This window comes from Amblyomma maculatum, chromosome 11 (genome assembly GCF_055883805.1).
Source record: "Amblyomma maculatum isolate TAMU_Amacu chromosome 11, ASM5588380v1, whole genome shotgun sequence".
NCBI lineage: Eukaryota > Metazoa > Arthropoda > Arachnida > Ixodida > Ixodidae > Amblyomma > Amblyomma maculatum.
This window is the reverse complement of record NC_139354.1, coordinates 43262615-43324728: the sequence shown is the minus strand read 5'-3', so window position 1 is coordinate 43324728 and position 62114 is coordinate 43262615. Positions and strand designations below refer to the sequence as shown.

General features: G+C 45.2%; 2 protein-coding genes and 1 non-coding gene across 5 annotated transcripts; 1 reads left to right on the top strand and 2 right to left on the bottom strand.

Moving 5' to 3' along the window:
• Nucleotides 1-4571: 4571 nt before the first annotated feature.
• Nucleotides 4572-30260, bottom strand: MFS18 (major facilitator superfamily transporter 18). 3 transcript variants are annotated; one of them, XM_084584696.1, is made up of 13 exons: nucleotides 30079-30259; nucleotides 27980-28106; nucleotides 26468-26669; nucleotides 25241-25340; nucleotides 20415-20488; nucleotides 18231-18393; nucleotides 16695-16791; nucleotides 11758-11845; nucleotides 11302-11336; nucleotides 8802-8970; nucleotides 6974-7003; nucleotides 6382-6538; nucleotides 4572-4791 (listed from the first exon to the last, which is right to left on the bottom strand). In XM_084584696.1, coding segments are annotated over exons 1-13 (1302 nt in total). In that variant the 5' UTR covers nucleotides 30138-30259; the 3' UTR covers nucleotides 4572-4790. The 3 variants fall into 3 exon arrangements, with proteins under 3 accessions (XP_084440822.1, XP_084440824.1, XP_084440823.1); XM_084584698.1 differs by having other exon boundaries at nucleotides 26583-26669; nucleotides 30079-30244; XM_084584697.1 differs by lacking the exon at nucleotides 6974-7003 and having other exon boundaries at nucleotides 30079-30260.
• A 460-nt stretch (nucleotides 30261-30720) lies between these two features.
• On the top strand, nucleotides 30721-54354 carry LOC146173657 (ras-related and estrogen-regulated growth inhibitor-like). The gene is made up of 5 exons (XM_084583417.1): nucleotides 30721-30884; nucleotides 43301-43357; nucleotides 45125-45198; nucleotides 49526-49693; nucleotides 53093-54354. The coding sequence occupies exons 1-5, from the start codon at nucleotides 30794-30796 to the stop codon at nucleotides 53330-53332; spliced, it is 630 nt and encodes a 209-aa protein (XP_084439543.1). The 5' UTR covers nucleotides 30721-30793; the 3' UTR covers nucleotides 53333-54354.
• Nucleotides 41427-41510, bottom strand: TRNAL-CAG (transfer RNA leucine (anticodon CAG)). The gene has a single exon. It is a non-coding gene; the product is annotated as a tRNA-Leu (tRNA).
• Nucleotides 54355-62114: the final 7760 nt, after the last annotated feature.

Sequence of the window (62114 nt, the reverse complement as noted above, 5' to 3'; positions counted from 1 at the left end):
GGAGGAGAAAAAAAACATTAAAGGGGGCAATGTGAAGTTTGCCTTAATCGGTATTCCACTGTCAGAATGGCTGCTTTCACTGGAAGCTGCTGTAAAGCTAGACAAGGTAATGGTGTGCATGCAGATGTTGCCAGCGCACATTTCTGCGAGCAAGCTTGGTGCTGCAAAGATGTTTATGGAGTTTGTTGCTGTTTTTACGTGAAGCTTGAATTGCATGTGAACAAATTTTGCGAGTTAACAGATGTCGTTGTAGCCAGAAAGATCAGTGGCATTCACTTAAGTTTTACTGAAGCCGTCCTCTGCGTTCTGCTACTGAGTTGCAGAAACCGGGTTCAATTCCAAGCGGGGTGGCTGCATTCCGAAAAATAGGAACTGTAAAGACTCCTGTGTGCTGTGCAATGTTTGCACATTGAAGGAACCGCTGTTGGCTTGACTCAAGTTGGTCTTCCACTGCAGTCTCGCAGTCCGCATGTTGTTTTGGGACGTTCAACCCCGCAATTTGAGTATGAAAGTTCCATGGTGTTGGTAGCTTGGCATACAATAGCTTATTAGCTCCGGATTTTAAGGCAAATGGGTGAAACGACAGTATTAAAGGCCTGGGTGCTCTCTGCGATCACCGTTGGGTAAGTGAACTTGAATGACATTTTCGGAAAGGTGGAGGGGGATGTTGGCTGGCAGAAAGAAAGGGAGAGGTAAGAATGCAGATGGAGGCTGATGTAATGGAATGTGATATCCATGCAGACATAAGCTGGCACATCATTTGGCAGCGACATAGCCAGAAACTTTTTCGGAGTGGGGTGAGGAGGGATACATGCCGCTAGTCGAAAGTAAAATAACACAGCAGTGGGAAGCGGGGATGCAGCACTGAAAAAGCTTTGGGAGCATGTTTTCGTACCGAAATGCCTTTCCTGGCTATGCTGAACATGTTTCATGGGCATTATCCATAGAGATGAAAGCTGCTGAAAACTGAAAAGGTCTTCACTCTCGAATTGGTAACGGCTGTATGCCGATACGTTAGCTTTAATACTCTGGCTAATATGTTCTCCATTTTCTCTAGCAGATTTTGCACAACATTGTGCTGTTGGCATGCTGTGGAAGGTTGCAAAGGCTATTTTCTTCTGAAAACCGGAGAAGGCTTTGGGGGTCCATATTCATAGTTTGCCTCGTTTTGAAAAGTTTCTCTTGATTTCGAATCATCCGATTAGTGGAAGTGCTTGGACCAGAACAGATAGCCACTTTTGTTTCAGGCATTTCTACCAGTCGTGTGACTCGAGGTGAGGGAGTAAGCATTTCTGAAAATGACTCACACTCAATACGATCCAGGGCTCGGTGGTCTGCATGGGATGTTGTGGATGGGGTAAGGGGTGTCCCGGCCCTTATCCTTCACTGGGACACCTCTTAAGGCCTCGTTATGAGGGAGAGAAAACTTATGTAGAAATCTGTATGAACATCCAAAGAATCCTCCGAAGTCGTTTTTCTTTCTGAAAATTATAGAAATAGTCTACTACATCTTCAAATGCTCATTCTGTACTTGCCAACTGTGTTTTTTAATGACAGTGGTTGGCGATTGCAACTATAGGGACTCGAGTTGGAGCGGAAAACGTGTAGGCTGAAGCCTCTGTAGGTTACATGCGGCTTTTGTGGTGAAGAAAAAGCATGTGAAATGTAAAGAGAGGAAAGCTGCACCGCAGTCTGGCATTCAAGCTTGGCCATGCTTTGTTTCTGACATGGAGGAAGCAAGTTATGCGCAGAAGGTGTGGCCAATCCTGCACAACGCCCTTTGTTACTTGTGTTTTGTGCCGAGGAGGAGGTGGTCGTGAGTGTCACGGAGCAGTCTTCCAGTACCGCGAAATGTGCCCTCGCTAAGTGTCGCATCTTGATGCAACGCACATGACTGATCCCTGATCAGCCAAGCTGTTGCCTGTATAGCCACCCAAATGTTCAACTAGCGTGCTCAAAGGCCGCCTTTTCTGTGTTCGTGCATTGTATTAGGGCAGAGAAAACTTACTGGAAGGTCAAGATTAAACAAGGGCTCAGTGAGCCCTTGCGTATACATAGACTTTTCGCAGGTCAACTCCTCTATAATGTTCAGAATCGCAAACTGTAGCCATCACGTGTGTCAGTTGGTTTGGGCGGCTGTACATTCATTTGCTTGCAGATCAGGGGAATGTGAAGTTGTACCATACATTGCTCAGTACATATATGCTGTAGCTAACTTCTTTCATTTGCTGTAGTGCAAAGAAAAGTGGCCATGTACTAAGCTGCTTTGGAAATTTAACGAAACTTCTAGTTACAGCTATATGCTTTAACATTCAGTTCAGTCGTGTCCGAATCTTTGATCTTGATCTAATGGTCTAAAGTGGCCGCACTGGAGTGAAGTTGGGGCCAAGTGAGGCATATACGACCGCTACAATACAAACACTGCTTTATCATTTGTTGTAGTTTTGGGCCAGCTTGTGGGTTATAGTAACATATTGTAAGATGGAGTTACAGTAACAGTTGGGAGTAAATTAAAATGGTGGAGCAGTTAAATTGCAGTTTCTCTATGCCTCATGCACTTAGTTGACTCTGACATCACAGCTACCATTTTTTCCCAAACCAATATAGATTTAGGAAAGGGCTTGTGTGATATGCAGTTAAATTCACCAGTGAACTCTTTTTCTAATGTGGACGAAGGCTCTCGGACTGATTTGAGTGTTCGACTACTTCAAAGCATTTGATCATGCTTAGCACTCCTGCCTAATAGCCAAACTATCAGCGCTACACTTACATTCTTTAATTATCTCCTGGGTGCATAATTTTGTCTTTTCAAAAGTAGTTCACAGTCGACGAATACTCATCCGCTCTAAGTGTATCCTCCGCCGACCCCCAGTCATCAATGATCTGCCATCCAACATAACTTCTTTGCTGACGGCTGCATATTATACCGGAAAATTCGTTCACTCTCTAACGCCTGAAACTTTAGAAAGACCTGGATCAGATCAACAACTGGTGCACATTGTGGAAAATGAAGCTGAATGCAGGTAAGTGTAAAGCTGCCATTTTTAACCGCAAAAACACTCCTTACTCACTCGACTCCATTCTTGTGCGCACGCATCCTCATATAAGCTCCTGGGCGTGCACTTTCAATCTTTGCTGGAAGACCCACATAAATAATATCACTGCCAAGGTGTGGCATACTCTCGGCTGTTTGAAACGGAATCTTCACGATGCTCCAACAACTGTTCAAGAACTAGCATACAAGACATTCATTTGTCCCCAGCTAGAATTCGCCTCATCCATCTGGTCACTGCATCAAGCCTATTTAATGAAATCACTGGAACACGTTCAGAATCGCGCTGCATTATCGCTATCACTGCTGATTCTAGAGGTACGCAGGAAGGTCGCTTTGCTTTGTCTCAAAATAATCCGCAGTTGGCATCCTAGTAGTCTCCCCCTTGCCGAACCACATTGCACATCCCATCGTCTTTGTAATTGTCAGAGCTTTAGGCTCATATTCGGTTGAACCACAGATTTTAATTCGTAGCCCTGCCCCGTGCCATAAGCTACTGGGATGATCTTCCGATCGCATTGCTACCATTCACGACACTGCAGTCTTCAAAGAGCAAGTACTGGTATGGTTTTCCTAGTTTTATAAATTCATTGCATTTTGTTATTCAACCTTAATTTGCATTTTGTTATTCAACCTGAATCATACTTGTCACCTTTGTTGCATGTTGCCTGTTATGTCATGACACAACCTGCTTTTTGCATTCTTTGATCCCTGTACTCCCCCCCCCCCCCCCCCCCCCCCTACACAACACTCCTATTTGGAGCCTGCAAGTGTCGTGAATAAATAGATGTGGGAACCAAAAATGAAACATAAGATAAAAATATTGTTAGACAATCATGCTATGCATTGATATTACATTGACTGCGTTTCCATTGCTCCTTTGAATTTGCTTTAGCTGTGGGTATGTGGTTGCGAACGCTTGTAGGTGGGAGTTGCATTTTTATTGGTAGGCACAGAGAAATTCAAGGCCTAAAAACAGGCCTGTGCTACCAATGCAGTAAAATTCATTTATAAATAATTTGGTGCAGTGAATGCCATGTGACGAACTATGTACACTAGTATCTTTGCACCTTTACAAAAAAGAGAGACTAAAAACTTGCCCCGCCACAGTGTGCAGTGGCTAAGATGCCAGAGTACTGTTCCAGAGTATCCAGGTTCTATCCCTACAGTTGCTGGCTGCGTTTCGAATGAGGCGAACCACTTTCCGTGTGCTATGTGATGTCAGTGCTTGTTAAGATCCCCAGGTGGTCAGTCGAAATTACTCCATAGCCCTCCACTGCGGGCAGCACCTCTTGCTCTCTATCCACTTCCACCTTCCTCCCTTTCCTTGTGAAGCTGTTCAGGTGTCCACAGAACAAGTGTGACAGATACTGCGTCTTTCCCTTCCTTTGAACCAATCATTATTTTTCACACAGGACTCTATGGATGATACCCAGATTATATATGCTGTCTAGTCCAACACATTGACTTACACAACAATAACAGACCTAAGCAGAATATGGTATTTTGTGCAATGACTTTAACAAAGCAGTCAACTTCTCCCCACTTGTTTGTCATTTTTAATTAAAAGTTTCTCAACATAAGGCTGCAGAAGCAGGCAATAGGGCACATGCTTCCGGTCGTCGAGCCCAAAAAACAGGAAAACAAAAAAAGAGAAGACTGAAAGACGCTTGTACTTTGGTGGTGACCAGACTCTTGTGATGGTGGATGCTTTCCCATCTTCGGCAGCTGTGACGGGTCTGAAAAAGTAGAAATGTACAAAAATTTTTTTCTTTCTTTTTTAGCTATTTCCCTGTAGCCTGGTCTCTAACACAATGCGGGGCTGTATCCAAAAACAAACATTGGAACTGGTTACGAAAATGAATGCTAAAGCAGTTATTGTACACAAAATTGGCAAAAAGTGTGTGTCGTTAAACAACAACAATTGTGATTGTGCACGGTTTTTACGATGGCCAGGTGTTCCAATGACAACACGTTTTAGATTCGCTGAAAGGCATATTTATCATTTGCGAGATATCCTTAACAAGTAATGAAATTAAATGAAAGGGTACGCGGCAGACGCTTCTTCGAGTGAGCCCTTTTCATACTTCTCAAATCGCATGAGACGAGCAAACTAATCGAGAACAAGACGTCTTTAGTGCAGGTCATTGTTTTTCGGTGAATAAACAAGAACTGTGGAATTGGCCAAGTTCTGGTTATTAATTGGGCTCGTCTTATGCCCAAGTGACCGTTTTTTCCACACGTCTTCAAATATCTCTAAACCAAACGTATTAAACGCAGAGCTCCTGTTTTGCCTGCACAGGTTCTTCGGTAACTGTAGATTCTTCCCGTTGCATATTGGTGTGCTGGAACTATTAAACTGCATTCGCCCACTTCATTTTTTTTTTCCCCAACACTGTGCGCAATGCTACGTGCTCTCTCATCATCAAGGAATCCCCAAACACAAAGCTCTCAATTCAAGGTGCCTCCATTAAAACACCTATTCAGCGTCTGCGACGAAGCAGCTACTGCAATGGGTGGCACTGCTGCCGAAATGTTCCTCTATGGCCTCATGGACTGTGCAGTTGGATCATAGTGTAATATAGTTAGTAATATAGTAATATATTACTATATTACTATATTACTAACTATATTACTATAGTAATATATATATTACTATAGTAATATATTACTATAGCACAGTAATATAGTAATATATACTGTGCCTGTCGTGGTGGTGAGTGAGCACAGAAAGCGTTCTCTCTCTTGGTACATGCACCGACTGCAGCGGTGGTGGGCCAACCGTTTGCAGGACGGCGGACACGGCTAAACAGCCTGCCCGGTTTTCGGTGGCGTTTCAAGTTTTGTTTGTCACTGTTTTCGTGCTGCTAGAGTGCATCGCAAAGCATCGAAGCTAGATTCTCTGCTAACTAATTTGAGCCACTGATGATGGTCTACACCCTCCCTTGATACGTGGGTGACTCCTCACTCCGCAAGAACCGCAGCCATTAATTTTAATTGGCTATCTTATAGTTTCCAGTAGTGTGATATCACAATGAAATCTACAAATCGGGTAATCACAATCAAGCTGATTGACACGAATAACAGCAGGAGCACTCAACATATTCTACTAGAACCTGAGTTGTGCCATAAATGCTGCACTGACAACCAATCAAAGGAACATAAAAAGGCCTCCCTCGGTAAGTGCGAAAAGCCCATGATGGTCAGCATATGTACCGCACCGCTGTCAAGATCGACGTCCTTGCCAAGGCTTGACAACATTTGCACGGTACAGATGACACAGTAACTCGGGAGAGTAGAAGGAAAGAAGTGGAGTGAGTGACCCAGACCATAGGCTTGGTTGTCCAACGAAAATAGGCTGACCGCGGCCGAAGACTAGGAAGGCTGCGCATCCCAGCAGGTTGAGGAATGCCGTCAGGTAGAAGATAAGCGACCAGCTTCGCGTCACGTCCACCACGTATCCCGCCAGGTAGACGCCCAGGAAACCTGCGGCGTTGTTTGCGAAATGTTCGTAAGGCGTGTCCCCTAGCTCCCTCCGTGATTATCAGTGTCTACCAGTTTAGCAACCTTTACTGCGGCTACTCTTTCATTTAACGACGAGTGCTAGCTTTGACTGAAAGCTTCCTGTGCAAGCAGCGAAGGTACAACACTCTTGCTTTAGCTATGTGTCGTGACGAAAACACATACGAACCAGTGAGCTAAACTATGGTGCTGCAAAACGATAATTTTGTGTTCCTAGAGCAACTTGCGAAGTCACGGTGGTTAGTGCAAAAGATAAAAATGGTTTCAAAGACAAACTAGGTGAAGAAAGAGCAGTTTACATATTATTCGCTACGATCTCGCCGGTCTGAGAGCATTTGCCCTGGCGTACAAAACGTGCATCCACAAATAAGCAGCTGAGGTCAAAGCAAATCCACATACCTGGTATGGCTCCAATCGTGTTCATTAAGCCTGTATTTGTGGAAAGGGATATGCAATCAATCATCAGCCAACCAAACGGCAAGCAAACTGGGAAAGGGATATGTAACATGTGAGGGACAGGAAGTGACACACGCTTCCCTAAACCACATGCAAATGTTTGTCAGCATCGTGCATGCATATCAATCAATCAAATAAACGGCAAAAAACAGTAAAAGTTAACAGTGAAGAATTTTATGCACAAGAACTTTATGCACATATAGTATACATAGATAGGGCCCTTGCATTTTGAGCTTTTATTTTTCCTACAGCTAAGGGGAAAAAATCGCGCCGTTTTGCGAGGTGAGACTCGGGTGTAAGTCAGGTTATTTTCAGCACAAGGTTTGACAGTTGAGATGTTTTGGGACAATCTTCGGCCACCATCGCTTCAAAATAAACAGAAATTTACCACGAGCGCTTATGTTAGGGCGCCACATAAAGTGCCCTCCTTTCTGGTCACTACTTTTTAGGCAGCATGCAAATGGCAAGTATACCGCTGAAAGCTTTTCCTTTTTTTTCTCCCTCTCCTTTTTCTCCCTTTTATTTTTTCCTTTTTTTTTTCTCGGTAATTACAACTATTGCACCATGTTTATCACCATCTCCAGATCATGCGCTCAGAGTCCTCAGTAAGAATACACCCAACATCGAACCAACCACACTGAATGCACAACAGGCATTGGGCAAGGTTACGTTGGAATGGATAGCTCTGGACGCAACGATGCCAATAGGACATCTGGTCAAAAGCTGTGCTTTTACCTCTGGATTCTAAAACACATTTCTTGAACTTACGCTTAAACTTAGGTTGCACCATGGGTATGATAACCATTAAATAAAGCTTGAAATCGTGAGTCAATTGAAGATATGCATACCTTGAACAGAGATATTAGCAACTTTCATGTATTAGAAAGCAAAAGTTCCCTAGAAATCACATTTCGGAGAAGGAATTGGGTTTGACCCTGCTTCTAAGAAATTTGTTCGAGGTACATGAATTTGGGGCGAGTTTTACGCAAAAGCAATGAGCCTTATGTTTATACAGTGCAAATTTATGCAAACACAGGTGCTCACGCCCACATTTCTGGCAAGTAAAATTAAAGAGCACTGCAGAATCTACATTGCAGTAATGCGAAAGCACGGATGCTACTGTTGGCTGCTTCTGGTTGCTTCTAGTAGCTTAATTCACTTCTTGTTTGCCCATTTTAGTCTTTGGTACTTTCAAATTGTGTGCCAATCCCTTCCTATGCCCTTTTTTTTGAGCTCTACTTCCAGTTGTATGACGTCACATCCTCTATTTCACATTAATTCACTTCTTGTTTACCCCTTTGTCTTTAATGCACTCAAATTGCGCGTCAATCCCTTCCTATGCCCTTTTTTCGGCCCTACTTCCGGTTGCGTGACATCACATTCTTGACATCATATCCACTACGGCACCCGTTTCTCTCTTTCGGCTTTCACTCTCAGCTTCCTCCCTTTCCTTATGGCGTGGTTCAGGTGTCCACAGAACAAGTGTGGCAGATATTGCGCTTTTCCTTTCCTGTGAACCAGTTATTCTAGTTAACTTATTGGCCTAATTATTTTTTCTGCAGCAACATTACGTCAGCCTCTATTGACTGACACCACTCATTAACCTCTACCACTTCTCAATTACCCGAACTGCTGCGGACACGATTTTGCGGACACCGTCACAGTCTGTGGACAGAAATCTGTGAAAATAGCGAAGTAACGCTTTCGCATCAATAAATTGGGCCTCGTGAGCAAACCCTACAGGAAAAGTGTGGGGGGGGTGCGGACTGACCGAAGACGGAGCCCGCGTGCAAGGGTGCGATGTCCTGGGGGTTGATGAAGACGCCGCTGTTGTGGAAGCCCGAGCAGGCGACGGCCAGCGAGATGCAGAGCAGGGCCCACGAGTAGCCGCACCAGGGCACCAGGGGCAGCAGCAGGGCCTTGCTCAGCTGGCACAGGGTCTGCACCGGATATGCACCGGATGAGGCGTACAGACATGGGTTTGTGTTGTTCCCAGGCAACTGTTTGATGGTCAGGGACTCGCTTAAGGGCCACAGCCATCTCCACCCTTGCCCCTGCATGTTGCCCTGATTTCTTCAAACCCTACGCTCATCTGTAGCATTTCCTTTTCCCTTGCCCCGCTGCCCTTCAGCTGAACCCATCGTTTGCACCAATTTTTTCATTCCCCATGTGGCAGGTATGGCTAGCCTCAGACCAGCTGACCGACGCTCGCCTTTGCCGATGCTAGCATGGAGATCTAATGACACTTAAACGGCAGCCGAAGAGGTTTCAGAATTTGACGAGCTTAAAGGGTACAAAATGTGTAAAACTTGCAGGTAAAGAATGCGAAGTCTTTTTAGACTAGCGGTTGAATCACCGAATAAGGTTATACAGGAGTTCAGACCTCTCTACAGTACACCACGTTGGGACCGCTACGATGAAGTCATGTGTAGCGACGCTAGTTTGCTTGAAGAAACGAACCAACACCACCAAATATATAGCTCATGAAGCATCGGATGACCCGTGACGAAAACATTTGGCAATAATGACATCATTACAAGTTTCACTGCATTGCTCTGGCGCACTGAGGAAAAGACCTTACTTTTATATTTCACTATATCTTTGCACGGAGTGCGAATTTCTGCTTTTGAATTTGGCGCCCGTAACATTTGGATTCGCCCTGTTCAGTATGTGGCACCACCTCTTGTTACTACAGCAAAATATGTTTGCAAACAGCAAGTAAAGCTGGATGTTGCAGCGTTTCATGGCGTGACGAATCAGCAGCTCTTACTTTTGCATGCCTCTTTCTAAAGCGACCGATGCTTAATAATACTATTTATTGTAATGAATGTATCAATAAGGGAATGTAGATCAGATTTCATTATCTTAGACATAGTAAAGGTGCCCCAGTGGACTTTCAGAGTTTCGCGTCCACAATTGTGGACACGGCGTGTTGATGCCGAAATTGTTTCCACGGCGCTTTGTTATTTCGTGCAAGAGCAGTACGTAATTCGCTGATTTGCATGCAGGTGTCATAGTCTTGAAGGCGCAAGGTATTCTCAGAGGAAAACATTTATTCATGCTTAATAATCAGTTGCAATCAGTAAAATGTTGCAATGCTTTCATTCACGTAGCAGCTTTGAGGCGCCATGTCCACATATGTGGATGCGAATAAAATATAAATATTTTTGCACAATTTTCTATATTTGAATTCTGCCTGGCCTACTGATCATGCATGGCGAAAAAAATCATTTTTTCCTCTCAGAAAATTTCAATGGCGCCCGAAGGGGATAACCTGTGATTACGCCCTTATTTCAAATGCCAGCACAAAACCAGTCCGCATGTTTGATCTTCATACATCAAACATACCTTCATATATTCGATCTGCTGCATGTCGTCCAAATGTAAAAAAAAACAAAAAACAAAAAAAAAAAAAAAAAAAAAAAAAAACGCATTAGTTTCTCTTTTTAATCAGTTTTCAGTTTAAATTATTGATTTTTGCTTGGTACCCCACTCCCTTCCGTAAAGGATGTTGGTAAATAAAATAAAAAAATAAAACTTTTTTTTTTTTTAGATGTTTTCCTCCAGTCTTTAATCATGCTAACTACTGTGGCACGTTAACTGTGGATCAGTTTGACGATCAGATGATGGTGTGAAACTGCTATGGTTAAAAAGCAAATGATTTTTAACTTCATCGGCTAACGAAAGCCTAATGTTTCTTCAAGTCCCTCATTGCTTCTACATGAAGTTCTCAAGCCTCTAATAGGCTTGAGATTTCAAGTTAAATTTGAAGTTAGTTTTTAGCTAGTTCTTGGTGCTCTATTTCCCATTCAGGCACTGGACTCACGTGTGTAAATAGAACCTTAATGCTATCAGGTTACACAATCTATATAATGGGGAAATATTAAGAAACGTGGATTAAAAAAATGCACTAGAGTCTGAAAACCTTATGTAGAAAGACGTCAGGACAGGCATACAAAACAAAAAATGCTTTTTTTTTCTTTTTCTTTTCTTTTCTTTTTTTTTTTTTTTACAGGTTATACATTAGCTCTGTTATGGCTCCTTGAAAATTCGATGAAATTCGGGCATGCTCCATATGAAATTGTGATTACTGTGAAAACTGTACACCCACTGAATAATTTGTGCCAGAAGAGGAGACATTGGTATGGTCGACTGCATTTGTTCAGTCTTTCCGCAGGCAAACAAAAGCGCATACTCTAGTTTATTCCTACAGCAACAAATTGTGAAGTTTTTTTAAGTACAATTGCACAACATTCGCCCCTTGCACTCACCTCAGACAGCTTTCGTACTCTTGCGACAGGCTGTCCTGAGCGAGGGAAAAAAAAAAAATAAAGGAACAACATGAAAACAAACACAAGGGAGTTTGCACATTCTTGTCGGCAAGCAATGCATGCGTGGCTAATTGGAGCGATATGGGAGATGCGATCCTTGCAGCGGACGTACTTAAGACGCTGCTATTACTGATGATGACTATGGTATTGCGCAATACAGCATGTGAGTCTAATTATCACTAACCAAGTGCGGTCTCCAGTAACTGGCTAACAGTAATGAATCTGTGACACGGTGACTTCAGTTGCTACAATGCACAAAGCTGACCCTCAATTCAACCGTACAGGGTACAAAGCGGAAATACTACATTTGTACGACTGGAGTTCAGTGAATACGTGATAAGGCCGCCAAGAAGGAACATTACGTGATGCGATCTGGAACGACTACTCGGAGCCCACCTTGGCGGATGAAGTGGTCCGACACCGTGCCTCCGCCAATGCTGCAGAGGGGTATCATGATCCAGGGAACCATGTTGAATACCCACATCTGCAACGAGGGGGCGGGGCAGAGTTTTGCAAGAAGGCAACGTTCCACACTGAACAATGCACACTCATACAGTAACACTGAACTAGGCTAGAAATTATTTTTTTTCCTGTGTGTTCTCGTATTTCTGTGCGATTCGAGGAACATACACGGCAGTTAGTTGTCAGCGTCCCATATAAATCGAAAAATAAAGGGATATTTTTTAATTATATACCTGAATGAACCACAGCACCAGTTTGAATGAATGAACAAAAAGATTTCAATTAAGTGGTCTTGAATTAACAAGATTATACTGTACCTAACATTTGTATCCTTACTTAATTAAAAGCTGACCAGTAATTTGGCCTCTTATGGCTGCCTGTAAGCCTGCCAGTTAGCTGTCACTCTAAGGCTGTCAATTCACAAACTGACACCCAAGCTGAGAACGTTTGGCCCAAGTAGTCAGTCGATATGCTGCCCCTAGCTTGAGAGCAGGAGCGTTGCTATATAATGCAGTAACGATACATTTCAGTCCAACGTGTTTTGGGGGGAATTCAAACGGCATCACACACATGCACACATACACACACACACCGACCCCCCCATCACTGAAATGTTTTTTCTTTCAGAAAAAGCTTCAATTTCTCTCACTTCACATTTCTTTTTCCAGAACAGCAAGTACAGGGGAGGCCATCACAAGATGATATAGAAAAAAAAAAGTCAATTTTTCTTCATATTGGAGATGGATCGGACAAAACTGTCCCTTGACAACAAGGTATAGCCTAACTGGGCGTTGTATTGTAGCTAGTTCAGGACCTTGAGATGGGCCAGGAGTAAATATGTAAACCATTTAGAGAGAGAGAGAGAGAAAAATATAGGGAACTTAAGCTCCACCTTTCAGGCTATAATGCTGTAACGTTAGTAGCCCCCTTCTGTGGCCTCCCCTTGGAATTCTCGTCTGCGAAAATACACTGTGCTACTATAATCACAAAGTCCCTTCATCTGTGCTTGTTATTTCACACATACTCATTGACACAGTGGAAGACCACCCGGCTTAGATACAAAGCCAAGCTTTAAAGGACTATAGACACCTAATTTTTGGGTTCGTGTTTTATCATTTGTAATGATGCCTAGGACACTGCTAAATAATTTATAATTAACTACTTTCTCTCCTGTTTTGGTTTTGGTTTCAACAGCCGAGCGATGGCTGTGACGTCGCAGTCAAGTCTAGGACACGCAAGGGATAAAAATTAAGCGATATATTCATTCCTGCGTTGTTTGATTTCACGACAGTGATAAAGCCAGCCTGCCTCAAGAATAGGAGTCACTACAAGTGATGAATGAGCGATTATATAGCTTTTTTTTCATGCCGCGCATCAAAGCATGATTGTGACGTCACAGCCATCTCTTGGCTGTCGAAACCGAAACTGGGGAGAAAAGAAAATTCAATTATAAATTATTTAGTGGTCGTAGGCGAAACAGCGTGTGTACTGTATCGTATCTAGCCAGATAAGGAGGCGGTGGCCGCGTCCGGCTTTGCACGGGCGTTCCCAGCTCGAACAGCGCATGAGCAGCACTCGCCATCTCCCCCCCCCCCCTCTCCCGGGCCACGGGTTAAAAAGCACTGACCGGTCACCAATAAAGGTCTTCTATTCCTGCTCCCTGGATGGACTGTCCTTTTAGTATGCTGTGGCACAACATAGCAGTGTGGATCGATATACAGGAATGACTTACGCACCATTAAAAAGACGAAAAATGCCATCAAAATTTGGTGTCTATAGTTCTTCAACCAAGCTGCGTGACCTAGGCCTAGCTCGTCTGACTTGGTGCCAAAGGTGGCGGGTTCGAATTCCATTTCATTCTCCATCTCAAAGGAGATGCTCAAGTTGGCAGCTCCTAGCAAGTCGGACGTGCAAGGTGGCTTCGTGACGTTGCAACAACCCGCTGACTAGTCAATATCAGCCATGTCGCTTGCCAACTATACGACTTTCCGAAGGCATGCTCGTGATTATCATATAACGACGTCAGCAACAGCATCTCTGGATTTCCTGGAGAACGGGGACTTTTAACGCTATTGCGCTAAAAGGGGCTAAATGATGCGTGTAGGTGTGTCACAAGCTGCCTCACATATAGAGCGGAAGTTACGGGATCTCCCCACTCTCCCGTGCATGCTTCGACATGACTCTCCGGGGCGGCGACTGACTGGCACGTCCTTGACGATGGGCTGCAGTACAACCAGCCAAGGTTATAAAAAGGCAGACTGCAGCACGTCTGCGGCAGTGTGCTTTGAAATCTCTTGCGGCTGCTCGCTCCAGGAAAGTGTCTTGTTTTTCACAGAGCCCGCAATCAACTCATCGTTTCTCCTCATCTTGTAAAACCACCACAACCGATCAACTCTGTGACTACGATGCCTCATCTAAAACAAGAAAGCCGCGAGAATTTCTTTTTGCCAGAAACTGTCGGTTAATTGAATATTGTTTTCACCTTTGTCATGGGGGGTGTCAGTGCGGACGATGTTCCAGCTGTACAGTGCCTTATTCATAGGATTCCTTTGGTACAGCTTACTTGCAATGGAAATGTCAGAAAAACCAACTTAAGAATTCCACAGAGCGTTCAAGCTCAAGCTCTGCAAACCTGCCTGGGATTGCCAAAATGTGCCTCTACGGCTGTTACAGTATTAATTGCCCAAGAGCATCCCGTCGCTACCTACCGAACAGTTGACGCCCTGAGGGCACATTTCCGACGCATCTCCCGCTCCCAGGTTCCCTCTCGTCATTTGGGCAGTCTTCCTATCACCAGGCCGCGTACACCGTTTAGAGAGACCGTTGATGCACATCGGGCTACTCTGCTGTCTCAGTTTACACCCGCCTCTAGAACATCCTCTCCACTATAGAGCCTGCATCAACCCCGAGCACTTCTTTCAACACCCGGTATCAGGAAGAAGGTAGGGCTATCACTGACAAAACTAAAACAAGTCGCTACTTCCATGAGCCCCATGGTAACCGCTTGCACGTCTACACCGAAGGCTCAGTGAATGCCGTGAGTTCTTCAGGCTCCATGATCATCCCCGAAAGAACTACAGAAATAAAAGTTAAAACAATTCACCGGACTTCTTCGACAGCCGCAGAGCTAACCGCTCTTTGTGTAGCTATTAGGCATATCAGTCACAGGTTCGAAAGCAGCCCTCCAAGCCTTACAAGCGGCTCTTCGCCGTGGAGCCCATGAGTAACTCGTCGCGGAAATACGAGAACTTCATCACTATGCCATCAATAAAGGACATGACATCATCTATCAATGGCTTCCAGGACACAATGGCATAGCGGCAATCTCCGTGCGGACAAGGTCGCGCAAACTACCCACCAAGACAGCGCTTGTGTGTTGGTACCCTTTTCCAGGAAAGACACAGCGGGCAGGCTTCGCGCACTTGCGCGGGAGCACACGCTCGCCTTGTGTAATTTTGCCCACTTTGCGAACCCCTGTTTAAAATCTCTTGACCCTGACCTGAAGCTCCGGCTTCCACCCAGCCTACCCCGATGTGAAGAAACTTTGCTGTGCCACCTGTGGGTTGGTGTAGCGTTTACAAACTCTTATTCGCTTGTGACAAGTATGGCGAATAGCCCTGCATGTGCAACCTGCGTGTGTGACGAGACTATAGGGCACATTTTTTGAGTGCCCCACATACAGTGTGGAAAGACAGTGTTTTTGCCGTGCCGACTGAAATCAAAATTCTAGGTCCCTGGCCGTGGCAATCGTCGGCGGTGAAGGCCTCCCATGCACTGCTCCGCTTCATGAAAACCACGAGCCTGATCGATAGGCTGTGATTTTGCTGTGATGTGACGTGATATGACTGTGACGTGATGTGACATGATATGGCTGTGATGTGACTATACCGGCTTCACCCATCCCTCTCTTCCCCATCGCTTTTATATCCACTCACCCCCTTCCCCTAGTGCAGGATAGCAAACCAGTTTCTTTTACTGGTTAACCTCCCTGCCTTTCCTCCTCCTCATCTTCTTCCTCCCTTCTTCTTTGATCTGTCTTAGTATTTTACGCTGTGTTTTCTGTGTAACTCTTGCCCCTACTTACTATATCTGGAATATTTGCTTTGTTATTTTATGATCTTCTTTTATCGATATGTTTTTTCATTATCGTTTTTTCCTGTTGTTAGTTACCGAGTCGTCCTTTATAACTATCGTGTCGTGGTGTTTACCTATCTTTTTATTGTACTCTATTATTATGCAGTGTAATTTGGACTACTAGCTATAAATAATCAATTATTTGAAAGAAAAAAAAGCGACTTTCTTGAATTTATTCCTCAATCACACACCGACACATGTACCTTCACAGGTTGACCGGCCTAACTTTTAACCCTTTAACCGCCAACCCCCAGCTGTACTCGTCATGGCAGATTGTACCAAAATCACCAATGACAAGTTACACTCGTCCGGCCCGATACTGTGGTGCTGCCATCTAGAAAGATGAGTTACGGTCGTCAATTGCATTGGTTGTTATTTTAAACACTAGAGGGAGTAAGTTGACCATAAGAAACGCATTTTGTGCCTTTGGTGCTTAATTGAAGGCTCAAAAGAGTCATTTCACAATGCACACGCACTGTGGGAAAGCCACCCTCGTGAACAGTTTTTTTAAAACTTTTAGTGCTAATTTTAACCACAAACCATCGAAGTAACATATTTTCAGAACCATATCTACATGAAAAAAAGTATGGTCACTTAAAAAAATTGGTGATTTTGGTACGTTTTTCGGAAAATAAATTGGTGGTTAAAGGGTTAACTGTGTCCACAGTAAAGGGGATCCCGCACCTCTGTTGACCGTAAAGGCGGGAGCTTGTGACAAGCTGAGAAACGGTACTTGCCTTGGCATCTGGGAAGCGCTCGTGAAAGTATGTGGGCAGCCACGAGATGAGGATGAAGTACGAGTTGTTCTCTGTGAAGTGAGCCAGCAATATCACCCTGCAAACACAACCGCACCCAAGAATGGCGCTGTAACAGGCATCTCGTATGTTGTTCCTCGTTTTAGCATTTTCAGCCATCGTTTCTGTTCCCCTTCTGCGACAAATGCACTTTGAAATGCAAATGACATGCTGCACCAACAGTGCCGTGACCTTCATCAAGCCTTTGCGTGTACAATGCTGAGCTGCTGAGCATGAGGACTTAAGGTTAGGTTCTGGCCATAGTGACCAAAACTTGGATGCAAGTGAAATGTACAGTCTTTGTCAAAAGTATGCTGCTCAAGAGGTTTGCTTCTAAGCCCCGTAACCGCGTGATTCCGTTCCCTCAGTGGTAGGGTCCTCTGAGCAGCGCGAACTGGCGAAAAATAGCGGGACTATTGTCGAAACGAATACAGCACGTTCAAAGCCCACCATTTCCGTTGCTTCTGTGGCGTGATGGATGAATGCTACGTACCTTAGCACTCAAAACATGTGTTTGAATTCCGTGAGTGGAATTTTTTGTACCGAAAGCTACGCTACTGTAGGTTTTCAAGCCGTTGGCATGGCACCATGGAAGACGAAGAAGAAAATAAAAAGAAAAAGGAAAAGAAGAGGAAAAGAAAAAGAAGAAAAATAAGAGGAAGAAGACAGACAACTCAGTAGTTGGTAGAGGCGAATGACAACAGCGAGTTGCTAGGACAGAAGGTTCATTCGAATGTTGTGGCGGCAGAACATTAAATCCAGGTGTCTGCAGAAAAATGCGCTGCAACGCTCACAGCTTTCGCCGTGCCATGCTTAAATCCCCACAATTTTTTTTCTTCATTTCTTTGCATATTTCCTGGGATGTGTTCCCCTTTAGGTTGCATTACGTGGAGTTTTTTATCCTTAATAGCCGCAATGCCAGCCGTGAGCAGAGCAAGAAGGCGACAGTATGGCAACAGCTACACTATGAAATTACCTTCACCGTAACCATTTCCTGCCTTAAGCAAGTGTAACCTTTAGGTTGTGTTCATAGGCACCTCTTGGCAATAGTTGTTTTAACTTGCTGAAGAGACTACTGGTGAGGAGAAAGAAGACCCTACTGTTGAGAGAACGAAATTACGCCCTGTAACTGGGGCTCCTGGAAGGAATACTGGAATTTATAGGTATGCTAGAAAAAACGTGAGGCGAGATTTATATTATCAAGAAGATTTCGAACTCTGGAGATGTGCGGTGAGCCCAGTTACGGGGCTGACATCACGCAGCAAACGTGCGCCTCGCTTTTCGCTGGCCGCCGCAACCAAGATTCGATCCTGCATCCCTGGGCGCAGCAGTCGAGCGCCCTAACCATTGAACCACCACACGGCGGGGTTTTATGTTTTTCTCTAATGCAATGCTAAGAGTCTGACTAACAACCGGCCCAAGTACCAATGCAAACAGCATCATTATGCATGCACACAAATGTGCGAGCACAGTACCCACCAGAAAGAGGGGCTCCGGAAGTAAACGAACCAGGGCACCTTGGGAGTGGTCCCACCCAGCGGTGCCTTGGTGACTGCCTTGGTGGCACCAGTTGGCTGGCTGGCAACTTTTCTGTGGTGCATCAAGAAGGCCACGCCAAAGCACCAGCCAATGCCCAGGATCCCTGCAGACAGTACGACCGTTCAACATCGTGTACTGTTGCCTCCTCCCTCAAGAGGAAAGTATATACAAAAGTTGCATCTTACACATACTCACCTATGGGGCTGAAGTGTGGAGGCTAATGAAAAGGGTTCTGCTTAAGTTGAGGACAATGCAGAGGGCTACGGAACGCAAATGGTGGGTGTAACGTTAAGAAATAGGAAGCGTGCAGGGTGGTTCAGAGAAATAACTCATGTTACTGACATTCTAGTGGACACCAAGAAGAAGAAATGGGCATGGGCATGACATGTAGTGCGAAGAGAGGATAACTGATAGTCGAAAAGGGTAACAAACTGGATTCCAAGGGAAGAAAAGCGCAGCAGGGGACAGCATAAAGCTAAGTGCGGGGATGAGACTAGGAATTTTTTGGCAATTATGTGGATGCAGCTGGCACAGGAATGGGTTAACTGAAGATATACGGGAGGGGCATTTGCCCTGCAAAGGGTATAGCACAGCTGATGTTGATGATGACTCAGAAGAAAGTCCAAGGGTGGAGTAAACTTGAGCTAAGGGAGTGACAGCTCATAAGCATCCGTACAGACAGACACGTGGCGACAAAAAAAAAGTTGTACAGATTTCACAGAAACTTTGTTTCTGAAGCGAAAGTTATCCTATGCCAGGAATTGAATTTGGAACCACCATGAGTCAAGAGCGGTCCCTTTATTAGTTCAGCTCGAACTAACCGAATCGACTAACAAGTAAAATTGTAATTAATTAGTCATGTTTTTTGGGGAGCTTCCCAAGGTGGAGTAGCCTTGGTATGTGACTACTCTTTAGCATTTAGCCAAACACTGCTATGTGGCCGCAATGGGAAGATTTGCAGCCGTTTGGATATAACAAAGTGAAGCATGGCAGGGGAAAAAAAGTACAGAGTGACGAGGAAAAAAAGAATCTATTACTTCGAATAAATCAACAAGAATAGAGATCTGTACAGATCTTTGCTTTCAAGTCAAGAAGCCGTGCTTGAATTGGTAGATACAATTTGCAACCATTGTTCTGAACTGTATTTCTCGTGCACTTTAGTAGCTCGTTATAGCACTTGACTTGATCTAGGATCTCAAAACAGAGAAAACTAGTTTTTCTTTAAGAAATGAACATATGTGTTTGCAATTTTTTCATGATCCCTTGGTCGTACAAACTGTGTTACATTTTGGGGACAACCTCTGCGGTCATGCAGTCAAATCTACAGAGCCAACTACGCAAGCTACACCAGCTCACTGCGCAGCAGAATATAGTGCCTCGAGAAATTTCATGAATCATGCTCTGGGATATTATAACCTTAAGGAATTAATCATGTTATTATTACATCAAGGTTATACTGCAATACTAATCAGTGTAGCAATAATGTTAATGCTATACGTTGTGCGCATTTCAATGACTTTGCGACCTGTCGGGAATTCTGTGAGCCATTTGTGGGCGGCGTCTGCTGCGTTTCCCCACCAGTTTCTGTACCATTTTTGTATCCGCCTGTTTTGACTACGTAAGTCATGTGAGCTGCTGATTAGTCACGAATTCCAGTTCTTGTACAAAAGCCTTCCGCAGTGTATCGAACACATTTCTGCGTAGATGGCTGCTAAAAAATGATTAATTAAATGTAAAGGCAGGACTGAAACTAACTGAGGTCAGCTATGCCTGAACTACTTGGCGTAGTAACACTGAGAAAAGTTCCGCCCCCATAGCCTTGGCTGCATGGCTATGGAAAGCTGTCTTTGAGTATAGATTCAGCTAAGGAACTGCATTTTTTTACTTCAGCTATCCATCTGCAGTGCTGACTAGGTTCATTACGAGATCACAACAAGAACCGTAGCTTAGTACCAAGCTGAATATTCAGTACCTAAAAACACTGCTCGCTGTTCAGCCAATTAAGTTGAAGCTTTAAATTAAAACTAGCTTCAATATTAAAGTTTAAACTAGCCCTAAACGAATGCAGCATATCAAACTCAGCAGGAAAGTGAATTGTCTTCGATACAATGTATCAGCACTCACCAGTGGCTTTGAACACGGAGGGCCAGCCGTGAGAAGTCATCAGTAGAGATCCAAAGCTACCAATCAGGAGCAATCTGCAAGGGTGGTCATCAAGCGGATGAGAACACTTCTCCAAGGGCATTATATTTCATAATTTTGTAGCCTACTACAGCTGAAATTTTACAGTTAAATATACGACTTAACTGACTGTTAAATTAAACTGGGAAAGGGAGACAGGCAGGGAAGCCAGACATTTGATGTTCTCAGGTTCTATAGTTCTGGTTGGTTGGCTGGTTTACGGAGTTTAATGTCCCAAAGAAACTCGGGCTATGAGAAACGCCGTGGTGGAGGGCTCCGGAAATTTCGACCACCTGGGGTTCTTTAGCGTGCACTGACAACGCACAGCACACGGGCGGCTTGCTTTTCGTCTCCGCTGAAAAGCGGCTGCTACGGCCCGCATCCTTTGGGCCCAGTAAACGAGTGTCTTAACCACTACTAAACTGCAACGGGGGTTTTATAGTTCTACAAGTAAAATAGCCAGTTGTTAGTACGCAAAAGAGCATAGTGCGCAAAGTGGCTTCTCCTGCACTTTGATGCGAATAAAGTTTGAAATGCACCTCATTTTTTTTTTTTTTTGTAGTTTGTAGGGTTTAACGTCCGAATGAGACTCGGGCTATGAGAAACGCCGTAGTAGAGGGCTCCGGAAATTTTGACCACCTGCAGTTTTTTAACCTGCACTGACGTCGCACAGCACATGGGCACCTAGCTTTTCGCTGCCATCAAAAGGCAGCCGCCGAGGCAGGGATGTGATCCCGCATCCTTGGGCAGAGTAGTCGAGCGCCGTAGCCGCTGCGCCACTCCGGTGGGGCGCCTCATATTTTCTCTTGAGCCACTTGACTCCAGAGAACTTGGACAACTGCAGGAACAGTAGTAAAATTACTCCTGTTCGTCATCACCCTGTTCTGTCAAATGCGCAAGTTAACTTTACGAACAAGAACATGCTTTATTCAGCTTGCTGAAACGGATGCCTGTGGGATGAGTCGGGAGCTTGCTTAACCCGTATGCGTGTTCGCAAGAACACAGGTATGTATACATTCGTTTTTCTAAACTGCAAGTGAAGATTCTGTTCAATCAGCAATAAAAACACTTCAAATAACTTTACTTCCAATTTTAGAACTGGATGTCAAAAGGTTTTTTCATGCGCCTCATAGTGCGGACTACGGTACTTAATAACCTACGATGAGTAGTAATGCTGTGCTACTTTCGCTTTACCCAAACGTTGTTGACCTTACTTAACTTTCTAGGTACTACAGTCGTGCCCCGTTAATATGGACGACCCGAATTATGGACAGTTTTTCTGGGGACGAAACCTTTTCAATGTATTTATGCCTCGTTAATATGGAAACTCGCTGTCTGGACAATGGACAGGGGAAGAATGCATGCGCCCCGCTTGGGCCCATGTATTCTTGTCTCGTTATTATGGACAGTGCTTGAAAAAAAAGCAGAGGAGTCCAAACGCAAGTTAAAGAAGGGCGCGCCGATCGCGAATCGACGCGATAGCCGATACGGCGGGATGCCTGAACGAGTCCTGTGGGGTTGGAAAGAACCAAAGCGGGCGTGTCGCTGTTTAAGGAGGGGAAGGGGGGGGGGGGGGGCGCAAGAGCGGAGAGGAATGTGCGCAGCAAACCGAGGGTCAGCGTAAGAAAGACCCCGAAAGGTGGGAACCAGGAGATTTCTGGGTGCAGCGGAAGTGCCGCTGCAGTCGGGAAAACAGCAACATGTGGTTGCAATAAATTCTGCTGAACGTGAACAGAGAGGCCGGTAAAAGCGTAAGGAAGAAATGACAGACAGAAAGACAAGTGTCTACAGTGGCGGTGAGAACTGAAGTTTTCTTTCCCAAAGTGCAATGTGTGTACCATGAAGCCGTTAACGCTTTTCGGTGAGAGTTAAGACACACTCACAAAATAGAGCGACAAAAGAAAGGCGACGTACGAACACGCAACCGGGACCGGGCGTCCCGTCTTGGAAGCGCTTCCCTCTCATGCTCCTGGTTTTCGTCCCTGTTGCGCTGCCTAACTGCCAAACTTTGCACATGTCGGCTTCGCTTTGAGTCAACGATGCGGCCTTGACAAGGTCTGAGCTCTTCGTAGTCGGCTAGTCGTCGTTCTAACTATACTTCAGCTTGCAGTGTTTGTTTTATAGGAAGACATAAAAACGGCGCCAAGAAGATGGGATGTTCGATAGCCCTCTGCATAGCAGCTTGCCAACTTGACTTCCTTGCTTCCTTACAGAAACAGTGCAAGGCAAAAAAAGAAAGAATCAGAAGAACGGAAAGGCTGAAAGGTTAACTAGGCAAAAAAGTGCAAAGCATCAGGAGCCTGTAACCCTCAACTTGAGTCTGGCTTTTGTCATGGCGGGAGTTAAACGCAAAAGAACAGAGCTGAACGTAGGCGCCAAGAAATATGTGAATACAAGCGGCAAAAGCCATCTCATTCAATCCAAGCCGCGAGGGACTAGTATCGACAGCTCAGCTGTTTCCTCGCCTCAGGAGAATCTCAAGCCGCTACTTAGCGGCTACTTTGCTCAGTGAAGAGGCCATTTTGGAAGTGGCGGTGAGTAGAGAATCAGACGCTGATTCATCGGCCAGTGAGGAGTTCGTGCTCGAAAGTTCGACCAACACAAAGCCCAACATCACGGGCGTTATGGTAAGCGAGTCGCTTCAGACTGCACTACAATTTTTCGAAGACAACAATGACAAGTATAATGCACTCAAAATTGCCGGTGCTCTGTGAAATTTTGAGTCCAGTGCACACCAATTTGTACAAAAGTAGTCGTTAATTACAATTCCTTTTTCTCAATAAAGCCCTTTTTGTTTTTATTCATGACTCGTTATTATGGATGACTCGCTTTATGGACAATTTTGGTCGGAAACCAAAGTGTCCATATTAACGAGGCACGAATGTACTTACATTCACAAGCACTGAATAACGTCCCCTGTTGAAACTAACGAAATGTAAAAATGGCCAATAAATGCGGTATCGTATTTCTTCGGTAGTCCTGTGCCGCTTAGTGTGGGGCTCTTTCCTTTTTATCTTTTTTTTTTTGTACGGAAAGATGCTCATCATATAGTCAAGGAAACCAAGATTTGACAGTGGCCCTAACGCATTCAACACCTCAGGACTGCATTTTTCGTATATGAAATATTGTGTCTAAGCTTCCAACGATCACAAGACAACATGTGTGAGCGTAGGCGCTGATCTTTGCAATGTTCGTCGCATCAGACCAAAAGCACTCATGAGGCCTAAAAAGTGCAACTGAAGTGATCAAGTTTTCGAGAAATGAGATGCAAACCACAACACTTGTCTCTTACTGAAAACGCCCTCCAGTGCCAGAGCCTCTATCCATCACTTTCAACTCTGTTATATTTCTCAAGAAAATTGTGAAAACTGTTCTGTTTCTCTTGTTGCACCTTTCAGAGAAAGAAACCGCAAGAAAATATTTGGGGGAACATTTAAGCTCTGCCTTTAAAGGGTATGCCATGGAAGCGTTGACAACTTCCGCTTCTGGTTTCTCTTGCAGATTTTCCTTCGTCCCCGCCGCGGTTGTGCAGTGGTAAGACGGCCAACTACTGTGCCGAAGTACCCGGGTTCGATCCTGACCTGTTTCGATGGAGGCGAAATGAAGTGGCGTCCGTGTGCTGTGCGATGTCAGTGCACATTAAGGACCCCCAGGTGGTCGAAATTACTCGAGAGCCCTCCACTAGGGCACCCCTCTCTCTCTCTCTTTCGCTTTGACTCCCACCTTCCTCCCTTCTCTTACTGTGCAGTTGAGGTGTCCACAGAACAAGTGCGACAGATACTGCGCCTTTCCTTTCCTGTAAACCATTATTATTATTATTATTATTAAATGCACATTTCTACTTTCTTAGTAACTAATCCTTTGATACGTGCTTCTGTTATTTCAAACACATTCATTAGTACATATTTGTAAGATGTCACATTACGTGCAATGCCACCTGACAGATATATAAGGCGCTATTCAAACTAAATTAAGCCTAACATGGCTGCAAGGTACAAGGGCAGTGTGTTTGACTCCGCATCCAAGTGTCCCAGATTCAATTCTTATCTCAACCTCTGATCTCAAAGAAGCTGGCCCCAAGTTGGCATCTCCTGCCAACTTCGCCATGCCGTGTGCTCTCATGTCATGTGTCATGTGGTCTTGTGACACCACAGACCGTGAAGACTAATCGTTTCCTGGCGATGTCGCTTGCTAGCTACCACTTCTCGGAGGCATTCTCATGATTTTTCACTCACTACGACAACAATGACAATGAGAGTGCTGGTGCTGATGCCGAATTTTCTGCAGAAACATAACGAAATTCACATCTAGGTTACACCGGACATGAGACGGTAGACATTCATCAAGAAAAAGTGGTTTGGTTTCACAAATGAGAAAATTTGATAATAGTACCTCTGAGCTATTCAGAGTGAAGAAAGTGTCGAGCATTACTTTATTTGGCAATATTTCATTTTTTGAGGCAATCCTCACCGCTCTACCTTATAATGAATGTATAGCGTGCACTGAACGCTAGAAAATGAGAGAAAGTCAAATCTACACGCGGGCTAGTTGGTTACACAAACCTCTGCTCAGGTAGCACAAGGCATTGGTCCAATATTGTTGCAGTATATTGGCAATGTGGTGACAATACACTGGTCCTATATCGGGCCAGACATTGCCAACACAGTCCCAATATTGGTTAATGATTTGTGCTGTACTGTTTTCGCTCTTGTACATGTGATGAGCAATACAGAGCCAGCAGTTCAGAGAGGAAGCCGGTTGTTGCTCACCCACACGACGGCCCCGCAGCCACGACGCTGGTGAAGAATGTGCGGTCCTGCTGCCTCAGCTGGCTCACAATGACACTCGACATGGCCGGGAAGTGAAGCCCTAGCACCAAGGGAAGCACACAATTGTTTTAAAAGGGAATAGCTTGAAGCTGAAACTGCATGAAACTGCCAACACAAATGTGGTGCACAAATTGTGGGCCATTGATCGGGTTTAACAGAAACCTATGGCCATGCACTTGAGCACACTTGACTGGTTTGGTTTTATGGGGCTTAAAGAGGGCCTCTGAAATGGTACTGGCGGTAATACCTTAATGAAAGGAACGCACAGAGGTGGCCACTGTGAGTATTTGAGTCAAATTTAAACGATGGGAGTGTTAAGCACAATTTTTAAAAAGTGCTCCTGGCGACCACTTGAAACTGCTTAGGGTGACACCTCCCTGCGTGCTCCCTCTCTGACGACATTATGGTCTTGCTGGGCACGCCCACTCATTGGGCACTCTTAAGATATGCGGGCCGAACAGGTTGTGGTGCCGTCACAACTTGCTTTCTTTGTTTTCTTGCGTGCCGATGTGGGCGGAGTTGAGGGGGAGAGGAGAAGGATCATTTTTGATTGCCCATATATGATCAGCGTTAACGGAGCCAGCTTAAATGTTTCTGCATTGCAGAGAGAATTGATGAGATACCAGCTGCTCATGTGTGTTTCCTAGTGTCAGTAAATAAATAGCTTTTCATGGGCCCTTTAACGTCCTAAACTGACCCGGGCTATGAGGGACGCTGCAGTGGAGGGCTCCGGTAATTTAGACAACCAGGGGTTCTTTAAAGTGCTCCAACATCGCACAGCACACGGGCGCCTTGTTTTCACCTCCATCGAAAAGCAGCCGCCGTGGCTGGGATTCGATCCAGCGTCCTTGGTTTCAGCAGTCAAGCACCTTAGCCACCTTAATCACCACTTAACCTTAGGGCAGACATGAATTCATTCGTTTACTTCATTTCCGTTTTGGTACGTGACTTCCAGGATGTGGTACCCCAGTGATCAAGCTGAGTACAGGGCTTGCGCTAACCCTCCACATCATATCTGTAATGTGTACTTGACTGAATCTACATAAAGACACGCACAAAGTCTGGCAGCATTTTGCCATTGCTGTTACACACTAAGCCTGTATCCGACTGCTAAGATTAGTAGTCACACTGGAAACAGGGTGCATCCCTCGCCGTGCTAGCCCCCACCTTGGAAGGCGCCCAACAGGATGCGGTTGAGCAGCAGCGCCCCCCGGCTCCATGCCACGCACTCAGGCGTGTACAGGGTGAGCAGGGACCAGCCCAGTGCAGCAGCCAGCATTACCTTGTCGCCACCCCACATGTCGCCCAGGTAGCCGCCCAGCACCTGGGTGAGCGCATAGCCCCAGAAGAAGCAGCATAGCACCGTCCCCTGCATGGGCGGCAATGATGACGAACCTGTCAAAGTATTGAAGGAATGACAACATAATTTATGGCAGCGGCTCTCAGCCATGGATGTGTCGAGGAATCCTTGAGACCAATGGGGAAGGGGGGGTGGGGGGGAGGGACTATGTGTGGTAGATTATGTGCGGACTACTGCCGCAGCTCTAGGAGGAAGTCGTGAAATTGGGATTGCAGCAAGCAGAAATTGGCCTTGCACATAAACCAGCATACCATGGCTACAAGGACATGAGGAAGAGGCGAGGTATCGGCACGGGAATGCATGTCACTAAAAAAAGATTCCACTAATCCCAGCACGACTCCGCTTGCTCGTTGGACATCTGAGATGGTTTTCACTGCAGATGCAGACTTGTCCGGCAGTACATGCAGCCAGTGCTCAGGTTTCTCTAATGCTGTCACGGAAAACGGTGTAGATGCTCTCCCCAACTGTCGCATGCGCTTTCCATTTTTGCACGCCTCCCGCCTTCGTTTCACTTTGAGAAACTAAAGTTAGCTTTGAACCTTTGTGCTTCTAACTGTGCAAACCTGTGACTAGCCAGGCCAGAGCTATCGTGCGACCTTTCTCTTTTTTTGTGGGCGTGGGTTTTGCAGACCCCGAAAGCCATCTCGCAGACCTTCCGGTGTCTGCGGACCCCCATTTAAAAAACACTGCTTCATGCTATGCGGAATGCAATGTCAGAGGGCTATGCAATATGTTTGACAACCTCATCTTCCATTCCATTCATTTAAATCTCGGTACTGTAAATATGCCTGTTTAAAAATAGAAAAAAAAAGCATCACAAACAAACCTGGTAAACTTTTGCAAAAGCCTCTCTCTGAAACTCCACAGTAGCTAAAGAAGAACACTGAAAAGTGGGCCAGTGTCTCTAAGGATAATGCTGTAAAACAAGGACTCATATCAGCACAGTACGCTGTCATGAAAGAAAATACTAGAACTGTTTAACACTATTTTTTTTTCATAACAATGACTTCGAGATAAGTGCTCAGGCCCCCCCATCAACATTTTGATTCCTGATGATTTGACATATCAAAAAATTTTATTGTGGCACTTCATGTTGAGTAGACGCATTATAGGGTAGCCAAGCCTCATATATAGAAAGCAAGTAAAGCAAATGCCAAGGCAAAAAAAAGACGTGCACACAATTAACATTTTTCACCAATAAGTGCAGAACAGTCGCAATGTTTTGGGATATTATAACTCATTCTTCAGATGACACTGTACACATCTTGCACTGAAAGGGTCACAAGATCTTGTATCTATTATCATCGTCCACTGCTCACCGAGGTGGTTTTGGTCCAGCCGTACTCGGTGCTTATCTTGGTGACTGTGATGGGCATGGCCATTCGTGCCGCATACAAGTACATGCAGCCCATGAAGAGCATCGACATCCATTGAAGCTTTTGGCGGCTGCATACATGGGAGAAATGCAGAAAAAAACACGTGCTTTTCAGCTTCAGCAAGCAGAACCTGCTTATTTTTAAAGGATAAGATGGGAATGATGGTAACAGATAAACTGTAATGTCGGAACATCACTGCTCAACGTAGCAGCTAGATGAGTAAAAGCTGCCTTGAGAGCGAGGCATCACAACACATCAATCTAACTGCATTCCACCTAGAGTGTGAGTAGAGAGAAGAACTGGACTGCATTAGTTCACAGTGACAAAAGAAGCTACTGCCGGGTTTGCATCTTGTGAAACATTAAATTTTCAAGGCTGTATAGTCCACAAGATGCATCGACAAATCACAACTGCTGCTTTGCCTTGCATCATGATGAAAGTTATACCTTTGTCACACAAAAACTTCCGATCCTCATTGAACTCAATCTGCATCGAGGTTTTCAAGAAGGATTGAAGCATTCGGAGCTACACAGCCGTTTTGAATGACTATCGAGAAATTTCCTTCATGTGCCTTGGGTAACGTCGAGGGTGGCGAAGCCAATTCTCGAATGTGCTTGAAAACTTAAGAGTGCTTGAAGAAGCAGCTTTTAGCCAAGCAGGCTCGGGCTCGATTGCACTTGAAAGTTACCGTGTAACAACCTCCATCTGCATTGAGAAAAATGCAGATCGAGCTCAGTAAGTCGAAGTTGAAGTTGAAGTTGAAAGTTTATTTTTGAATCGAAAAACAACTTACTGAGGATCGAAAGTGTTTGTATGACAGAGGTATTACATGTAGTCCAGGACTCATATGTTGAAAGTTTAAACAGGCGACAATTTGAATGCGACATCTATTGTTACGTGTGGAAATCACACAGTAGGGGGTAACACTCTTCCAGACTCGATGGGCAGCACTTCAGCCTTAACTACACACTCAACGTCGTCTTCGTCAGTCCGACCAAAGCTTCGTCTTCCACTTGCCCGGTATGCCAGATAATATAATCACACGGATGTTGGGTGGGTAACACTCTTAACAGACTTCGCTCATATGCTATTGGCTAAAGAATAGCTGAGATAGGAATTAATTCACAGGCACACGTCCAGTCTTTGTCAAAAATATACGGTCCAAGGGTCGGCATGCTTTTTGCAGCCTTGTTAACGCGGCTTGTTGAGCATCTTCAGCTAAGGCATTCACGCAGACCAGAACTACTGCTCTCATCCTCTTCGAGCTTCGGCATTCCGGGAGCGCTTCTAAGAGCTCCATTACAAAGCTTAGATGCAAACCCCTTGGGCTGTATGTATATTTTTGACCAAGACTACGGGTGCTAAGGACACCTTCTCTGGCCTTGTCCCAAATGAGTAGCTCAAACACATGTCCGATTGGTGAAACGCATGTGTTGGATAGTATGAGAACAGGGCCCGTATTCAAAGTTTGCGTCATTATCGAAGTGTCGCTGGGATAGCGACACTTTGATAACGACGCAAATTTGGAATACGGGCCCTGGGAGCATTCATGTAGGCATTCACATCAACAACCCGACAATAACAACGTGCACTGGAAACCTAGTTTCGGTTTCGCCGAAGGATAAAAAAGCTCAGCGAAGCACGGCAATCGATTGATTTGCGAAGCATGGCATATTGATGGCTGAAATGAAAATGAATTACTTCCAGGCGCTTAATACGACTGTACACGAGTCGCAAAGCAAGCTGAACGAAAAATAAAGAAAGGGTTCCGTTTCAAGTGAGAACAATGGATGAAAACGAATGTGGAAACAAACAGGCATTCGCTAAACGTTTAGATTTCGAACAACGCTGCCAGAAAATCTAAAAAAGAAGCTAGAAAATGCCTTATCTGATGCTTCTGTGGACGATTTGCACAACCAATCGCAAGAAACGCTCGTTGTAAACGCCGAGTTGACAGCACGAACATCGGCGACAGTCGCCGAGTTCTAAAGCCGGTGAATTGAGAAAAGCAGCAGAGTGACACACTGTTACATGGTACTTACTGAGACCAGTAGTTGCTGTGTAATTCCAAGGCGACGTAGCTGTTCGGGTACATGGTCATGGTGCCGATAAATGCGATCAAACAGTAAATAAAATGCTCTGAAAGTTGACTAGAAAATTAGAATGGGATGCTTTTCTTCTTCATCGGCAGCGCCATCTTAGAAGACCGGAACCGCCACCTGTGAACGAATACCGCACATCGCTGTGGGCGCTTGTGCAGTTTTCTCTCGCTAACATGTAACCAAATTGTATACTAAATTAAATGACTAACTTTCTACTCCTTATACGCTTAAGTCGGGCTAGATAAGAGATAGCTGTACGTATTTCTTCAGAGCGATGGTGTTGTCATCTTGTAGCGAACAATAAAAACTGCAGACATGCATTGTGTCGTCTGCTAAGTCAGGTTTACGCCCGAAATCATAATTTAGTGCTCTTTTTTTTTTTAGAGTAAGTTACCGTCTAGAATTCTCACTAAACGCGTCACACGAAACAGAACTGCTTTTCAATAGGGAGCAATCGGAATTTGGTTTGTTTAAAATTGCCTAAAAAGCGGCGAGCCAACTTGCGCAGTGCTTCGCTGTGCCATCACAAGGTGACGCAAGGCGTAAAAGTCGGAGTGGCGGGAGTTTTGCGATCAGCTGATCCCAAATAGCTGCGGCTCTTCTAAACTTAGAGGAGCACCCGGACCCCTGTCGGGTACACGGGGTGCTGTGGGTCATGGAAGAGGACGCAGGCATTGCAGCGCAAACAGCGCCACTTGAACCGATTAATTTGGTCGTCATCGGCAAAGACGGAACCGGCAAAACAGGCAAGTGCGCTCGCCGCGAGCACGTACGCACGCACGATTAGTGCGTTCTCTCTAGGAGAAAAAATTTGTCGCCTCATAAAAGAACGACAAACGATTTGCTTCCGCAAAGTTAATCTGCTGTGGCTCTGGCAACGCGCGCTTTTGGACTGGAACCACATTAATTCGTGAGGAGCGTTTTTTTGGGCGCCTGAACGTGCATTACAGCTGTCGCCATTTTATTGCGGCGTACTGTTCACACGTGTTGCGTTGTTAATAGCCTCAAAGGCAAACATAGAACAAGTGTGAGCTTTGTTTCTACAACGCGAGAGTTCATGATGGGCCCATTGCATTTTGTTTCTTTTCACGGAAGGCGGCGCGCTTCCATGCCTATGTACCAGGTAATAGCACAAATACGCAGTTCAAATTATACCATATGCTTCTTTTTACACTCTGATCTCATGCATGAAAATTATTCATACTAGTCGCTGAATATTTGTTTTTATTTATGAGCATGGCGACCAATTGCATCGCTCGGGAACCGAGGCGATGACTAAATTTCTGAGAGGACCGGGCTTGAGTACAGAGCAGGCGGTATATCGAATAGTAGCGATCAGTGTAAAAACATTGTTACGAATTAAGGGGATGCCTCCCTCCTTCGGGCAGTGGGTAGGGAAATCACTAATGATTACTGAAAGTTGTCACTGTGAGATATAAGCTGTTCCACCAAAAACCTGCACAGCTCGAACTTGCAAGCAATTGAAAGGAAAAAAAGAACAATAATGTGGCTTTTGCGCGCCTTTTTGTAATATTTGGGAAAGGATCGAGTTGCCGGCTAGTCCCTTAAATTACTCATCCTCCAAACTATTTATTTACAGGTCAATAGTAAAAAAACGTCGGTACTCTGAATATTAAGGAGACTTTGATTGATTAAGTTTTGTGCATTTATTAAAAACGTTGCTCCTGGCGTGTTCTGCGTCATCTGGCGTATTAAGGGGCTGGGCTGTTTAAAAGTGGGCGCGGCGGACGGGTAAAAAATCCTGGAACACATATTCCTCTCCTTCTGGATGACCAATGCAACCGCTCGCTTAACCATCGGCCATTGGCTCAACCCATTGCAAAAGTCCCCCTTTAAACGGCTTATATTTATAAGACGGTTACTACACATGTATTTTTTATTTTTTTACATACGTACGATGAGAATATATTGTCGATCGCTTTTTCGCTGCTAATATCTAAAATGAAACTGCGCCAAACCGCTCTCATTTGGGGAACAGATCGATAATGTCATTGGTATAATATTATGAGAAGTAAAAAGCCCAACGCGCTAAAATGAATAAGTTTTCGCATTGCTGTTAATACTCGCATAGTAAGCGCATTCCCCCCCCCCCCCCCCCCCAGAAAGTCTTATAAAATTTCATCATCATCATCAACAACCTGACTATAGCCACTGTAGGGCGAAGACCTCTCCCATATTCCTCCAATTAACCCTGTCCTGTGCTAGCTACACCCACTTGAACCCTGCGAAATTCTTAACCTCACCTATAAAATTTAAGGGTTCGTAAAAATTATGGAAAAAGTGCAGTGGTGAAAACGGTGGAGCGAAAAGCAAGGCGTCCGTGTGCTGTGCGATGTCAGTGCACGTTAAAGAACCCCAGGTGGTCGAAATTTCCGGAGTCCTCCACTACGGCGTCTCTCATAGCCTGAGTTGCTTTGGGACGTTAAACCCCACAAACCAACCAACCAAAGTAGGCTAATGGGATCCGCCTTCAAAATAAAACAAAATGTACTTTTCAGCATGTTTTTTTGCTCGAAAGCATATAGTTTATTCTAAAAGAGCTCCACACACTTTAACCTCGTTATAACGAAATTCAAAAACGTCCGCGATTTTTCGTTATATCCAGATTTTTGTTATATGTGGATTTGGCGCGAAGACTCGGAAGAACAATGCAGAAGAGAAACCAAAATACGAATTATTTACGAAAAATCATCTTGAAAGTGTTTGTATTAAATCCTCGTTACTTAAAGTTATAGAAGCGGTGAAACATTCCGTGGTCACACTGACGACGCGGCGCGACTGCTGCCGCCGCCGCTCGATTTTGGAACCCGCTCAGGCTAGGGCTCTACAGCGCGCGCGATCCACCCTCTCTGCCAGCCTCGGTCTGCCCGTCACCACTACTACCGCTGATTCGGGAAACGTACTCTTCGCGCCGCGTCGCCGATTTCCTTTTTTGCCTTTTAAGGCGAAAGCCTTATAATGGCTCATGATGTCGTGGACAAAATGTGTCCCGCTTTTGCGGCGGCTCTGATTGGCCGAGGCGGGATGACGTCATAGAGGTCTCGACCAATCACAGAGCACCACCAAAGTATGCGCGCATGGCCATTTGTCAATCAATGACCAATTAATTATTTACTAATTAGTGCCAGTTGCGTAGCAGAATGTGGCACTCAAGCTTTCGCCTTTCACTACAGTTGCTAAAGTCCCTCGTAATTGTTTTCCTTTAATTTTTCACTGCTTTTGAGCACTAAATATTGTGCCATGTTCGAAAAGCGGAAGCAGCGGAGGCTGATGCGATTGTCGTGCATATAGGCGCTGGAGCACGGCGCGTTGAACCAACTGTGGTCGCTCGTTGAGATCCCCTTCGTGTTTTGTCGTCATGAAACTTTCGTGCGGTTGTGCAAAATTTCCAGTAACTCAGAAATAGTAAAGAGGCAGTCTGCGTATCGAAATCGCTATATTTATCAAGGTCAACCACCGCAAAGCGCTTGTTACACGCGAGTTTTCATACACACTAGCTTCAATGAGGCGGCGTTGGGAATTGAGAAACTTCATATTGAGCAGTTCGCTACATAGAGGTTCGTTACATACACGTTTGATCCACTGAAGCTGTGGATCGTTACAGGACATCGCAACAAGAGAAGGAGGGGGAGGGGGTAGAGCGGTTTCAAGTATTTTTCAAGAATGAAACACGAATGTGAGCATTAAAAAATCAGAAAGGAAAGCTCCTTAATTTTTTAGAGTGATCATGGGTTCTCTGCTGCATTTTGGAAGTTAAATATTTTAGCGAGTTTGCACACTATGCACAAACAGGCTTTGCAGGACCCCTTGAAATCGTGCTCATAAGTCGCGCGGGTATCTGTAATGCGAGGGCGGATTTCTTCAAAAGCTAGAAATTCTCATACAGAAAAACTATGCTGAATCTCCTGATTTGTGCATATCTCTGATCGTCTTGATTTCACATCTTATCGTAAACTGTAAAGTTGTGCTGGAGGTCAACGCGAACACCATATGGCCCGATTACCATTCTTGCTCCGTCTCAACACGTATAGTTATTCTCGACTGGAGGCGTGCGGCCGAATATTCGTCACCATGGCTGACCTCGCAGAAAGAATGATAGAAAAGTTACAGTGTTGTCTCTCCTGAAATGCTTCGTGCAATGGCGTTGACTTTGTGACACTGATATCATTAAGCTGTGCCGCGGGGAACGATGACTGTGAAGGTCTATAAAACAGGACCGGTATGGAAAGGGTGTAATTTGTATGAACGTCCTATTTTATTGTCATATATAATATCAGTCTGTCGTAACTCGTCAGACGTTCTCGCGAGACGAGGATGCCAAAACCTTCTCCTTCTTTAGAGACCCGGCCCGCCAAACATGTGCTCACTGTGGACCACGGCTCACCATCACTCAACTCTCCTTCCGACATAATCTATATAGCGCATCCCCATACAATCCTCGTCATACTCGAATATGATTTACGGTCATGGGGGCATCTCCCCCTTCCTTCCTTCCTTCCTTCCTTCCTTCCTTCCTTCCTTCCTTCCTTCCTTCCTTCCTTCCTTCCTTCCTTCCTTCCTTCCTTCCTTCCTTCCTTCCTTCCTTCCTTCCTTCCTACCTTCCTTCCTTCCTTCCTCCCTCCCTCCCTCCCTCCCTCCCTCCCTCCCTCCCTCCCTCCCTCCCTCCCTCCCTCCCTCCCTCCCTCCCTTCCTTCCTTCCTTCCTTCTTCCCTTCCTTCCTTCCTTCCTTCCTTCCTTCCTTCCTTCCTTCCTTCCTTCCTTCCTTCCTTCCTTCCTTCCTTCCTTCCTTCCTTCCTTCCTTTTTTTTGGTGTATTATTTCGGGCGTACAGCAAGCAAATACCCTCTCCTGGCGCAGGATGAAGGCTATTGGGGCGTGATAAGTGGCGAAGGTCGTTTACGGCTGCAGCCGCCATCTTCGTCCAGCCAACACAATTTCTTTCCCCGCGAGCTCCCTCAACGGGGCACCATTGTCAGGACCCCGGACGGCCTTCTGCCGTTGGCATGTGTACATACACACATTCGGCCAAGCAGGAAGCTGGCGCAAACAACCAAACACTCCGCCGGTCTCGAGGAAAACCCGCGGTGAACTGACTCACGTGCTTTGACGGTGGGGGAATGCGAGAGGGGTGGCGTCGAGTGCGGTTGAGAGAGGGGGCGACGGAGATTTGACGGCAGGCAGCCGGTGCTGCCTCCTCGGTGTTTGGACCCTCAGCATGGCGACCCACGATCGAAATAGCCGCGTGCCGCGTTCAACATTTACTGCGGCTGTTTGGCGGGGGCGACGTATATGTCAGCAGCGCGCAAGGAAGTTCACAAGGTGCACGTGCGTGCATGCGTGTGTGTGTGTGTGTGTGTGTGTGTCTGTGTGCGTGATTGAGTGCGCGATTGGCATTCATAACGACAGTGACCGGTATATTATTTCTGCTTCATTATACATTGCCACCTGTTGCAGCCATATACAGCCACAACTACGCCCTGGATTCTAACAGTCGTCCACGATAAGAGAAGTCATAAAATAGGAAGCACGCATTTCGAGTGTAACCAATATGCCTCCTTTGAACAGTGAACGATATTCCTAACAGTAAAGCATATATGTAAAATCTGTATCTTATCAGTACTCACCCAAGGGGCTCAAACGTGGCGGCTAACGAAAATGCTTCTATTTATAGTGAGGACAACGCAGATACCTGTGGAACGGAAAATGGTAGGTGCAACGGCAGGAAGGGAGAAGAGTTGGTGAGGGGACATACGTGAGTAGTTTGTTACATGCGCAGAGTACGTAATACGAATGGAGGTTGCCGATTGTGGGGGTATATTGTGAGAGAAGGGAAGTGTGTGGTTGAAACTTAGGTGGGTGGGCGTTTAGAAAGGGTGAGGGGACATAATTACCTTAAGTGGCACAGGACAGAAAGATTGATGTTTAAGAAGTCCTCTTCCCGCACATTTGGTGTGTCGTGGGGCTGAGAGGGCCAATTAAAATGAAAAGAAGAAATGGGCTGAGTCCCAAACAAAATTAGGAACTAAAGTTAATGTAAGATGAAAGGGGAGGGAAAAATGGGAGTAAAGGAGGACGACGGACAAACTACTGCCAGAGGACGGCCCGGCCATCGTGAGAGAGAGTTTATAATGTCTTTCTGCAGGCTTCTTATCGAGAGGTTCTTCATATTCTCTCTCTGGCGAAATCATCTCTTGAACTATGGATAGGAAGGATGCATGAGAAAAGAGAATAAGTTAGCAGTGGCGTTCAGTGGTAGGCCGAGGAAAGAGTTTATTTGGTTGCTAATTTAGAACCCTCCATTTTCTCCTGCCCCGTTGCGATTCAGGCCCCTCGTTTTCCACACCATTCTCACCAACGTTTCGCCCTTGGTTAGCCTCGGACCAGCTGACGGATCAGTTGACCTTTATGACCTTTGCCCAGGACATACTGGGCGCTCAGTATTGCACTCAAATAAAGTTCTTTCTTGATTGAATTTGTATCGTTAGTATATTTACGGGAGTTGTGGCGTAGAGTTGAATAATATGCTTCTTACTTGTTTGGCCACCTATAGAAGTCCTCGCCACCTGCCCCTCGGCCGCAGTGATCAGTACTAGAATAATCAGAATTTTTTGATTATTTCTTTGGTCATGCTTGGGAGTATTTGTAACCTGTACTCTCTTTATGATTTTTGACTTCTTCGGTTATTTGCTCCATAGTTTCGTAGTTGGTTTAACTCGATACGATTTCTTCTATTACAATCTGGAGATGTTCCGCCGTGGTTTAAGGGTGCTCGACTGCTGTGCCCAGGAATGCGGGATCGAATTCAGACCGTGGCGACCGCGTTTCGGTAGAGGCGAAAAGCAAGGCGCTCGTGCGCTGTGCGATGTAAGTGCGCGTTAAAGAACCCCAGGTGGTCGAAATTTCCGGAACCCGTCGATACGATGACTCAGCTTGAGTCGCTCGGTAAACACAACGAACAAACAAACACAAGCAAATAAATAAATAAGTAAATAAATAAACAAACGGGAAGTGGTAGAAATCTGTTGTCTTCAGTCTTCCCCAAAACTGCACTGCAGGCTATTATATCAAATCTTATATCAAATCAAGGCTTATATGAAATATGTGAAGATAGAAAGAAAATCAGACTCGACTTGGGTTGGGGGGGGGGGGTGTTTGCGATGCGTGATGATTGTGGAGTCCCGCAGCCCCTTTTAGTGTTTCAAACCGCGGGCACTTTTTTCTATTTGTGTTGGTGTTTGCTCGGACGCGCGGGAGCCATGCGGGGGCTGCATTTTATCGGCGCGAAAACGAGGGTAGATAAGTGCGTCGGAAGCACGCTGTAAGGTGGTCGGAAGTAAGGTTCGGGTCTTTTTGCCCGGCGGGAGGCCAGCGAGGAGCGGCCAGCGAGCGCCACGGGCCAGCGAGATGTGAACGGACGACGGAGCAAACACCTGCCAGAGGCAAACGGAAGCAGTGCCTTCAGGAATGGCTTAGTCATATTTGCGTGATTTGCTGCCATGCGAGGGGCAATCTTTTTGTACCGCCATTAACGCATTGGCCCTATTGCTCCCCCTATTCGCGCCACAGTGTGTTTTGTGTTGCCGCGGTAAAGCCCTGGCCCTTGTTCTGTTTTATTCTCGGTAGTCCATTGTCGCGTGCCTCAACAGCATGTTATCATGCGCAGTAGCGTCCGATGTTGTTTCTTTTTATCGAATGCTTTTCTGTAGATCGGAATAAATCGGCGTTTTTAAGAGAGACTTGGTTTGTCACTCGTCGGGCGAGACCATGGCTCGCGGACCCGTTTTCTAGAAGTATGCATGTTGCATGTTTTCCCTCATTTCGCATAATTTATTCCATTAATTTGATAGTTGTTTCCTCTATTGTTATTTTTAATGAGTTGCTTTGTTATTGAACGGCGTAGAGATTTTCCTTCGATCGCCACCGTTCTAGCCAATGGATCGGCTGCTTTATTTCCTGTTGTTCCTGTATGTGCTTTCACGCAAGTTAATGTTACTTTTTCGGCGTTGGTTTCTTGTAGCTTATATATAATATCGTGTTTGAAGGAATTTTTGTTGTCTGGATTTTTAAGAACTTCCAAAGCGGAGAGGGTCTCGGTGATTATTTGTGATATGTTTTTGTTATCTAGTATGTAATCTCGTGCGGTACTCTCCTTATGTAGTATTATCAAAAGAGGCCTTTACGTGCATTTTGAATAAATAATAAAAAAAATCATCGCTTCACTTATGACTGCTATTTCTGCACCGAAGCTACTGCTGTATTCTGTTTGATGAAATCGTTGCATAATGGGTTGCTTTTATAGTTGTATACTATATAAACTGAGACTGTGTTGCTTGTTGTTTTTGATCAGTTGGTGTAGATGTATGACCTACTAATGAGTATGGGTCCTCGGTGTAATTGGAGACTTCCAGCTTGGACGACAGTTCCATAGGTCACATTTACTAAGCATATCTCTTGGCCAGAGTGAGCTATTCCTGTTAATGAGAACGATTTATCTTCTAGTAAGTGATCGAGTTCATTTACACTTTCTGTATATAAGTGTATTGGTGGTATGCTGGTAAGATTGTTTAGCGTAATGTTGGAGTTCTGTAAGCTTCTGTGATTAAAACGAGTAAAACTCTTAATTGATTTTAATTTATTCTTGATTAGTACCCTGGGACTATACCAATGAAGGCTACATATGCTGCAATTCCCGGTTTGCCTCAGAGCAAATGTTTATGAGCTGAGCTGCCTTGATCCATCTGTTGGTACCTGTGAGTTGGCTAAGCTATTTGTCAATGTATGCACTCTGTTTAGATCTATTTAAAATGGGGAATAAATATTAGTTTGTTGTTGAACGTTATTCATTAACGTTAGGGTTCTTAAAATGGCTTAATTATTCATCCTTATGTTTAAGCATGGGTCGATAACTTCATAGTCTCTGCATATAATAATGTACATCGACTTTTTTGGGGATCTTGGTCGGGGAAGGAGGAGGAAAAAACTTTATTTTACGAAGAATTTGAGGCATGTCGGCCCCCTGGGTCTCCGCACGACCCCACTCGCGATCTAAACGTTCATGTGATGTTGGTCCATGACGTATGTTGCCCGACTGACGACGATCTTCTGCCTGGCCGGGTCCGGTGACCGTTGTTGATGTTGTGGCTGTAGGAAGAAGGAAAAGAAAATGCACGGGCCTGTTACTGGCACTGTAGCTGAACCACCTCCGCTGCCTGATTAATTGATTAATTGATTTATAGGAAGGGAAAGGCGCGGTAACTGTCTCACTTGTTTGCTGTGGACACCTCAACCGCGCCGTAAGGGAAGGGAGGAAGGTGGGAGTGAAAGTGCAAAGAGAGAAAGAGGAGCCGTAGTGGAGGGCTACGGAGTAATTTCGACCACCTGAGGATCTTTACGTGCACTGACATCGCACAGCACACGGACGCCACTTCGTTTCGCCTCCATCGAAACGCAGCCGCTGAGGTCGGGTTCGAACCCGGGTACTCCGGCACAGTAGTCGGGCGTCGTACCACTGCACCACCCCGGCGGGGACCTCCGCTGCCTCGTGCAGACAGAAGAGAAAATAGAGAAGAAAGAAAAAGAAGAGGGAGAGAAAGAAGCACGCCGCAACAACAGCCGTCGTCCATCACCTAAGCGGTGGCGGGTGCAATGACGGTCTACAAGAGATAAAAATTCGGTGGCTGGCTATCCGCCGCAAGCGGCGTGGACCTACCGCCCCAGCCGCGTAGGGCCAGGAACCGCAGTGAGTTGGTTCATTGTTTTGGGAGTGTTAGCTACTGCTCACTTGCGCCAAAGCTACGTAATTTTATGAATCGTAAACGAACGGCGGTTGCCATGCCAACAGCACGCCAGCTGCCTTAGAGAGAAGTAGAGAGGGTAGTCCAGGGAACCTCCACTCGCCGCCAGCGATGGGCTAGCGGCCATGTAAAAAGTTTTGCAATCCAATCAATCCACACGAACGATATTCTGAGGATGGTGCAAAGGAAATTCGCAGTATCTGTCACTTCTGGGTGGACACCTAAACCGTACCATATTGGAAGGGAGTAGGGAGGGAGCGAAATAAGATAGAGAGAAACGGGCGCCATAGTGAAAGGCTCCGGAATAGTTTCGACCACCTGGGGATCTTCAACCTGCACTGACGTCACATCAGCACCCGCGTTCGAACTAGGGGGCCTCCATACGAACGCCGTGGTGCCAACTCAAATAGGAGTAGCTAGCGCGAGCAGGCTCCAGATTTAGCAGGCCATCCACACTGAGCAGACAGCGGTCGCTAAATTTAGCAGGTTGCTGCCATTTTTCTGTGCTTTCTACTATTTTTCTGTGCCTTCCACTGCGCCGGAGTACTCGGTTTCGATACCGACCGCCGGCGGATGCGTTTCGATGGAGGCGAAGCGAAGAGGCGTCCGTGTGCTGTGCAATGTTAGTGCACGTTAAAGATCCCCTGGTGGTCGAATTGCTCCGTAACCTTCCACTGCGGCTCCTCTTTCTCTCTTCCCACTTTTACTTCCACCTTCCTTCCTTCCTTCCTTCCTTCCTTCCTTCCTTCCTTCCTTCCTTCCTTCCTTCCTTCCTTCCTTCCTTCCTTCCTTCCTTCCTTCCTTCCTTCCTTCCTTCCTTCCTTCCTTCCTTCCTTCCTTCCTTCCTTCCTTCCTTCCCTTACGGCTCGGTTCAGGTGTCCACAGAAACGAGTGACTGATACTGCGCCTTTCAATTTCTGTGAATCAATTATTATTATTATTATTATTGTTGTTGTTATGACAGCTCTTTCTTCTTTCAATCCCTCCTTGCTCCCTTCTTTTATGGCATGCTTTAAGGGTCCACCCAGAAGTGTTACAAATATTGTGCCTTTCCTTTCTTCTAGACCAATATAATGTTTACTAATTAACATTGAAACTGCGGCAGTATGCTACAGTGATTACAAGGCTCTATTCTTAATCGTTATAGAGTGAAAGAAATCATCTTGCTCGTTGCTGGCTAAGGTGCGATATGTAGTAAACTTTATCCGCAGAAAAAGGACAAAGAAAAACTAAGAAGGGTTGCCAATCGTACACCCCTGCCTCGCTCCATTCCTGGACAGCGGCTTTTGGAGAGTAGAATACCGGCAGAGTACACTAGTTTCGAAGAGAACGAGAAAAAAGGAGCAGAGTACGAGAGGCGGAAGCATGCGCAGAGATTGGGGTGTTAGTGAGGAACTGTAGCGGCAGCCTAGACTTTTGTACTTACGTGTAGCTGTATAGCCAGAAAAAAAGGGTGTTGATTAAAAAAAAAGTGTGTCAGAAGTGGGATTCGAACCCACGCCCGGAAGACCGGACTGCGACCTGAACGCAGCGCCTTGGACCGCTCGGCCATCCTGACAACAAGGTTGGTGCTAGGAACTGGCAGTACGCCAAGCTAGTCGTCCCGTCAACAGACTCGTCCTGACTACTACAGAGGATTTTAACTTTATCAGGTTGAACAAACTGATTCACTCAAACGTGAAGGAATTTGTGATTTCCTTTTCAACTACGGAGGTCTAACCAAATATTTTGTGCGAAATGTATGATTTTGAGATGAAAATTTTTCTTGTGTAATTAGTATATGGTAGAAGTAATTGTAACCATTTTTCACTGTCGGTATTATGTGCGTTTTTATCCTAACAGTGTGTGAAATGACAAACTGCTACTGATACATGTTTTTAATTTCTAATGCCAGAATCTGTGTGGAGGGCAGGGACCTGTGTCAGGCTTTCACATAGCCTTTAGTCCCTGCCTCCTCTCGCTTGTACGAGGAATCAATAACCCAACTCCAATTCCAATTCCAATTCCAATACCCTTGCAGCCACCGCTTACATTTTCATGTGTTCGTGGGGAATCCTAGCTATAACTTCAACACATTGTCTGATAGCTGAAAGCATCAGCGACAGCATTTTCTGCTCGCGCAGAGAGTGGACTTCAAAAGTTTCTACTAAAAAATGTAGAAAGCGATTTCCTGTATCGCATCTCTACTGCACCTGGCCATGCAGACCACGTGTTCATTACGCGAGGCTTGCTGAAAGTATGGCGGAAGAGACAATATACAAATAGAAAGCCATTTCCTGCATGATGTTGCTACAGCGTCTGGCTATGGTAACCACGTGTTCATCACACGAGGGAGTTTACGCCGAAAGAAACATACGCATATTTGCATATATTTTAGATAACTGAATTTTACCTACTCTTTATATGCGCCCTACAGGAAGATAAGTGCATTAGGTATGAATTAGCTTTTTTGCTTTACTGGAATTGTCTGTTCCCTGACATTGCTTTTCATTTTGCAATAAAGGAGACTTTAGGCACACTTCTGTATATATTTTGTACTGTTTTCGGTAGCGACTAGCATATTTATGAAGTCTAGCAGCACACTGTAACTGAATGAATGAAAGTAGAAACGTGGTACCGGACAAAAACTGTCCTCATAATTTTTCTTGCGCTGTCAAGCGTGCTTATATCTTTTCTGAGGTTATTACGAAATACACTGTTCCCGCAAATCTTAGGCGCCGGCACGTCTCCGGCAGTTTGGCGGGCTTCACATGCGGGCTGAGGCCTTTTCAACTATGCTTATTGCTTTCCACTCTTCCTTAGGAATTGATCATGCCTCCATTCTTCCTTTTTCTAGACGAAGTAGTCTCGCAATAAATGTCGTGTAATAAATTGGAGCGCATGACACCACCGGGCGTTTTTTGATTAAGGGTGTTATGCATTATGCGGCTTTCCTCAGACCTTGACCTCATGAAGAAGTAAACGTCTGTGTCACTCACTCACTCACTCACTCACTCACTCACTCACTCACTCACTCACTCACTCACTCACTCACTCACTCACTCACTCACTCACTCACTCACTCACTCACTCACTCACTCACTCACTCACTCACTCACTCACTCACTCACTCACTCACTCACTCACTCACTCACTCAACTTCATCAATCAATCAATCAATCAATCAATCAATCAATCAATCAATCAATCAATCAATCAATCAATCAATCAATCAATCAATCAATCAATCAATCAATCAATCAATCAATCAATCAATCAATCTCGAAACCCGAGCGACCATCGCCTCCTCGTGCACGTAGAAAATCTTGTCTCATCGCTTGACTCTTCTGTTCTTCCTTATCATTGCAGCCCTTATCGTCCGGCTCCTGACGCGGCGCTTCATCCACGAGTATGACCCTAGCCTGGGTGAGTTGAGCCGTTGAGAATTTCGCGAGGAGATACTAAAAACGTTTGCTCTGTTTTTTGTTGCGGGGATTCCATAGCTGCCAGGCAGCTGTTGCGCTCTTCTACTGCGGTAGCAGTGATGCCAAGACAACCCATCTTTCCGAAGTGTTCGACTTGCTACCGACACGTGCCCCTCACGTGTCTTGTCTTTCCGGCCGCTGCTAAACTTGTAACCAAAAAGAAGTAGTTACTTCATTTTTTTGATTTTAACTTCAATGCTGGGACGAACCCTTTTCTTCAGAATGCATAATTTCTGTCTTTTAAATGACACATACGACTATAATAATTTTTCAGAGATACAAGCGATACGCCCATGCGGGGTAAATAATTCACCACCGAATTTTCAGCTCATTGTGGCTTCTGACTTCAGTGCTTGCAGCCGAAGGACGAAGCCACGGAGGTAAACAAAAACCGCACTATTCTCACCCTTTTATGGGCTTGATTCGAGCAACTTTTACACCCTTGGGACACCTTATAACCCTTATTTTAACCCTTATTTTAACCCTTATTATAACCCTTATTATAAACCGTTGGGACACCTGTCCCAAGGGTTTATAATGACACCAAGAGAAAAGCTATTGTCAGATTCCGTGTTGTATTTGCGATAATGCAGGAGGTTCTAATCCGCTACTATAAACGATACTCGCACTGATGAGCGCTTCAAAGTTAGGTTTATCATTTATGTGTGGCATAAACATTCTAAATTTAGAAGGTTCCACAGCCGCCTTCTTACCTCAGTGGATAAAGCATCGTGCGCTGCATAAGGAGGCCGTGGTTTAGGATCTCAGTGGTGAGACGTGGTTATTTTGTTCTGCTTGCTAATCACAGGTCCAGTACTGCAGGGCTCCCTTTAAACTGAGGCAATTGTGGCATGTTATGAGATATATACTATCCTCTACATTTTGGGAATGGTCTATAAGCTGCCAAAGAATGGCAAATATTTGCTTTTAATGAGTAATTAAAACTGCAGCAGAGAACAGGTGGACTGCATATTTGAAATTAATTGTAAAGCAAATGTGAAATATTGTAAGGTAGGTTTTTAAAAATATTGTGAAATAAATAGCCTAATCTTCAGATGTATAGCAAAAATTTGCTTGTGATATGTGTTCCGCTCTCACAACGAATAATTAAGGCCGTCATATGAAATAAAACAATAAGATTTGTTATCAAATAGTTGTAAGGCTACTGTAGAAAATTGCGAAATATTTTAAGAACACACTAAAAGAAGTGGCCTAAGCTTCCAATGTGCACCAAAATGTTGCTCCAGGCGTTTGTTCTGCGCTCCCCAAATTATGCCAGAGCGCCATAGAAAACCATTGATTGCGTTGTGAAAACTAATAGCAACAAACAAGAAACTTACCGCGAGAAGATAAGCGGATATTTGATAGTTTACGCGATGTTGAGCAATACGTGAAAAAATGATGTTCAAAAACTCTGTCTCCAGAAAAGATGCAAAATTTTTCTGTTATGATTTATCTTTCACTCATAAAACAATTGCAGTGCTGATATCCGATCGTAGAAAATCACCAGTGAAAAAAAGACAACTTATCTTTGCTTTCCAAGATGTCGGTGATCATCGGCTTGTATCTCAGGCTTGCGGAGCATCTCATCTGCCTACCAATGTCTATTCAGTTTGCCCGTTTTCTTCGGGGTATGCTTATTTCTCACGATGCTGTTCTTTCTCCTCCTGCTAACCGCTGCCGGAACGATGGAAACGGCCACGTGCAGTAAGCGTGTACCCTTTCACGATCGAGGACGACGGCGAGGCGCTCACTTTGAACCTCATGGACACGGCGGGAAAGGCGAGTGGACCACCGGCACCCACTTGCTTCTTTTTTTGCCTTTACCGGTAGCAGCTGCATGTGCAATAGAACGGTCGTCCTGCGCACGAGAACGATTTCATTTATTCGCTGAAGCTGACATTTATACACCACAGATGATGTGAACGTGTATATGTCAGGGAAACGCCAGCCGCCTACAGAGACGCATTCAATCAATCAATCAATCAATCAATCAATCAATCAATCAATCAATCAATCAATCAATCAATCAATCAATCAATCAATCAATCAATCAATCAATCAATCAATCAATCAATCAATCAATCAATCAATCAATCAATCAATCAATCCATTTCAGTTCAGAAAACCAAAGATTTTCTTTCGTCACAACAGAGTTTGTGCGCGAGTTTTGATAGTGAACCTGTTGTGACAACAGGAATTTCTGTAGCAACGTCAGAAACTTCCGTAGTTACGACAGAAAAGTACTACAGAGCTACAGACTACAGAAAAGTACGACTGAAAGAACTAGTGACTTATAGGAAAGTACTAAAAAACTTTTCTAAATTCTATAAATTCTGATGTTTATGACAGAATTTGAATATTTTGTCGTATTCAGACACAGTTCTGTAGTTTTTTTCGACTGGGATCAATCAATCAATCAACTCAATTTATGCACAGCAATATATGTAAACCGTCTGGGTCCTTTGCCTTCTTGGCTAGACATAGGCCCATGCCGAAAGTGCAAGAAAAAAAAAAGAGACTGGATTGTGGAAGTGAAAATATTTACGAAAGAGAAAATGGGAACGCGTGTCGCTGTGTGCGCAGCTATCGCAATCAAGCGGCGCACGTACTTTGTGGCGATTCAGAAATGCGCTGACCCTATCACTGCATTCGAAATGCGCTGAGAACCATGCGTCCGCGCGTTCCCTCCAGTAGCGACAGCGAACGTTTTCTCGTATTAGAGTAATCCGAGACCCGCTGGACTCCTCACCATAGCTAGGCAAAGGCTTTGCATTTCATTAATATCCGAAGTTCTTGCTGTTTATGGTGCGCAAAACTATTTGTGAATGCTACGTAATGAAGCCCGAATTGCTGCTGGTGGTTGACACCCGAAGACAGCTGTTTGGAAAGGTGCCAGAATGGTTCAAACCACGCCCGAGCACAGCAGATTACACAGCAGACAACTTGCTATCTAGGGAAGTGTTCGGTTGTAGTGAGGCGGGATTAGATTACGCTAGGCCTGTCTGCAGTTTCTGTGCCCCTGGCACTTTATGAAGCGAAACAAAGTTTGCAGGACATATAGCCTGTGTCCTCTGAAGACTCAAAGCGCACTTTTTCCATTGCGCGTCGCTCAGTTGTCCAAAGAGTCATCACATCTCCTAAGGTAGCTCAGCAGTGCCTCATGATCGCTCAATAAAAGCGCTGCCATACTGAAAGAAAATGACGCAAATTCACTCCCAACATCACAATGGCTGAGGTATACGTTTCCAAAATCAATGAAAATACTCAGTGTGAAAGTGTATGCTATACGTAGTCCTGGTTCCGATTTTCTGCAACTGCTTGTCCATTGCGTTGTGGCCAGCACGCATGCTGCCGCTTTTTATTCACCAATTAATTTGCACTCTGACATTGCTCGTTATATCATCATTATCGCAGGATTAGTGCGTGCGGTGCGTGAGAGAAAAAAACTGACGTAGGAGTTTTCTAAATTCTATTTAATATAGCCGCTAGATTTCATCATGGCGTGCGCCGGTATCCATGGCAAAGATTCTGAAACTTATCAAAAGCGGAATGAGGTCATATACCGTCTATGCGAGCCTCTTTAAAAGCACTTCGTCAATCGAAGAGATATTGGCAAGTAAGGTGTGCGAATACTATTTTTTTCGAACCGAGTAGAATATGAATAGCGTAGCTTCGCTATCAAATCAAATACTGCTTTCGCGAATATTCGTACAAAACGAGCAATCGTGCAAAACACACAAGTGACAGCGGTGGCGCAGCGACAAGGTTTTATAACTTATAAACTTCAGCTGGTAAAAGATGCGACACAAATTTCCACCAAGCGGTCGCGACAAACCGTCAGCATATTAGAGAGATTTAGCTTACCGTGATCGCGATCCGCCACCGCGACTCTACCGCGCATAGGCGGGGCGCTCAAGCTGATTGGTCCCGACGCGGCGGGTCTGTGTGCCGACATCTAAAGCTTTACCGACATCCAGTATGTGGCGCCATCTATCGGCGTTAAGGGGTGCCTGGGCATGCGCAGTGGAACACGCGGTGGCGGATCACGGTAGCGGATCGCGGATCATGGTAAGCTAAAACTCTTTATTAACTCAGTGACCGTCAAGTTACGCGAATAGAAAATAAATTCGCTTTGCTGCGTCTCTACCGACGCTTTAAAATGAATTTGTTGGCCGCGGCGGCTACTTTTCGATCGAGGCTAAAAGCAAGGTGCCCATGTGGTTTGTCATTGCACGTTAAAGAACCCCAGATGGTCGAAATTTCTGGAGCCTCCCACTACGGCGTTCCTCATAGCCGCCATCTTTTTGGGACGTTAAACCCCATAAACCAAATCAAACCAAACCAAAATGATTTTATCGCGAGTAAAAGTTCGGTGTTAGGCTGGACAAAGAAACTTCCACAACATATCTTCCATGCACTGGATCCACGCTTTTTGCCCAAATTACCAAGGTAAATATGAAACCACAACTATGCGGTACTCTTTCGCATTGTAGGGTGGGCTACCCTGAGGCCACGATCCCTCTCTGTAGTTTCTAAAAACTAATTATACCATGGTATGTTTTGTTATCAGGCGGCTTGTACATCGTAGAACTGTGATTCTGAGGAAGCCGCAAAACACAGGAGTCGAAACAACTTTTATTCACATATTTATGGGATTGCATAATTATTTTGATAGAAGAAAGGTGAATTATAAAATTCAAGAGTGGGAGCTTTTTCTTTGTATTCGGACCTGGGCATTAACTTAAGGACTCTACGAGCTAAATTTTGTCACACGCACGCGCACGCGCGCGCACACACACACAAATACACACGCACACACCATTGCAACTGCGCAAATAATCTGAAATTTTTAAAGAGTTCATTAGTTGGTTTTTGGTTTGGTTTGTGGTGTTTAACGTCCCAAAGCGACTCAGGCTATGAGACGCCGTAGTGGAGGACTCCGGAAATTTCGACCACCTGGGGTTCTTTAACGTGCACTGACATCGCACAGCACACGGGAGCCTAGCTTTTCGCCTCCATCGAAAAGCGGTCGCCGAGGCCGGGATTCGATCCCGGGTCCTTGGGCACAGTAGTCGAGCGCCCTAACTACTGCGCCACCCCGGCGGGGCAAAGAGTTCATTAGTAAATTAAAAAAAACCTGAACTATCTGAAAAAATGTTTTCGCACTTTGTGACGGTTAAGCAGCAGTGGAAACTCGCCGTGATTTGCGGAAATGTTACCTTTTGGGGGTTGCTGTTCTCACCTAGAGCACTCTTGACGACAGAACAAACTATACGATGAAAATCTTTTGTGCCGCCTCGTCGTGTGGCCTTCGATGCTTCTAAGGTAGGATGTTTCATAGAGTCAATATGCAGATTTTGTATAGAGTGAAAGGGACCGGCTGTGACGGTAATGCATTTATTTAATAAATTTCTGCTAACCATGGCGGAGTGTAGGAGGCAATAAAGCCTCTTGATAATCAGCCATCACTCAGCGGATGAAACACAGGACCGCACTAACGTGGCCGACAGTTGACAGTATTTTCAGATAACATCATCCTAAGCGGCACCCTCACGATGGTCTCAAAGGAAGCCTACACAGATGTTGCGGCTCCGTTGTACGTGGTGCATGGTGAAAGGCCCCGCTAGTGAGCAATGGCCTCACCGTCGAGTGCTCCAGCATACGGTCGTGTGCCAGTCACAACCTTATGTTATGAAATGATCACTGCTGTTTGGTTAATACTGTCTGTATCTCATCTGCAAAAATTAACTCTGACTGCCAAAAGGCGCCATCATAACCGAAACTAACACAATAACAAGTATCCGGCTTTGGAGCGCGGCTGCCCCTTCGGCCAGTTATGCGGCAATGGTTCTAAGATCAGGGCGCTCAGGCATTCAAAAATGCTGTATTTAAACTGGTTTAACCTTTCTTGATCAGTCAGTAATTCGTTTTTGTGTCTCTTTTCCGCCAAGCTTAGTAGGTAATGTCACAAAGTTGAATCATCTAGGGTTGGTACTGCGAGCCAGTCTCCCCTCTGTACCCACGTGAGGCTTGCAGACGCACGTGACCGATGCGCGAATGGTTCCAGGGTCGCAAACGCCTCCGCTCGCGTGTGTGTGCTCAGTAGTGCAGGCTGGAGGCCAGCGAGGTGGAGTGGGGCGACGGCTTCCTGCTAGTGGTGTCCCTCACCAGCCCCGAGTCGGTGCGGGCCGCCGAGCTGATGCACGCCTGGCTCCAGGACAGCGCCCCTGACAAGCCGCTGGCGCTAGCCGCCACCAAAAGGGACCTCGTTCAGGTAAGTGAACACGCGTGCAAGGTTAACCTCTGGTGGACTGCTTTGCGGGGATAAGCATCTTGAAGCTGCATCTGTGGTGGACGCTGCAGTGGAAAAGGCTCAGTTATAAAATTGACCACCCGAAGTGTTTAAGCGTGCATCACCATCGCATGGTAGGGACGGTCCCCGTAGGTAGTCTTGGAGCGAGAGCGCGCGGCTACTGAACAGGAGGAGACGGGCTCAATTCCGGTCACGGAAAGTGCGTTGAAAGGAGGATGAAACGGAAAAGGCGCCCGTGTCCAGTGTGATATCAGCCCACCACCATAAACCAGCCTTTCTTCATTCTCCGTCCCTGCTCCTCCACCGCCGTTGGGGTATTAGCCTAGACGTGATAAAATTATTTCGTCTTTCCTTTCCTGGAAATCAATCACATTCCACATATACATTTTGTCGATATTCGCTGAGTTTTCTTTCGACGGACATGTTCTTCATGGCCCACGTGTCCCAATATTCTTGGGTTTGAACCTGGTTGGGGCGGCCACGAGTTTTGATGGAGGCTGGCGAAACGAAAAATGAGCCTGTAAAATGAGCTAGGTCATTCTACGGAGAAAGCGCACGCGTTGCGCACTCTTTTGCGCACGAAGTGTCTTGAATAGCCGAAAAGTGTATAAGCTGGTCAGCTGATGCGAACGATGCGGTATCTTTGTAGTCTGTTTTATATTTTCTACACTTTTTGATATCCCATCTCTCTTCTTTTCGCCCCTTTCTTTCCTTCCTCTCCCTGATCGTGTCATTTCCGCCGGCCGCAGTTTAGCTACTAAGAGGTTCCACGGCCAGCAAAATCTTTGTCTTTACTCTGTTGTTCGAATTAACAATAAAATAGCAACCGAAAATAAACGATTAACAGCGGTGGTATGCGCGTGTGTCGCTCTACGCTGTTCCAGTTGCAACTCACTCAATTGGTCGAAGACGAGTAGCCTCTGAATTTAAAGCCCCTTTCGTGCGAGTTTCGAACACAGTTTGTGGAGAAGGGACAGGAAAAACATAATACCATTGCAACAACGGCAGCCTTTAGACAACAAGCGGATGATTATCCTTGCGGCAAATATAAATTTACGAGAGGCCGCCTGAGGAAGAAAAACTATTTCGATGCATTCACCTCAGGTTTACGAAAGTATGAATGAACATGTCCCACTTGGGGACAACGATGCCTAATAAATTGTTTGCGAACTTATTATTTAGTGAAACAGCGCTACAATATTTTCAACACGCATTTCGTAGAATATGCATCAGCCATCTGGTCACCACATCAAGAGTATCTAATAAAATCCCTAGAAGCTGTTCAAAACCTTGCAGCACGTTTTATTTCCCATGATTACAGCCGCCATACCAGCGTGACTAACATCAAGTTGTCCTTATCACTCACAAGTTTACAATCACGTCGGGATATCGCGCTTATCTGCTTGCTACATAAACTAATCTACAGTCACCATGCATCAACAGTACCACTTACTAGACCGACTCACACCTCCCACCGCCTGAATAATAAGTTTTCAACGTCTATTCGGCCGAACACATGCATTTAACTTCTCTGCCTTGCCACTGGCTATAAAGGATCGGAATGGTTTTCCCGAACGCATCGCTAACATATCTGACCCACTAAAATTCTAAAACGAATTGGGTACCTTTTTGCAGTCAGAATAACTTTTTTATATTGCGTTCACTGTGTGCAGGTTGATTTCGTCCAATGCCGCAACTATTGTATAATGTCATAATTCTCGGTTTATTACTTCCCATGCATGCTCTAATACTTATTTGCAGTTGCAGTCCCGTATTACTGTTAACTTTTGTATTTTAAACTATGTACCATTGTTTCTTTTGATACACTGTAACCCCTCCCCCTCACAGAATGTTCCATGTTTGGAACCTGTGAGGTATTTGTATAAATAAATAAATAAATAAATAAATAAATAAATAAATAAATAAATAAATAAATAAATAAATAAATAAATAAATAAATAAATAAATAAATAAATAAATAAATAAATAAATAAATAAGCTGCTGCCGGTATAAATGGGAAAATGGTCATGGGAAAAGCGGCGATTTCTTGAAGTAAGCAAATCCAACGATAATAAATGGGCTATAAAGTTGTTGATAAAAGCAGCTTTCATGTCATTATGGAGCATAATTTAAGGTCACTAATCGATAAGCATCAATTGTCCATTTTCTCTTTCATCTGGATGTCTGCATGACTGCAGCATCAGACAAACGCAGCTAGCGGCCAGTAAAAGATATTGTAGGATAGCAGCTCCCGCCGTCGATAACAGTCATCCATACCCTCCGCATATACAGGGAAGCCGGGGGGTTAAGCCATGTAGGCGATGCTGAAATCCGATTACGTGGTAGTGGATGCTTGAACGCCCCGGCTTTGTCACCCAACAAGAGTAGCCTATGGTAGAGCAAATGAATCCAAAATGGATAATGGATGTTTATGAATAGAGCCCCAGTGGAGGCGTTAGAACTCCCGCAGTAGCCACTCAAGTAGTAAACAGTATTAGATGATCGGCTTACCCAACAAATGTAGCGCGATTAGCATTGCTTCTGAGATGATATCAAACGGCTACATTCGCTTGCTTTCATTGCTCTGATTGTTACGGCGACCAGTCTCTAGAAATCATTTAAGGATAAAAAGTAGATCGAAAGCAGCTCTGCTTGCTTGCTTGCTTCACCGCCCTCGCGGCCAGTGGTGCGCCACCGCCTCTCTGTGCCACATAAAAGTTACACATTAATTGTAATCAGGCTTTTAGCGTTCGGCCGACCCGATCAGGAGCGTACAGTTTGGTTATTTCTGACCGAATGTCTTGGCTGCTGTTGAAGAGCATTTTTTTCTTTCAGCTAGGTAATTTCAGAAAGCGAAACTTTGCATGCGAACGCTGCAAAATGCCGATGCGCGCTATTTGTCGCCTGTTCCGCGGATGGGACCCCACATACCAGCATGGCGGTTGTTCTCAACTTTGCCACTAGATGGGGCCACATACATAAAATGGCAACGCCCATGATAAAACGGTCTATAATTTCATACTGCTAAGTTCGTAAAACGTTACTCAGTGCAAGATGTTTACGTGGAAAGTAATGCGCATTTGCGAGTTTTTAAAGTTATGTAAAAGCTATGTTGTTATCCTTTAGAGTACGGTCGCAAAGCTAGGACTACGAAAATCTGAAGTGCAAGTTCCGGAACGCATTTCTTCATCGAAAATTCACATTTAGCTTTTCATATGGTGATCAAATTTCAGCGGGAACAATGAATGAACAACGTTTCAATTGCCTGATGTATTCCAAGGCCAAAAGCAAGTACACTATAACGGCACCCTATCGCGTCTCTCTCTCTCTCTCTCTCTCTTTATCGCTCCCATACGCAGGCTCGTGCAGTCAGTTCTCACGAGTTGTCGCAGCTGGCCGAGCGGTGGCGCTGCGACTTGTACGAGACTGCGGCCACGGGCGACTACGAAGAGGTGGCACGGCCGTTCCTCGAACTGGCGCGCAGAGCCAGGACGCTCAAAGCGCACAGGCAGCTCTTCCCCAACCTGGCTCCCGGCCTCTCTGCAGAGCTTGCAGAGGGATCGAGGAAACACTACAGGGCCAGGCAGCTCACAAAGTGACCAAGGTGGCTCCTCTGCGGTAGCCGTTGTCTGGGCGAGCCTTCTTCCCGGACATTGGGGCCCCTTACTCGGTTCATTCCTTGTCCCAGGCAGTAGGAAGTGTTGAAAGTAGACACAGATGTGCTATATGTTTGCGCTGTGAACTGAAAATATGTTTGGTAAAACGAGTGGCATGGAATTCATATTTCAGCCTACCGTCCTCACACCAACCTGTCGACGGACCACTAAGCCAATACTAAGGTGAACCCCAAGGAGGTTATAAAAAACTGCTTGAGTGGAAGTCACTTATGCCGGTCAATAGGCTGCGTCGGCCATATGGAGGGTGGCAAGAAGCTGCCTGTCAAGCGCTTGCGAGCGCAGTTAGAAGCATTGCCAGTGTGTTTCAAATATTTGAATGATTTTTACGTTCTGGAGCAATGCTGTGAGCTATCAGGTGGGCCGCACTGGACGTCTCCGAATCGATTTGAACCACCTTGATTTTTAAATATCTGTACGATATCCGAGTACTGGGACATTGTGGCTTTATTCAGTGCAAAAGTCGCGGCTCTTTGGACTTCATGCGGCATCATCGAGTCATATGTCGTTAAATACCTTATGTCGAGTATAATTGCACTTGGCTAATTGTATGTCCGAATTACTGCTAAATAGGTAATTGTGAATAAAAATTAATATTTATGCCATGTCTACAATTCGTATATCTTTGGATAGCTAATGCCGTGCACAAATTGCACTAGACTAGCAGCACGTCATACTTATTTACCGCTAATTACTTCACTGTGATTAAAAACAAATGTATGCTATACTTTCAATCCATATATCGTAGCGTGGCTTAAATCGAGTACGGTTGTACTAAACGAAAGCCATTTCACTATACTAACGTTTTAACTTCTGATCATGAGCAAGTATGATTAAAATTAAACTTTATGGTACAAAATCATAATATACCGTTGAAATGGTCTCGACAAATAGAATCCAAAATCAACCGCTAAACAACGCAAAAGCCACGTAAAACAGAGGTAATTCTCGCCGAACCGCGTTCACCGAGTTAGACGGCCGATTGTTTTTTTTCGCTTTAGCAGCACTTGTATGCAACTTCCTCGATGGGGTAGGGCCCATGACCTGTGGATCATCATCATCATCATCCTGAATATACCCACTGCAGGGCGAAGGCCTCTCCCATATTTCTCCAATTAACCCGATTCCGTGCTAGCTTCATCCACTTGACCCCTGCGAACTTCTTAACCTCATCCGCCCACCTAACTTTCTGCCGCCCCTGCTACGTTTTCTTTTCCTTGGAATCCAGTTTGTTACCCTAAGCGACCATCAGTTATCCTCTCTTCGCACTACATATGTCCTGCCCATGCCCATTTCTTCTTAATTTCCACTAGAATGTCGGTAACTTGAGTTATTTCTCTGGCCCACTCTGCACGCTTCCTATCTCTTAATGTTACCCCTACCATTTTTGTTCCATAGCCCTCTGAGGTGTCCTGAACTTAAGTAGAACCCTTTTGGTTAGCCTCCACGTTTCAGCCCCATAGGTGAGTACCGGTAAGATGCAACTGTTGTATACTTTCCTCTTAAGTGATACCGCTAAGCTGCTAGTCATAAACTGCGAGTGCTTGCCAAATGCGCTCCATCCCAATTTTATTCTTCTTGTTATTTCCTTTTCATGGTCCGGATCTGCGGTTACTACCTGTCCTAAGTAGACATATTCGCCTACTACTTCCAGTGCTTCCCTACCTAACGTAAACTGCTGTTCCTTCCCTAGGCTATCGAACATTACCTTAGTCTTCTGCATATTGATTTTTAAGCCTACCTTTCTACTTTTCCTGTCTAAGTCATCAATCATTATTTGCAGTTCATCCGCCGACTTACTTAGCAAGGCAATGCCACCAGCAAATCGCAGATTACTGAGATATTCTCCATCTACCCTTATCCATAACTGCTAACTTTGGATTATCATGTGAATTGAATGCCTTTACGGAAAAGTTCCCTCTGAAGTCTAACATATACTGCTCTGGCCTAAAGTAGCTAATAAAATTCACAGCAATCCGCGTTTCTTCTTATTTCATGCACTCACTTGAGATGTAGAAGCGAACAGGCATGTAAGTTGTAAATATAAAAGTTTTTCAAGGCATGATAAATAACAATGCATGGAACAAACCTGAGTAACTATTGAATTCAGTATTTTGAATAAAGTAAGTGGAGAAACAAAGCTTCACATGCTTCACAAAAAGATACACATAATGCTGTAAATACCAAACCAGACCATCACGCTGACAGAGAAAACTTTATTACGCTCAAAGGCAGCAGTTGCTACCAAGTTCGTAGCGTTTCTAACCAGCTAACAAAGAAACAGTCAGGAAAATGATCAAGGAAGATTATTGATTCCGGTGGGTTACACAGTTACACAACGCTGGCAGCATTAATACGGACGTCAAACCATTTATTGTTTTGAAAACAGAATTGAATAGCTGAAAGATATTTGTGATTGAAACGGCAAGTTGCAACACTCGCTGCGAGGTAAGTAAATTATTAAATATCACGAGGTGCTACTCTGCTGAAGTGTAAACAAGGAATGGTTCTCTATTCGGAATACGTTATTCACCAATATTCTTATTGTTTAGACGAACCCGCAAATCGCAATGCTACATCATCGTTACAGAAATTAATTTTGTAACTAAAACAGTGACACTAGATGCTGGTAACGTTATGATTCGGGTGTTGTGCACTGAACGTTCATTGGTTCTTAAATAAGGTAAGAATTGAAAGGATGGAGCTCAGCTTGTCATTTGTGCTAAGCATATTCCACTCTTTCGTTACGTGATGAATCCTGATTTTATATAGAGCTCAACTATATCTTTGCAAAGTTTGTAGACATGCTTGCCCAAGGAACATAGTCAATGAGATGTTGGTTCAACTGAGACAACATATTTTTCTCTGGCGACATGCTCTACACTTTAGCACTAGGTGCTTTGTGTTAAAATAAATTGTCTGAATGATTTCAAATTCTGCTTGCAACTGATGCAGCCCCTTCTCCGTTCGCTTAATTACTAATGTCTTAATTTTTTAAAGCAAAGTGCTCCATTCATCTAACTTAAGTTAGCATAACCCAAATTAATTACCTTCAACCCAACCTAATCGACAATAATTCAAAGTAATCATCTTTAATTCCACGTAAACTGATATATTCCAGCTGAAACCACCCTCATCAAACTTAATCTACCCTAATCTAACATTCGCGCTTAGCAAAGCGTAATACACCCCAATTGCCCGATTAATATAACCCAATGAAATCTAATTTAACTTTCTCCACCGAATTCTCCTTACTCAACCCATAATACCACTTCATCCACACTTTGTCCAACTTAAAATATCATCCCTGTGCCCGAGATACAATGTCACTGCCTCACAAGCACCACACAAGGCTTCTATAATTTTTCCGAAACGTTTTTCTTATTTTGGGTATTGCGATGGCTTTTCAACCGAACGATCTATCAACGTAATAACGTAATAATTTTCAAAGTAATAATCGCACGCAGATTTATCAGCCATTTATACTTTAATGCAGAGCAGAAACTGTGGTGAGCCTATATATTCATTACAGGCGCCTGTAGCCGTCCCTGGAATAATAGAGCCGGCACAGAGCATATGCGGAACCCTGCCGTTTGTCCACTGCAGTCAAATAATTCTGAAGTAAAATGAACCGAATGCAAGCGGTCTCTGCCTTCCGCTTTCCAGGCCTCGCGACGAACAGCTCGTCCCCAAAGTGTTCGCGCCTCAGCATCCCTTGGAAAACCGAGCAGAAAAGAAACAGCCGCCATATGCCCCAACGTACATGCCACAATTCAAAGAGCGCAGCCAGTTCGGAGTGAGCTTTAACAAGAGAAACTTGTGAAATGTGACTCCTGGTGTCGTTTTCACATGGTTCTTTCCACCGCAAGCCGCGCATGAACCAACAATAGAGAGATTTAGCTTACCGTGATCCGCGATCCGCCACCGTGACTCTCTACCGCGCGTGGGCAGGGCGCTCAAGCTGATTTGTCCCTACGCGGCATGTCTGTGTGCCGACATCCAGTATGTGGCGCCATCTATCGGCATCAAGGGGATCTGGGCATGCGCAGTGGAACGCGCGGTGGCGGATAACGGTAGCGGATCGCGGATCACGGTAAGCTAAATCTCTAATGTTTCTCTTGATCGTGTTGCATGCCGCGCACTTGAACAACCTTCACTCCTCCGTGTGTTCAATAGGCGCGTTCTGCGGCAGCTGGCTCGAATTCCTGCCCCCCACCCCATCCCCTGCAAGACAGCGTCGCGGAGACTTCATTCGACGGACGATCCTTCCACTCCAGCAGTTTTTATAACCTCCTAGGCTTGGCGTGCCCTGATCACGAACCCTAGGGTGGACCGTGCGTAGCTGGGCTTGCGACAGCATCCACAGGCTGGGGCCACAGTAGCCCCCGTCGGACCGGGCTGGGAGGGCCACATGCATGACCACCTTTTGACTCCGCTATTCTGAGGTATGCTGGTAGCTCGCTTCCTCCTATTTTATTGGTTGCAATTTTACAGTGGATAGATGGGCGTACTTTGGGCGACAGTTAAGCGCAGTGTTGATTATGCCTAGCTACAGCAGACAGATATGTGCAGGTGATATGCGGGCAGATCCGGATTAGGTTTCTTGCCGACAATATACGTCCGTTGCCAGCGGTGAACGTAATACTTTAATTTCACCGAGCAGTAATTACAGCCTATGCGAATAATTAACGCCCCCAATCCGTAAATTATATGAAATCATAGTTGCGACGCGCTTATGGTTGTGGCTTGAAAGTGAACAATTATACCATCCGCGACAAACTGGATTCAGGTTAGGCCTTGGCACAGAAGCAAATTTGGCAACTTTGGATGAATAAACTATCCATGTGTCGTATCATAGTCACCTTTTGCGCATTGAGGTGACTTGGGACGTGACAAAGGTACATCATAACGTGTCACATACCAATGTTATTGAAAACGCATGGATGACTTGGGCATTCTGTGGCAGATTACAGATGCTGCACACATTTCTCTCAAACACAAGGAAACCACTGTTGGATCAGTTGATAACGAATATGTCATTACAGGAGATGCTTGAGTACGAAGTGGCTCGTGGATAATGTCTACAACAATCTTCAGACAATCTAAAGCTCTCTTCCTTTTGGGCTACAGTCACTGTCTCTGTTTTGAATTTGGTATCGTATAGTCTACCAGCTCATGGTTTCGACGGTAGCCATAAGCGAAGGATGTTAGATGTTTTGAGAACCAAAACTTTTGTGCACCAGACTTGGGGCTGCAAAGGAGGGCTACACATCAGAGGGAAGAGATTAGGAAAGCTACACCGGAAGAAATTTCACATCCGGTTGCACAGGAGTAAAAGGAAACGAATCAAACTTCTTTAAATATCTTCCTCATCGTCATCAACTTGACTATATTTACAACAGGGTAATTGCTTCTACCACATCCCTCCAATTAACGCCACCTCGATCGTGCCATCTGCATCCTCTACAAACTTCCTAATCTAATCTGCTCATCCAAATTTCACTTGAGTATATGACGGTGCAATCGGGCAGGCGTTCGCATGAAGTAGGCTTCAAGAAGTCAGATTTACGGCTTAGGTTGAATGCCTTGAAGGCTGAATGGATTGAAGGTTTTTTTATATAACGTTGTTTTTTGCCTCAGGGCATAAATGAATATCTAAAAAATAAAGGGGGTATTAAATGAAAGAAAAAAGGTGAGCTGTTCGAATAAAGTTCAAGAGAGAGCGATGATAAGGCACTTGAGTCTATGCAATGTATGAAGATGGGTTGTTCGGCGAAAGGCCCACTGCCGTCAGGTGCCGAATTCTTGTCGGCTTCAGTGCCGGGCAAACCCACAACAAGTGGTGAATATCTGCCTCGTGATCTAGTGACATGCAGATAGGACATCCTGGACGTTGATATAAATGTCGATATTGCGGCCATGTTCGTGTCACCGCAGGTGTGAGGGCAGCCCCGATCCGGATCCTCCGCAGCGCAACCTCCTCAGCGCGGGTAAGACCGCTGGTGAGGGTTATCGCACACGGTGGGACAAGAGCACGTGTGCGGCGCCGGAGGTGCTCCTTTCTTGTGAGAAGCAGAGTGGCATCATCCATAGTGAGGAAGCGTGTCAATGATGAAGGTAGAGTCGCCTGGAAACCTTTCTCATAGGTTTCTCATAGGAGACATCAACGTTATGCTTAGCCGCGTGAATAGATCCGGGACACAAGGCTACGATTGCACCGAATGGTATTCAACATTGGATTAACGCGAGCGGAGGGCAGTGTAAGCAAAATAACCGAATATTTATTTTACATTAAACTAAATGTACGTCGCTTCACCACTTCCTCCTGCGTATACGGTGCCAAATATAAATGTTCCTAAACAATTTCTGACAGCTGTTCGAATGTCGTTTGGTCTGCAAGGTAGAACGAGAGAAAGAAAATGGCTACACAGTATGAAAGAGCACTGAACAAGTGTAGAGAGGGAACCTTAGTTCGCAAGTCGAGCCAACGTTTCGATTGTCTTCGTCTGGGCCAAGGTGAAGACGAATCAACTTGTTAAAACTTTGGCTCGGCTTGCAAACTGTTCAGTGCTTTTTCATATTTGTTCCTTCAAGATACTCATATCGAAATCGGCTAAAAAGCGTACAGAAGCACAAATGATCCAAATCAATACAGCATAAGGTTCTATCTGTTCCTGCATAACGGGTAGATGGGGGTCATCGTGTTCATGGTAGCGTCTGTTCACGGCCCCTCGACAGAAGGGTACTATGGGGAATAAAATTTGGCTCCCGCTTCTCCTTGTACATTAGGGGAACACAGCCTCGTCGTCTCGTTTTGCACCCATATGGAAGGAAGCTTTTAGGGTCAATTCGAAGTGTTTCAGGTCATGTGGAGCTTCGAAATGTTCAATTTCAGACATCTCACCATTCTGTTATAGTACGATGCCAATTCCCATTACTTCGTGGTGGGTGGTGTGGTACACGTGAGTCCATAGTAGACCAAATACGAATACTTGATATGTTTAGGCGTAGCCAGCCGAAAAAGTGGCGATCAAACTTGGCCGCCAACTGGGATCTTATAGAAGAAACGTTCCTTAATGTAGGAGTTCCCTTATAAATGCTGTATTTAGCCATTGCAGCATCAGTTAAGGTCCTAACCTTCCGAAGATGAAGGACCACAGATTCTTTCACCTTCTAAAGCTTCAGAGCGCTGGCAATCCATAACCATCCACACTGCACAGCCGTGAACCAAGCAGATGTGGACTCTTAACGTTTGAGAAACGCGATACAAATGTTTAGCATCGTGTTACGATTCACTACCGTCATGTGCGACCTCCGACACGGCAGCAGCGAAATGCAGCAAACGCAGGGCATCAGTCGAAGCAACGGGCACTGCGGCCATTTCAGCGCCGTGCATTCGGACGCCCAACGCCCACCGGCGTGATCCGTGTGTCCAAGCTACACGTGTCGTCATGTGTGTGCGTGTGTGCGTGCGTGTGTGTGCAAACACTGGCCAAGCTCAGCGCTCGAGGGAGAGACCATAGCCCCTGTCGGTAACAAGAGGTTCCTCCCATTATGCCTCTCCCATGATGGGGCTGGGACAGGTAGGTCACAGCCGCCTGCGGCGGTGGCTAGCCTGCCACCGAATTTTTACCTGTTGTAGGCCGTCATTGCACCCGCCACCTCTTCGGTGGTGGACGACGGCTGTTGTTGCGGCACGCGTCTGTCTCTCCCTCTTCCTTTTTTTTCTTCTCTATTTTCTCTTATGTCTACACGAGGCAGTGGAGGTGACTCAGCTACAGAGCCGGTAGCAGGCCCGTGCATTTTCTTTTCCTTCTTCCTACAGCCACAACAACAACAACAAAAGCGGTTCCTCCGCTCCGCAGTAACATGAATCCTCACTTTCCCTCTGAACTGCAGAGTGTATAAAACGCAGCGGCTGCTGCCGCCGCGCGAGAGACTACGTCGAGACAATGCCGAGACACCTGCTTTTTGAGCGTGTCAGTTTTCTCTTTGGGCCTGCTTCTTTGGCCGTTTTTACGTGATGCTAGTAGACGGCTTGCCATTTGCCGGGTCTGCTGATGCCTTCCGCTGGACCCGAGCCGCAAGGCCAACGCTTCCCTTGGGGCTTTCGAGCCTCATCTAACAATCTCCACTAATTGTAACTAGCCTGTAAAATGACCATCAGCAACACTCTTTCACTCCAAGGGTCAAAACAGCAGAGTGCGTGGACGGAAAAAGGACATTGAACATACACAGACTTGTACACGCACGCACGCACGCACGCACGCTCACACACACACACACACACACACACACACACACACACACACACACACACACACACACACACACACACACACACACACACACACACACACACACACACACACACACACACACACACACACACACACACACACACACACACACACACACACACACACACACACACACACACACACACACACACACACACACACACACACACACACACACACACACACACACACACACACACACACACACACACACACACACACACACACACACACACACACACACACACACACACACACACACACACACACACACACACACACACACACACACACACACACACACACACACACACACACACACACAAACACACACCTCGGAAAGTTTTACGAGCGTGGTGGGCGTGGGTTGCGTGGCTTGGTGTCAGTTGCTTGAGAGCCATAAAGTA

Bases quoted from the DNA above. Each gene is read 5' to 3' on its own strand.
- LOC146173657 (XM_084583417.1), top strand. From the start codon at position 30,794: ATGGAAGAGGACGCAGGCATTGCAGCGCAAACAGCGCCACTTGAACCG. The intron at 30,885-43,300 runs GCAAGTGCGCTC...TTATCATTGCAG, and splicing joins AGACGGAACCGGCAAAACAG to CCCTTATCGTCCGGCTCCTG. The intron at 45,199-49,525 runs GCGAGTGGACCA...TGTGCTCAGTAG, and splicing joins TCATGGACACGGCGGGAAAG to TGCAGGCTGGAGGCCAGCGA.
- MFS18 (XM_084584696.1), bottom strand. From the start codon at position 30,137: ATGACCATGTACCCGAACAGCTACGTCGCCTTGGAATTACACAGCAAC. The intron at 28,107-30,078 runs GTAAGTACCATG...CCATGTATGCAG, and splicing joins CACAGCAACTACTGGTCTCA to CCGCCAAAAGCTTCAATGGA. The intron at 26,670-27,979 runs GTGAGCAGTGGA...CCGCCCATGCAG, and splicing joins GCTGGACCAAAACCACCTCG to GGGACGGTGCTATGCTGCTT.